Here is a 59466-nt window from a genome sequence, read left to right on the forward strand (position 1 = left end):
AACAAGGATCAAATTTACACTCCCACTATCTATGTGTTCTTGGGCAGGTTGTTTAGTATCTATCAGCATCTTTCCTTATTGTAAAATGATCCTTACCTAGTGGAGTTTAGAAGATTAAGTGAAATTATTAAAGTAAAGCATTTATTCCTGCACCTAAAAATAGCAGTCTTTATAAATTCTCTCTTACTTTTCATGACTATAAGTACTTTTTAATTAATAATACCCACTAACAGCCTATCCTTAGCATCCAGCACTAACCCTTGATTCAATATATTTTCATTCTTTTTTTTTTCCTTTTTTTTTAAAATTTATTTATTTATTTTTTCATCTTCCATACATTTGATTCAAATGAGTTATGCATTTCCATTTTTACCCCAAATACAGATTGCAGAATCACATCAGTTACACATTCACAATGTTTACATAATACCATATTAGTGACTGTTGTATTCTGCTGACTTTCCTATCCCCTACTATCCTCCCTCCCCTCCCCTCTCATCTTCCCTCTCTATCTCATCTGTTGTTGTTCCATTCTCTCCCTTCCCCCCCTTTCCCCTCACAACCTTGTATATGTGATTTCGTATAAAAATGAGGGTGTCCTTCCGTTTCCATGCACTTTCCCTTCTCTCTCCCTTTCCCTCCTATCACTCGTCTCAGTTTAATGTTAATATTTTCCTCATGCTCTTTCCCTCTGTTCAGTTCTTAGTTGCTCTCCTTAAATCAAAGAAGACATTTGGCATTTGTTTTTTAAGGATTGGCTAGCTTCACTTAGCATAATCTGCTCTAATGCCATCCACTTCCCTGAAAATTCAATGATTTTGTCATTTTTTAGTGATGCATAATACTCCATTGTGTATAGATGCCACATTTTTTTTATCCATTCATCTATTGAAGGGCATCTAGGTTGGTTCCACAGTCTGGCTATTGTGAATTGTGCTGCTATGAACATGGATGTGGCAGTATCCCTATAGCATGCTCTTTTAAGGTCCTCAGGGAATAGTCCGAGGAGGGCGATAGCTGGGTCAAATGGTGGTTCCATTCCCAGCTTTCCCAGGAATCTCCATACTGCTTTCCATATTGGCTGCACCATTTTGCAGTCCCACCAGCAATGTACAAGTGTACCCTTTTCCCCACATCCTCGCCAGCACTTATTGTTGTTTGACTTCCTAATGGCTGCCAATCTTACTGGAGTGAGATGGTATCTTAGGGTGGTTTTGATTTGCATTTCTCTGACTGCTAGAGAAGGTGAACATTTTTTCATGTACTTATTAATTGACTGTATGTCTTCTTCTGAGAAGTGTCTGTTCAGGTCCTTGGCCCATTTGTTGATTGGGTTATTTGTTATCTTATTGTTTAATTTTTTGAGTTCTTTGTATATTCTGGAAATTAGGGCTCTATCTGAAGTGTGAGGAGTAAAGATTTGTTCCCAGGATGTAGGCTCCCTATTTACTTCTTTTATTGTTTCTCTTGCTGAGAAAAAACTTTTTAGTTTAAGTAAGTCCCATTTGTTTATTCTTGTTATTAACTCTTGGGCTATGGGCGTCCTATTAAGGAATTTGGAGCCTGACCCCACAATATGTAGATCGGAGCCAACTTTTTCTTCTATCAGGTGCAGGGTCTCTGCTTTGATATCAAGCTCCTTGATCCATTTTGAGTTAACTTTTGTGCATGGCGAGAGAAAGGGATTCAGTTTCATTTTGTTGCATATGGATTTCCAATTTTCCCAGCACCATTTGTTGAAGATGCTATCCTTCCTCCATTGCATGTTTTTAGCCCCTTTATCAAATATAAGAAATTTGTAATTTTGTGGATTGCTTTCTGTGTCCTCTATTCTGTACCATTGATCCACCTGCCTGTTTTGGTACCAGTACCACGCTGGTTTTGTTACTATTGCTTTGTAGTACAGTTTGAACTCTGGTATCGCTATACCTCCAGATTCACACTTCCTGCTTAGTATTGTTTTTGCTATTCTGGGTCTTTTGTTATTCCATATGAATTTCATGATTGCTTTATCTATTTCTACAAGAAATGCCATTGGGATTTTGATTGGTATCGCATTAAACCTGTAGAGAAGTTTGGGTAATATCGCCATTTTGATAATGTTAGTTCTGCCTATCCATGAACAGGGTACATTTTTCCATCTTCTAAGATCTTCTTCTATCTCTCTCTTTAGGGATCTGTAGTTTTCATTGTATAAATCTTTCACCTCTTTTGTTAGGTTGATTCCCAAGTATCTTATTTTCTTTGAGGATATTGTGAATGGGGTGGTTTTCCTCATTTCCATTTCAGAAGTTTTGTTGCTGATATACAGGAATGCCTTTGATTTATGCGTATTGATTTTATATCCTGCCACTTTGCTGAATTCATTTATTAACTCTAGCAGTTTCTTTGTAGACCCTTTTGGGTCTGTTAAGTATATTATCATGTCATCCACAAATAGCGATAATTTAAGTTCTTCTTTTCCTATTTTTATGCCTTTAATTTCTTTTGTCTGTCTAATTGCTCTGGCTAGTATTTCAAGAACTAAGTTGAATAGAAGTGGTGAAAGAGGGCATCCCTGTCTAGTTCCAGATTTTAGAGGGAATGCCTTCAGTTTTTCTCCATTTAGAATGATGTTAGCCTGAGGCTTAGCATAGATAGCTTTTACAATGTTGAGGTAAGTTCCTGTTATCCCTAGTTTTTCTAGTGTTTTGAACATAAAGGGATGCTGTACTTTGTCAAATGTTTTTTCTGCATCTATCGAGATGATCATATGGTTCTTATCTTTAAGTCTATTGATGTGGTGAATAACATTTATTGATTTCCGTATATTGAACCAGCCTTGCATCCCAGGGATGAATCCTACTTGATCATGGTGCACAATTTTTTTGATATGCTTTTGCATTCGATTCGCCAGGATTTCATTGAGAATTTTTGCATCTAAGTTCATTAGAGATATTGGTCTATAGTTTTCTTTCTTTGAAGTGTCTTTGTCTGGTTTTGGGATCAGGGTTATGTTGGCCTCATAGAATGAATTTGGAAGAGCTCCATCTTTTTCTATTTCTTGAAATAGCTTGAAAAGTATTGGTATTAATTCTTCTTTGAAGGTTTTGTAAAATTCTGCTGTATACCCATCCGGTCCTGGGCTTTTCTTAGTTGGTAGTCTTTTGATGGCCTCTTCAATTTCTTCTTTTGTTATTGGTCTGTTTAAATCGTGTGTGTCTTCCTGACCCAATCTGGGCAGATCATATGACTTAAGAAATTTATCGATGTCTTCACTATCTTCTATTTTATTGGAATATAGAGTTTCGAAATACTTTTTAATTATCTTCTGTATTTCTGTAGTGTCTGTTGTGATATTGCCTTTTTCATCTCGTATGTTAGTAATTTGCGTTCTCTCTCTTCTTCTCTTCGTTAGTGTGGCTAAGGGTCTGTCGATCTTATTTATTTTTTCAAAGAACCAACTTTTAGTTTTATCAATTTTTTCAATGGTTTTTTTTGTTTCAATTTTGTTGATTTCCGCTCTGATTTTAATTATTTCTTGTCTTCTGCTATATTTGCTGTTGTTTTGCTCTTCCTTTTCTAAGGTTTTAAGATGTAGTGTGAGTTCATTTATTTGTTGGTTTTTTCTTTTTTTTGAGGAATGAACTCCAGGAAATGAATTTCCCTCTTAAAACTGCTTTCATTGTGTCCCATAGATTCCGGTATGTTGTGTCTGTATTGTCGTTTATCTCTAGGAATTTTTTGATTTCCTCCTTTATATCTTCTGTAACCCATTGATCATTCAGTAACATATTGTTCATTTTCCAGATGATGCAGGATTTTTCCTTCCTTCTTTTATCATTAATTTCCAGCTTCATTCCATTATGGTCAGATATGGTGCATGGTATTATCTCCACACCTTTATATTTACTGAGAGTCGCCCTATGGCATAATATATGGTCTATCTTTGAGTAGGATCCATGTGCTGCTGAGAAGAATGTGTATCCACTTGATGATGGTTGATATATTCTATATATGTCAGTTAAGTCTAGGTTATTGATTACGTTATTAAGTTTTATAGTTTCTTTGTTCAGTTTTTGTCTAGAGGATCTGTCCAATGGCGAGAGTGGTGTGTTGAAGTCCCCCATAATTATTGTGTTGTGGTCTATTTGACTCTTGAACTTGAGGAGAGTTTGTTTTATGAACGTTGCAGCACCATTGTTTGGTGCATATAAATTGATAATTGTTATGTCTTGATGGTGGATGGTTCCTTTTAACAGTATATAGTGTCCTTCTTTATCCCTTTTGATTACCTTAGGTTTGAAGTTGACTTTATTCGATATGAGAATGGCCACTCCTGCTTGCTTCCGATGGCCATGTGAGTGGTATGATTTTTCCCAACCTTTCACCTTCAGTCTGTGAATGTCTTTTTCTATCATATGAGTCTCCTGAAGGCAGCATATTGTTGGATTTGTTTTTTTAATCCAGGTTACTAGCCTATGTCTCTTGATTGGTGAATTTAAGCCATTAACATTTAAGGTTACAATTGAAATATGGTTTGTACTTCCAGTCATGTTTATTTATTTATTTATTTGAGATTGGCTAGTTTTCCCTCTTTGGTTATTTTTCTTCCCCTTTACTGAGATACCTCCCACTGTTAGTTTTGGGCGCTATTTTTCAGTTCCTCTTCTTGTAATATTTTGCTCAAAATGCTTTGCAGTGATGGTTTTCTGGCTGCAAATTCTTTTAGCTTTTGTTTATCGTGAAATATTTTAATTTCATTGTCAAATCTGAAGCTTAGTTTTGCTGGATACAGTATTCTTGGTTGGAATCCATTATTTTTCAGTGTTTGAAATACATTGTTCCAGGATCTTCTCGCTTTCAAAGTCTGTGATGAAAAATCAGTCGTTAACCTAATTAGTTTACCCCTAAATGTAATCTGCTTCCTTTCTCTCGTAGCTTTTAGTATTCTCTCCTTGTCCTGTATGTTAGCTATCTTCATGATTATGTGTCTTGGAGTTGGTCTATTATGGTTTTGGATGTTTGGGGTCTTGTAAGCTTCCAGGATTTGGCAATCCATTCCATCTTTCATCTCTGGGAAGTTTTCTAGTATTATCTCCTTTAGTAAGCCATCCATTCCTTTGGACTGATTCTCTGTGCCTTCTTCTATCCCAATGACTCTCTAATTTGGTTTTTTGATAAGATCCCATATCTCTTGGATAGATTGCTCGTGAGATTTCAGCATCTTTTCTGTGTTAACTATATTCTTTTCAAGTTGATAAACTTTGTCTTCATTATCTGATGTTCTGACTTCTACTTGATCTAGTCTGTTTGTAATATTCTCATTAGCGCTTTTAATCTGATTTATGGTTTCTTGCAATTCTATGATTACAACTTGATTTTTTTTTAACACCTCTATCTCCTGATAAAGCTCATTCTTTACTGATTGAATTTGTATGGTTAGTTCCTCTTCAAAATATACTTTCAATGCTTGGATTTGCTGTCTCATGTCTTCTCTAATATTCCGTTCCATCTGAATTAGGTATGCCTTGATTTCTTTCCCTGTCCATGTTTCTGTTTCTGCTATGTCCTCTTGTATATTTAGATTGTCCTGCATTGTTTGTAACCCTTTTTTCCCTTGTTTTTTCATATTGTTCACGTTGCTATCCAGCTCTGTTTGACTGCTTTGTAACTGCTTTCTCCTATACATTTGTTTTGGCTTTGTATATCTCTGTTGTCTCTCTTTTGTGTTGGGAGATTATGCCTAGAAATGTTGGGCTTTGTTGTGCTTTAAAGCAGATTCATTCAATTCATATAAGGCTTCTAGGTTCTGTATGCATATAATGATTTGCTGTTTGTTCTTAGGTCTATATGTTTAGGTTAGGTGCTCTGGTGGTACAATGGTTAGTATGTCTTGGCTACTTTAGAAGATTGCTCCACTGAAGGTGGATACTACCGGGCAATTGGATCAGGGTGTTGTTAGTAGCTAGGTATTTGGGAGTCTTATAGACAGCCTCGAGATATTCACCTATTTGCATTTAGACAATTACACGCAATGGAAGATGTAATGCTTGGGATGAGAGTTGGGGGTAAGGGGATGAAGGTGCTATTAAAAAGATAAAAGGATGGAGGGAGAGATAGATTAGAGGGGAATGAAAAAGAACAATAAAACTTGAAATGGGATAGAAAGAGAGAAGGAGTAGGGGGGAAAGGATCAGGGAGAGAATAAGGAGAGAGAAAAAAAAATATCGGCAGCAGCAACCACAACAACAACAACAACAAAAAAAAATAAAATAAAATAAAAAATAAAATAAATAAAAAATAAATTAAAGTCTTAGAGATCCTCCTTCTTCTCTTCCAGTAGGTGGTGCTGTGCCCTCCAAGCGGAGCGTCTGCTCTGTACCTGCCGAGAGCTATCTCTGTAGGGCGTCTCCTGGGAGTCTCTCAGACTTGTCAGTCCCGAGCCATTTCACTTCTCCAGCTCTTAACCCCCTTCCTCCTGTCAGCCTGCCAGCCAGGTCCTGTTCCCCAGAAGTGATTCTCCAGAGGTCTAGTTACACTTGCAGCCCCACCGTGTGTCCCTTTTAAGCCCCAGTGCTGTGGTAAACTGGCAGCTAAGACCCTGGCGGTCACCGCTGGTGATATGGGGGCCTTGGGGTCTGGGATCCCCTCTGCTTCCCTACAGACACGACCCCTGGGAAGTCAATGATGTTTCCTGGCTGCCTGTATCAGTATGGGAAGTCACGCACCTGCTAAAGTGGATTCTGCTGGGAAGGAATTCCGCCGGCCGAACTCCGATGACGTCACCTCTCTGCTATGGCGGGCCCCAGGCTCCTTGCTGTAGTGTCCGAGGGGAGGGGTGAAACTGGTCCGGCCCGGTTCGCCTCAGCTCCTGCGTCGTGGGGGCTTGGCTAAAGACTTCTTCCTGCCAAGCTGTGTCTCGGCATCTAGCGGGACCCAGTCACTTTTGCTGCGGGTGGGTGGACAGATCTGCAGCTGTGCCCGCGGTGCGCAGACTGTGGAAGGTGAATCTGGTACTCCGAGTCTAGCGGCAGGGTCCCGCTCGTCCGGATCACATAGACGTTTTAAAAAAATCCTAGTAGCTCCTGGGCGGTCTCTCTTCAATGGAATTTTGCTAGGAGAATCTCCTTTGGAAGGATCCAAGAGTTGTCCTTGCAACTTTATGCCCCCATCACTGGGATTGCAGTCAAAGTGCAGCCTCTCTGCCCGCCGCCATGTCGGATCTCCAATATATTTTCTTTCAATATTGATTTATCTTCCTGTCCTGGATATTTCCCTGGTCACCTAACGCTTTCTGACACCTCCCAATATTACCTGAACTACTTAAGCTATTATTTGAAACCAGATCCTGTTTCTGGTAAATGCCAATTTCTTAATCTCAGACAACTGGCCTACAATGCAGATGAGTGTTTCAACCTCTCCCTAAGGATTTTTTCCATCCTGCCAGCTTGACTCCAAACTAAACATTCAGAATGAGCTAGAAAGAAGATACAACTGGGTTTCGATTAAAGAATTCTTGGTGAAAGTTAAGCATTTGTGAATGAAGAACCAAGATTGTTTTCGCAATTTTTCCAGAATTTATTTCTATGAGGCAGATTTTAAAAATGTATTGTTACTTCACAAATATTTATCTTTAATATAGTTTGCAATTAATGTTGATGTAATTGCTTTAGGTATTCAAGTTTCAAATTTAAATGAAATTAAAAAGTATACTTTTCAAGATTTGATAACCAATGTAAGATTTTCAGTTTTGGGTTTTTTTGTCATAGTACTCTGCCTTCTTTCTTTATCTCCTTTTGGAGGGAATAATTTCCCAGATAGTTAATACATATAACAAAAAATAAAGTAACATCAAAATAATAACATGAATGCTCCAAAGCATCTCATTTCTTTTAAATAGATCTATAACTCCTGCAAACACAATAGACCACACCCATATATTGAAGATGGCAAATAGTATTACTCTGAACATGGACAATTGGATCAATCACTCAGACCAATCAAGCCAAAGACAATTGAGAAATAATTGGCTATTTTATGATGGTTCATTTTATAATTTTCAAGGCACTGGAAAGGAGGGCTTTGGTACCTACATATTCTCCCCTATAATATGGCACAAAATGTTCCTGTCTTTGTTTATGGGGGCCATTCCACTCTGCAAACAAAATCCGTCTTGAGTTCTGCCTCAGTCCACATCTTTGCAAGAATGAAGTGGATAGTGCCATATCTTTCAGGTTCTAATGACACCTATTTTGGCATGAACTATTTAAGTAAATTAGGTTAGTGTTTATCAACCTTCCCACCAACACACACACACACACACACACACACACACACATACACACACGATGAGGAACACATACACTCACATTGAATCAGTAAGTGCCCACATTAGTAGTACATATCCCTGATTTGAAAAACTCCCCCTGATGAATCTGATAGATCATGATAGATCATGCTGGCCCTCCTCCACACCCAGATTGAGATCACAGATTTAGACAAGTTTCTGATTATTTTGTGAATAGCAATTCTGTACCTTAGAAATGATCATAAAGTAAAAAGTACAACTTGCCTTATATGCAGGTAATAGCCATACCAGGCAAAATAAACCTACATTATGGGAAATGTAAGCCTAATTGCTATCTTTGCAGTAGATTCAATAACTAAGTCCCCCACTGTGGATTCAGTGTACACTTGAGCCTAGGAATTGCACTTTCCCATAGCCAGTTTACTGAAGCCTTAGGGACCTATTCAGAAAGATATCACCAAGATGCTTTATCCATAATCTCAGTAAAATAGTTCTTTGACAAATAAAAATATGTTGTGTGAACTGGGAAATATTCATGTTTCAGAGAAATCATACTCATATTTCAGTCTTTTATCTGATTTGGGGATGACACATTTTGCTCTCTCTCCTTTAGCTGTTGCATTAAGATTTTCTGAGGTTCTCAAACTCCCTTTGATGATAGGATTGTTATTCCTCCTTTGAACTTGTCCCAGGATAAACAAATCATATCATTCTTCTTTTTTTCTGCTGTTTCACCTGTTTGGTGCTACTATTAACTATGGTCTCTATTAGTGGAAAGATTATTATGAGATAAAATATGGAACCCTCTAAATCAAAATAAATCAAATTGAGAAGGTATTGAGAGTGTACTATAGACTTAAGACTATACAAGGTATTATAAGGCTTTGAAAGTAAAAGAAAGTCTTGACCATTGGGTTTTATGAAATAACCACAAGCCAGATGATGATTCTTCTGAAAACTTCCACATGTACAACCAACATCCAAAAATCACTTTCGCTTTTCACTACTGACCAACTTCCCATAATCTCTTTGAATTTCATATAAGTGCTTTCAACCCAACTACCACAATACTTTATTCCATCATTTTTGTAAAGTTTTCTGACCATCAGTTTTGTTCGTACACAACAATGCCATGTTCCATGGCTGGAATATGTCTGTTATTATATGGTTAGACAAAACTGAATTGGATAGCAATAATAGAGGTACTTATTCTGTCAATAACAGCTTTGTTTATATTTATGTTTAAAAAGGATATATTTTTCTGTGCATTTAATTTCATGGGATTGCTAATGATCAAGTGTGGGGATTTTTACAGGAATTCCTTATTTCAGAAAATCATGTTTACCTCAATACTTGTAAATATTTGTACTTGAACAGGAACATAAAATAAAATATGGACAAATAGAGATCTCCCTCATTTCTTACTTTATTTTAGAGACTTGGTATGTGACAATACTTTAGGTTTCTCTCATCCTTGAATCAATGATGTCTTGATGCCTTAGGATAAATATTTTATATGCTTGGGGTAATTTTTATGGAACACATACTATATATCTGTCTTTCAATAAATATCAGATGTGTGCAATCTAACATTTTTGGTTGAAAAATTGCATGACATTTTATTGATAATTATTGCATTGTTTTAAAGAATCTATCACATAAATCACAGGTAAAAACACAACTAGTACAATTATGAAAGAGAAGGGACATATTTATGAATCCAGGGAACAAAGTTTGACACTCTTGTATAAACTCCAGGAAAGTTTGCTCTTCCACATCCATGACCCCAGCTAACAATGCCAGTCAAAATCCATTTTCCATCACTTTGTCTTCGACAAGATAAAGGTCCACCGGAGTCTCCCTAAGTCAAAAATAATGTTAAGTCTGAAGACATTTGTCTCATGATCATCAAGTTCATTGTTACTGTGTAATAGATTGTGTTCAGAAGTCCCATTCTGATATGTTTTGTTTGGCTGATCACTATGCAGCCTAGGAACCATCAAGAAATAATGTGTAGTGCTCGCTTCAGGAGCACATACACTAAAATTGGAGTGATACAGAGAAGATTAGTATGGTCCCTGCACAAGGACAACAGGCAAATTAGTAAAGCATTCCATATTTTGGGCTAAGGAGCTGAACAGACATTTCTCAGAGGGAGATACACAATCAATCAACCAGTATATGAAAAAATGTTCAAAATCTCTAATAATGAGAGAAATAAAATAAAAACTACTTTAAGATTTTATCTTATACCAGTCAGAATGACAGTTATCAAGAATACAAGCAACAATAGGTGTTGGCGAGGATGTGGGGGAAAAGGCACACTCATACATTGCTGGTGGGACTGCAAGTTGGTGCAACCAATCTGGAAAGCAGTATGGATATTCTTCAGAAAACTTGGAATGGAACCACCATTTGACCCAGCTATCCCACTCCTTGGTCTATACCCAGAGGACTTAAAATCATCATACTACAGTGATGCAGCCACATCAATGTTTATAGCAGCTCAATTCACAGTAGCTAAACTGTGGAAACAACCTAGATGCCCTTCAATAGATGAATGGATAAAGAAACTGTGATTTATATACACAATGGAATATTATTCAGCATTAAAAGAGAATAAAATTATGGCATTTCAGATAAATGGACGGAGTTGGAAAATATCATGCTAAGCAAAGTAAGCCAATCCCCAAAACCCAAAGGCTGAATGTTCTGTCTGATAAGTGGATGATGATGCATAATGGGGGAGGGGGAGGGAGAAAATGGAGGAACTGTGATTAGGCAAAAGGAAGGGAGGGGAAGGGAGGGTGCGTAGGAGTAGGAAAGGGAGTGGAATGAGATGGACATCATTACCCTAGGTACATGTATGACTGTGCATATGTTGGGATGGTACATCATGTACAACCAGAGAAATGAAAAGTTATGTTGCAATTGTGTAAAATAAATCAAAATGCATTCTGCTATTATATATACCTAATTAGAATAAATATTTTTTCTTTATTTATTTTACATGACAATAGTGGAATGCATTACACTCATTATTACCCATTTACAGCACAATTTTTCATAACTCTGTATGTAAAGTATGTTCACGCCAAATTATGCCATTGTACATGTACTCTCTTTTTTTTGCATTACATATATACCACAATTATCATATCTCTGTTTTTGTATACAAGGTATGTTGACACTTGAAACTGCTAATGTCATTGAATAAGTTTAGATATCTTCTTATAATAAAAAAACTACATTTATTTTTTTAAAAACTTGATTTTTAAGTCTGAGAATAACATTATAAGATTCTTGCACATGCTCCATACAAAGAATAGGTGGCAGTAGCATTAAGGGCTAACATTTATTTAGTGTTCTCTATATGCCAGGCACTGTTTTGGGTCATTTAATCCTCACAACCACCTTATGGTTATGTTTGAAGGGTGACTTCTATCTCTGGGCCATGCAACTTCAGCAGCTGGATCATGGCCACAGAAGAAACACAAAGCCTGTTTTGTTTGGCAAGTCCAATGCAGCAACCCTAAGAGCCACTGTCAGACAGTTTTCATAGAGAAAATACTTCCTTTTGAGAGTCCCTTCTGATATCTCAACTTCATAAAGTCAGGACTCAAATAACTAAAGATTTAAACATAATTCCTACAGTTTAAATCCTTTAGTATAATGTCTGACTTTTATTTTTCTATTTTAGGGAGGGTGGGAAAGTTACAACTTGCTTAAATAGCAGTCTAAATGTGCCCCTACATCCCACCTTCACAATTTTATACCTGATTAGGTAAATTCTGACAGGTTAAGAAACTGGGATCTTTATTTTGATTGATGCAACACCAGATCTACTAATACAAATTTAGTGCATAAGCTTGATGACTGTCTGGAACAGGGATATGTAACTGACCAGCTAAACCCTAAAACAGTAACTTTAGCATTAGAGAGCCATGGGTTCAAATCCCAGCCCAGATATCTGTACTTGCTAGCTATATGACCTTGGGTCATCTATTTACCCTCTCTGTCCCCAATTTCTTCCTCTGTAAAATGGAAGTAAAAGAATGAATTGAATGAATTTACGTAAATGATGTACCATGGTTGCTTGTCACAAAGTAGAATCTCAAAAGATAGAAGTCAGTATTATAATGAGTTTTGTGGCATCATGGCTGAAGTTGTGAAAAGATATGGAAACTGATCCTGCTGTCATCCTTACTCTCTTAATCATCTTTGGTGATCATGGACATAGATTTGAAATCATAGGTTCAGAGAAATATCCCCTCCCTTGCAAGGTGACCTCCAGCTGAACCACGGCTAGAGGTGGCTACCCAGAGGGCTGCATATAAGTGTTCTTGCCACCTCTCCTATTCCTCTTCTCTTCCCACCGCCACCTGCCTATGCTTTTGATGCATGAGTAAATGAAATCCTTGTAATTTCAGAAGTTGAATATCTCCTGCTCCTAAGGAAATAGGCAGCAATCCTGAAACATAGTGTGCATGTGTGTGTCATTTTTTGCTTTGCTTTTTAATTATAAAGAAGTTGTGACAGACTTATGGAGGCTGACCTCACCAAGTGAATGCTGGAAGAAGATACGCAGGGATTAAAAACTGATTCTATAAAACCAGTTCTTTCGGCACCTTTCCCTGGTCTTAGGCAACTAGGTCATAATTAATACCTCAGATGAGGTAAGGGGAATACCTGCCCTAGTTATTCCCCAGAGTTGCATGGATTAAATGTGAAAGCATTTATGGAAAACACATGTTGGGCAAGAGGAAGGTAGGAGGACTTACTTTGCAGGCATCTCTCTTGCCAGACATCACTCCTGCACAGAGCATTCGCGAAGTGATGATCCCGTAGGTGGAAACACAGAGAGTCTGATCAATGAGCTCTACCTCTGCTTGCTGCAAAACAGGGGAGCCTTTACTATCTGGAAAACACGTTGGAGTTGGAATCACGGTAATGGTAATGACTATGTCTCTTCAAGGTTTCGTTTGATAACTTAAATTATCTCCTTTCATCCTCAGAGTTATTCTTGGAGATGAACTCTATTGTTATCCCTATTTTGCTGATGAAGAAAAGGAACCTGGAGAAATAAAAGGACTTGCCCAGTGGCATATAGCTAGCAAATACCAACAGGATTTAGACCCAAGATTTGCCTCCCCCACCTAAACCACTGTCCCATACTCCTTCATCTCATACCTCCTGCATTTAGAACGACCGTGAGTCAACAAAGCTTCGTACCAATATTTACTGTTCAAGAGAGCTCCTTAAGTAAAGGAGCACAACTGACATATGGAAGTCTCTGAAGAATCATAAAAACAACTGTTTCTATATAGCTCTTTCACTTCCCTTTAAACCTGTTTGGCTAAGATGATTCTCACACACACACACACACACACATACGCGCACACACACACGCACACATGCTTATAAAAAAAATGGGTAGACAATTCCCTTTGTGATATTGAAACTAAAACATGGAGCATAGTAGCCTACCAGAGTTGTAAGTGTTTGAACACCTAGCTGCCTTCTCTCTTCGCACTCTGAGACCTCAGCAAATAAAACGAAGGTGAATCTTACTACTTCAATAACTAACTGAGGACAGTGAGCATTTGAGAAGCTGCTCACAGTGAATCTTTAGACAATGTCAAAGCAAGCATTCAGGGAAAGTTCAAGATTCACAGACACTGTCCTAAACCCTTGGATAGGCTGCAAGGGAATCCCAGATGACTGGGAGATCAAAGGAAAGTTTTAGCAGTAACCTCTGGGGACATGTACATGAAGCTTTGTATTTTTCTCCTCATAATATATTCAGAATCAACCATGAATCCTAGTTCATGGAAAAATCATGGCAGGATGAACATACAGCCTTCCCTAGCATACTCCCTGACCTGGGTACATATAGGAAAATGATGCTTTTTTTTCTGGGTGGAGAGGCACAAAAAGGTATCCCCTCTGAGTGGACCAATTCTAGGCTGGTATAATGCCCAAGCCTGGATTAGCTAAGGGCAGGCTGGATTTCTTTCTTCACTTTCATTCCTTGGCCAAGAGTCCTGGTGCAGGACATACCTGCAAAATCTTCTACATAGCTGTCTGAATTGACAGTGGAGTGTGCATATATAAAGGTCCTCTCCTTTATAAAAATGAATCACATCTTGGAATAAAAGAGAAGCCAAGGAGGAACTGTTCTTGTCTAGTGGAAATCCCAGCATCTCTTCAGAGTTTGAAAAGACCCCATGCTATCTAGTCAATTCTGCTTTTGTTTTAAGGTTCCCTCAGTCTCCCTGCTTCTTCTGGAGCAGATGGAAAGAATCATAAGACAGGGATGAAAATAGTCTCCTCCAATCCAAACTTTCAGAGTTGTCAGGAGGCCCAAAGAAGATGATATATACAAATCCTCTCTGGAAACCCCAAAGCATAGCATCAGCACAAGTTACTCTCATCCATGTGGAAGGCCAAGCCCATTCATTCACACACGGACCTGCCTCATGCCTTCGCCCCCAGCCGGTAACCCAGCACTTCTCCCCACTGCGCACTTTCTGGCCAACAGAAGGAATACAGATTGGCTGAATGAGCTGTTTCAGGGTCTCAGGCCAGGCGACACTGAGCTGTAGCAAAGCAATATCATAGTCGAAGGTCTGACTGTTGTAGTACTCGTGGACCACAATCCTTCTCAATGGGGAAATAAACTTGGCATTCCCCTGCACATACATCCCAAGGTGAGCCGTCCATGGTGTGGGGTCTGACAACCTGGTAGAGAAGGAAAGAAGCACCAAGTTAGCAGTCTGAAGAGTCCTACACAGTTTAGGAACAAGCTCTCTACAGAGAGATGAGGCTGAGGAAAAGAGGTCCTGAAGGAAATTTTCTTGCCACTGGTATTTCACAAGTCACACACAGGTCAAGAATATTTATAACTAGAATTAATTGGTTAAATTCTTCCTATTCATGCTAACAATGGCATCTGATGGAGACAAACAGGGCCAGTAAATATGGTGATCTGGGGACCCTTCTATCAAATTCAAATAATATTAATTCCAAGGCAGATTAGAAAATGAAGTGTTTACCAGTATAAGTCCACATCATGTACAACGAGAAGAATGGGAAGTTATATTCCATGTATGTATAATACGTCAAACTACAGTCTACTGTCATTTATAACTAAAAAGAACAAATAAAAAGTCAATGTAAAAAAATTAAGTGTTTTAAGCAGAAATTTAATGAAATTCCTTCTTGCTGCAAGCTACCAAAAGCCTCATAGCTGCTGTAGCTGCTTAAGTATGACAGTCAAAGGGATACCAAACTCCACCATGATCAGTCCTTCCAGAATTCTAATGTTGACCCTGCCCCCTACCCTGCACAGAGTCACAGAGGGGATTGTATCTCCATGTGTGGCTTTGATCTCACCCTGAGGTAGCCAAAGAGAAGTTCAAAGTGAAAAGAATATGAAAACTCTTGGAAAAAAAATAAGGACACAGCAGTTTCACAGCATTTAAGATTAATGATCAGAGGTGAAGCTATTTCAGTAATTAACATGATTCCTGTAGTTTATTGGAAGAAAAAATACTCAAATTGTATAACTTAGTTGAAATCTCTTAAAATTCAGAATATGAAATTAGTTTTGAACCTAAGGTCTAGTAGATTTAAATAAGTTTAAATTTCAAGTTAGATCACATGTTAAGCTTCTCTTTCACCCTTAGCTGGAAGATCTTCTGTCTCATAATAATCCCACTGGCAAAGGTAAACAGAGCCCCTCCAATGCCAACCCTAACAGACCTTCCCAGGATCACCCCCAATGCAAACAGGGATCCCCATACTCCAGCCACCCTCCTCCACATTCTCCACACAGCCTATTAGGTCTGCCCATCTGACTTGAAAGCCCTCTCTTTATTTCCTCAGTCTAGTTTACTATTCATTCTTGATGTTTTCTTTATCTCAATAATACCTAAAATAAATAAAAATTATTGGACACGTAACCAGTGCCCCCATCCCACCAAAACAAACAAAAAGGTAGCCCGATTGAATTAATTGGTTTTATTTTTTTCCCCAGTAGGGGCTTCTTCTCACAATTCAGGGCAGATGTATGGTCTGTTGTCAGAATGTGCCACTCAAGAGTAAGGTTTGGGATACCCTACCTGTTTCCATGGAAACAATGGGCCGCAGAGAGAAGCCACTCCCTGGAGATGACGGAGGCGCCACAGTAGGCAGATCCAACAAAGTGGAGGCTGACCTGCCATGGCCAAGCCCCCTCCTGGGAGTCAGTGCCCCCGACGACTCGGTGGACAGTGGACGAACGCCTGCTACAGCCTTTGTTAGAGAGGAAGGGTCACGTGATTTAAGGCAGACTTGGAAAAAAAACTGGAAATTAGGTCAGGTTCAGTGCTGGGTTGGGAACTGAGTCACCAAGTAAGCAATTTAAAATTGCCTGCTTATCTAGAAAGGAATTTTATGGGTCTGTCTGAAACCAGCACCAGCCGACTACTCCTTCCTTCCAGAAAACAAGCCCTAACAGGAAGTCTCGTACAGTAATGCATGCTGAGGCAGAGGGATCCATAGTAACAGCTGTACTGATACAAACAACAGCCCTGGTGTTAGGTGGCTAGATGGAGACGAAAAAGGTAAGTTCTGATATAACAGAATTGATAATGTGTTTGAAGCTGTGTTAATCTAAAAGAAAAATTTGTAAAACAAAGATAAATTAAAGCCTAAGACAAACTAGTTATCAGAGCAATTACTTTTAGTGTAATTTACTTTTTGTGTAAATAGTACCGATAATGATATATAATTAACCTGTTGCCACATGGCCAATTAGAAGCCACATGACTAAAAAGAGCATATGGCACAGGACAGTTAGTAGGTTTTGAATAAACAAAGAACCAACGATTGATATTGTTCACAAAGTAAGATATAAGCAAAAATCCTCCAGAAGCCCACTTTTTCATTTGTCACAGGCTATTTTACTTAAGACCTTCTTCCTTCATTAGTGTTACTAGAAATTGAAAGCTCTCTTTGGAAACATCTAGTGTAGTGATGCTTAGTATCAAGAAAGAAGATGGAGAAATAATTTCAGACTCAGCTCACCAAGATTTACTATTATTTCCTGGTCTGTGGTAACATCTGCCAGGGGAATTCCAGGAGGAAGAAAATAAAAATGGAAAATGGGCAAACCAGGTGGGAAGACAGGAATCAGAAGGAACAGCTTTTCTACTCACTGCAGCCGACTTCATCACTTCCATCTGAACAATCCACGATCCCATCACATTTTGCATTCTGTTTCCTAAAGCAAACATTATTGCCACACTTAAAAGTTCTGTTGGTGCACGGAATGCCTAAAAACAAATGAAAGAAAAAGCAGTTTTTTTTTTTTTTTCTAGCCAGAAACATCTGAGTAAATGACACTGATCTTTGCAAAGGATGGATTAGCCACAAAATCGCTATTTGCTGCTCTGGGAAAAACTAGCAGAGAAATGGAACAAACCCACAGTGACCTTTCAGAGCCACTGCAGAAGGCAGGCAGGCAAGCACTTCAGCTGAGAGTCAATCCAACCACCTGGCCTTCTTCCCCTGTAGGTGAGTGAGATGCAAAGGAGTTGGCCATATAAGTAGCTTTTTTAGGCCACAGCCTCTTTGTTATTGTGTCTTATTCTCCAAGGAAAGTCTTTGGGCATAAACCACTACCACATTTGTCTTTTTATGTCATCCAAGAGAAGAAAAATAGACAGATGGTGTGAATTCCCACACATTTGTTCACAACTCAGGAGGTTTGCATTTCTGTAGTAATTACAATTTGCATTTCTGTCCCTTCATGGTCTCTGGCAAGTTCCTCTACATCAGATCCTCAGTATCCTGCAACTTAAGTAGCATTAAAAGCAAGGAAGTAACTGAGTACAGTGGTGTACACCTTAATCCCAGTGGTTTGGTAGGCTGAGGCAGGAGGATCACAAGTTTAAAGCCAGACTCAGCAACTTAGTGAGGTCCTAAGCAACTTAGCGAGACCCTGTCTCAAAATAAAAATATTTTTAAAAAGAGCTGGAGATGTGGCTGATTGGTTAAGCGTCTCTAGGTTCAATCACTGGTACCAAAAAAAAAAAAGCAGGTAAGCAATGAAAATCTGCCAGTATTCACTTAGTAACACACACACACACACACACACACACACACACACACACCACAAGTCCACTCCTGTTAAAGTCACCAACTTTAGTCACTCATTTTTTTCTAGGACTGAGGAGCTTCCCCAGACAAGGGATTTTCAGTGCCAAATCTGGGAAAGTTTGGGGGCCTCTGGGACTAATGATTGCCCTGACTCAGCAAAGGCATTTTGGTTCTGATTTAGGAAGCACAACAGAGCATGGGGACCCTTCTCACTCCGAGTGCAGTTCTGCTCATCCTGGCCATTCTCACAGTCCTTGAAGCCATCGCAGACCAGAGGGCCGTGCTGCCTGGAGGAGCTGGTGTTGCAGGCAGGTTTAAGAGGCACTGTAATGAGAAAAGACACAAGGCTTGTGAGCCTGGGACATCATCGGCCTTCTTCCATGACCAGGAGTGCCCCTCTACAGGGACAAAATATTAAGATGACAAACTAGAGAGTGATTTTTCCTCAACAGCAGCACCTTCATGAGGAAAAACTGATGTTTGAACTTTGGAGCAAAATCCTAGCACTTGAGTTTGTCAGATCTGATTTTTGCAATTGTGTAGATGTGTTGAACTCTGATGGTTTGTTTATTTAATTACAATTAAATGCATCTGAAGTAAACTATTTTCAGAAAAATGAATATTGGAAGCTGTTATCTAAATTGAACTTGTCTCCCCTCCTAATGAAAGTGGAAGTATACTGAAGTTATCTCATTCATACCTGTACCCCAGGCCCCTGATCACATAGGAGGAGTTCAGTGAGGTTTTGTTGAGTGAATTCATGAATGTGAGATCTTAGAGAAAAATAGACTTGTGGTCTGTGTGTAAGGAAGATCTTCTTAAGATGGTTTTTATCCTTAGAGATCCATTTCCTCAATTAGGAAATGCAGAAAAAAATCTGAAAATAGGAAAAAAATATTTTCCCTTTTTGGAATATTTTCTTTAGATTGAAGGCAGACATGGTATATTAGCAAGCACTTTCAGAAATTGTGGTTCCTTAGACATTTCTGACTATAGACCACACATCTCCCCTTGAGTTGTGGAAGAAGCCCTGCTGGGAAAAGTCATTCCTTTTAATCGGGCTTCTGTTTGATTGTATGTTTGGGGGACAGGGCACCAGTTGTGTATCAAATACTTTTTTAAACATATTATTGATACTAAAAAGAAAGAATATAAAAGCAACCTCAAGAATTAATAGCTTTTAGTAGACACAGGAAATAAAGAAAGGCTTTCAAATAAGATGGATAAACCTAAGGATCTGTATGGAGAACGTGAAGGGGGACATTGGAGAGTTAGGGTGGTTGGAGTTTGGGGATCCCTATTTGGATTGGGGAGAGCCTAGGAAGGTCTATCAGGATTGGCATTAAAGGGGTTGCCTGTCTTTACCAATGGAATTATTATGGGACAGATTACCCTCCCTTAGTTATTACCAATGGAATATTAATAGAAACTGTGTAGGTTAAAGACAACAACAACAAAAAAACTACCATTCATAAACAAACCCTGTGCTCCATAAAGAGGAATGCTGAGTTTACTTTTTTGCAGATTCTGAGCTGCTCTCAAGATAAAAGATCTGTGACTTCAAACAGGATTGGAAGAAGAAGAAGAAGGAGAAGGAGAAGGAGAAGGAGAAGAAGAAGTAGTAGTTTGAGAGTTTTAGGTAACCCTAAATTCTACCTAAAATTAGACTGAATAAATGATTCCAGAAAAATAGATTTGGAAGAGATTCTGAATAATTTTGTTTTGAAATCTTTCAGAAGAGTTTTCATAATTTTTTGGTAGTAGTTCAGTCTCTACTGCTGAAATATAAGTTTACTGGATTTATTGAACCAGTTTCTCTAATGCACTTTCACAGAAAATGTTGTTTTCTAAGATTTTAAGGTTAACCTTGAAAATGTATTGTCTAATTGCAGAATAAAAATCCTAATAATTTACCTTTCTATATACCATAACAGACATTCAAATATTTTTGGAGTCATTTTTATATACTAAGAATTATGTAATTTGTTTTATAAAAATTCAGAATGTATCAGGTGCTATTAACTGTCAAGTACCAGTGGAAAATAACGTTTTTTTTTTTTAAATAATGTACAAAACAAACAAACAAAAAGCGATTGTGGTGAATTAAGCTATTAATCACAGATCTTTACTCTCTGTGGTCATATTAGTGCAACCCATCCTTGCCATGACCCCAAAATGTGCAGAGGAAATTCCCTGAGCCTTGACTTTGATCTCAGCTATGTGACCTGATTTGAGCCATGAACTATGATACTAGTGATGGGGTGCCAATCCCAAGGCCAAGCCTTCAGAGAAACTATGTGTTTCTGCTCGCTCCTCCTTTGCTTCTGTCACTATCAATGCTATCCATGGCTCAATGAAAGAAAGAGTCAGAAAGAATAGACCTGATCCTGACCTGTGAAGAACCAAGCTCAGGATGACCCAGTGCTTGAAGCAAAGCCACCCAACTGAGCTCAGCCTAGATCAGACATATCCAAGACAACATATGGGTATATGATGAGGAATACATGATGGGGGCTAGGGATGTGGCTCAGTGGTAGAATCTTGCCCAGCTTGCATGAGGCCCTGGATTTGATCCATAACACTGCAAAATGGGGGGCAAAAAGAAAAAGAAAACAACAGAAAAGAAGGAGGGGGAGGTGAAGGAAAAAAAGAAGGAGGAGGACAAGGAATGACTGTTTTAAGTCACTGAGTTTTGGCATAGTTTGTTAGGTAGTGATAGATAACACTATCTACACTACAAAGACTGTAGGTGGACACTAGCAGCAACAATGGCCCTGACAAGCTACGTATAAGAAAGTCGTATTCAAAGCCTGAATACCCACCACAGAAAAGTTCATCACTTTCATCAAAGCAGTCATTTACTCCATCACAGCGCTGGGCCTGAGGGACACACAAACCAGAGGAGCATCTAAAAGATCCAACAGGACAAGCTATAAGCAATAAAAAAAAAAAAGAAAGAAAGAAAAAAGAAAATGTCATGTGGGTCCTGAAAAATCCCCAGACCACATAGCAAAGAAACATGAAGATTTAAGTGATTAGGGATTTGACAAGGTAGCAGGAGTAATTATATAATATGTCCATCTAAATAAGGCTGTGGGTAATGACAAGCCAAAAAAGCAGAACCCAAGTGAACAAAAAAAAGAAAATTAATTAAACAGGAGGTCTGAGTAATCACTGCATCCAAGTCACCTTCAAAATCAAACCTCGGGCTGGGGAGATAGCTCAATCGGTAGAGTGCTTTCCTTGCATGCAAAAAGGCCTGGGTTCAATCTCCAGCACCACAAAAAAAAAAAAAAGAAAAAAGAAAAGAAAAAAAACCTCTGCCTTGACTCAGCTCCACAGCATTAATACAGACTTGAAGCATGGGAAAGCTGGAAGACATATTAGAAGCCAGCATTCTTAATGTGCAGGCTTTAGACTTTCTGGGGGATTACAAATAGGATGCTCCTTTTCCAAATTGTCTGTGATCAAAAGAATTATTCTTCCTCTTTAATTGCATTTTCAGGTGATCTGTGTTCCAAAATACAAGAGTAACCACTGATCTACTCAAGTTGACCTAGAGAGATTAGTGCCAGGCCTCAAAGCCAAGACACCTGCTTCCTACTTCACTATCCACTATTCTTTCCTTTTCAATCAGGCTGCTCATAAAAGATCCACTCCCTCTGTTGGCTTAAATCACATCCTAAGCTAATATATGAATATTGCTGAAATAATAAATCCTTCCTCCCTTGTGCAAAAGAACAGTGGGAGAGTGCATTACAGGTCCACCTCTGTCTCAATGGCATGTGGTGGAGCCGGTGAGTCAGGGGGAATAGTCATAGTTTGAAAAGACAGTTAGAAATGAAATGACTGGCTCTTCTTGAGACCCTGCTGGAGATTGTAATATTCTGAGCATAATATTCCAAATGCAAAAGCAGGATATTGGGGATTGTCAGAGAACAACAAGGTCTAAGTTCCTTTCGCTCATGTCATAAGTTCCTCAATGAATAACTTATACTTCCCCATTTTAAATGGGTCTAGAATTTCTTGAACATGTCCTTATCTACACTCCAGCTCCAATACTTCCCTCAAATGTTTTCTTTTCTATTAGCCACTTCCTGGTCGCTGTTCCAGCAGTTCTACCTTCTGAGTGCTGTTATTTGAATCCTTTCAATCAAACAGCTACCCTTGTGCACCATAGACCAAAATGAATCAAAACTGTTGGTCTCAGATTCTCCATATGTTGATATGAACACAAAAATCAGAAAAATAACAAGCCAAAACACGGACTTGTCCTGTATTTCAGGAATAATGTAAGAAGTTATACTTCAGCTATAAATCAATAATGTCAAAAAATATTAAATGATTTCTCTACAACTTAAAATAAAGCAGTAAAACATAATTTATGTGTGTGTGTGTGTGTGTGTGTGTGTGTGTGTGTGTATATATATATATATATATATATATATATATATATATATATAATTTGTTTTTAAAAATACATATATAAAAGGAAATAACAAAAAAGAAGCTATACTCATTCCTGAAATATTTGAGGTTATAAGTTATAAAGCATTGGTGGCCATACAATAACTTTTTCCCCCTGTTTTTCTTTGGGTACTGGGGATTGAACCCAGGGGTACTTACCCACTGAGCCACATCCAGCCCTTTTTCTTGAGACAGGGTCTCACTGAGCTCCTTAGGACCTCTCTGATTACTGAAGCTGGACTTGAACTTATAATCCTCCTGCCTTAGCCTCCTAAGTTGCTAGAATCACGGGCATGTGCCACCATGCCCAGCTCACCATGTGATGATTTATTGAGGTTTTCTAAGGATCTCGTTGATAACCAGGCTTACGTTGACTGATGTTGTAACTGCCGTATTCTACCAACAGTGGCTTGTCCGAAAGACTTGAACTGCACTGGAACTGAATGTGAACCAGAGGGCTGGGCACTCGGAAAATCGTGTGATGATCCATGTAGGTGCCACAGTACCTGAGGAGACAGGAGTAGGAGAGGACACACAGCTTGAGGTTTCATCAACTGCCTTCCTGTTGACAGTAAATTCATCTGTACTGTGGTCATTGGATTTTGTAAGCAGAAATGCACTAATGGTAGCATCGAATCCATCCTATGCTGTGGCCACAATCTAGTAACTTCTCCCCAATTTTATCTTCTGCTAAATAGAGCAGTAAGAGTACTACCAACACTCACAAGCAAACTATGAATTTAATTCTTCTAGGCCCATCTCCTTTCAGTGAAAAACAAAAATAAAACATGAAACAAGAAGGTCTTGCCCACAGACCTCTGTGCAGAGCAGAGTGGAATCTCTGAGTTCAGGTTGAAAATATGCAAAGAACGTCATCAACACTTGAAGCAAACGACTATGTTATTTCCATCTAAATCAAAATATGATATGCACCTCTGGGTTTGTCCTTGGTAGAATTTCCAAGAAGTAATGTCTCTACACAATATTTCCCTCACTTGATTTTTCTCTTACCTCTCATTACTTAAAAATGCCACCAGGGTTCCCAAAATTCTTTTGGAAAAATAATCCCTCTGGTTAGTAATTCTTGCTACATGAGCTCTGTGAGCAATGGAGTAGGAGCATTATTATACAGAAGGCCTGTGAGAAGTCCACTGCCCTGTTTGGGCAAGGCTTTTTCCAGTGTGAAACCTCTAGGTCTCCATGGGAGACAGGGAGCAGCCTCAAGACTTGGGGTGGTACTGTCCCCTGGAACTTGTGAATGCCAATCACTCTAGGCCCTCAAATCACTTGGGAACCTCGAAAGCCCTTTGAATCAGACACTGGCATTCTAAAGCACAGATAATCTGTGATTTTAGGGAGGAAAACATTCTCATGTCATTCAGGAAGAGTCTCTTGCAATTGGCTGAAGTTCAGGAACTGATGGACTGATAAGCCAGTTTCTGTTATATAAGGAAGAGATAGCAGGTGTAGGTGGCCACCTGACCAAGTAGGAGCCAGGTCTGAAAGGTTCCTGAAAGCCACGCCAAGCTTTGGGGATCAGAATCTACTCTAATTGATCATCTTGAGATTGTCACACCATGATCTAAAGACATGATTTTTTTTTAAGAGAGAGTGAGAGAGGAGAGAGAGAGAGAGAGAGAGAGAGAGAGAGAGAGAGAGAGAGAGAGAGAGAGAGAGAGGAGAGAGAGAGAGAGAGAGAGAGAGAGAATTTTTTAATATTTATTTTTTAGTTATCGGCAGACACAACATCTTTGTTTGTACGTGGTGCTGAGAATCGAACCCGGGCCGCATGCATGCCAGGCGAGCGTGCTACCACTTGAGCCACATCCCCAGCCCACATGATGTGTTTTGTGTGTGTTCTCCACTAACATCTAGGGTTTTCTTCCAAAGATGAGTCCTACTCAGGCATCTTAAAAGGGAATTAAGATGAAGGATGTTGGCCTCCATATTTGGGCTGGAGCTTAAAGGGAGATCCTATGCAATGGATCATGATGAAGGCTTAGAGACTTAGAGCTCAAAAAGTGAGAGATTGGAGAAACCCAACAAGAGTCAATTTATGTATCCAGACATATAACAAGTCAGGAACAGACATAAGTGAAATAATTTGTTAAAGTTCAAAAGCAAGTAAGTAGAACCAGGATTTGAACACAGTTGGCCCGAGGTTATACTCTGGCACTTTCTAGAACATCCAGTGGCCTTCTCCTTGGGCTTTGCTCTGCTTTTCCTCTCTAATGGCATCCAACTTGTAGGGTGACCATTATTTCTTTGAGGTTAGGTTCTCTGAACTATTTGAGGAAATCCTTAGTCTTTCCCCATTCCTTATGACTCTTTCCACCTTTCTCTTTAGAGCCCCAATTCCCTTAGGCTAACTTCTCAGCAAGGGGTCTCATTAGTTCAATTAGAGCCTCCCCTTTCCAGTGAGAAGAAAGGATAAGGAAAGGGCTGGCATTTTAAATCCTGAGGGTACAACTAACATGAAATGAATCTGATAGGATTTCAGCCAGCCTACAGACTACAGGAAGAACTGGCCTTTCAGGAGAAGCACAGGGCCAGAGTGCTTTCCTGGTATTGCTTGGGAGAAGACCCTGCTCCTACCTGCAGTCACACATCCTGGACTGTTTCTGCTGTGACTTGGGAGAAAAAAATTATAATATTTCTTATTCAAAGCACAGTTTAGTCACAGGTTTATCATACAAAAGATGTGTAAAGATTTCTATATTTATTAAGCACCAAAAAGCAGTACCTGTGAAGCCTTGAGGCACATTCTATAGTGCTTATTCATTAATATAATTTCCAAAGAAATCTTGTTATTTATATTAACATAAATCATATTTTTGATCTGTTGTATGCATTATGTCCTTGAATGCTTGCCCAAACACAAACCCTTATTGAGAATTATCATCTTATTTACAAACTGAAAATCAAAGATGTTAAGTAATTTGCCCCACTTAATATAGCTACCAAATGACAGGGCTGGAATTTGAAGCCAGGTCTCCTGTCTCCTACAGAACAAACCCTTGATTCAGTTACACTCCCAAAAGGAATACTGGCTACATTTTAAGAATGGATACAAGAACATTTTTGAATCTGATAGGGCCTACTCCTCTGAAGACAGGATAGATGACTATTTTGCAATTTGTCTAAAGGAACTGGAAGAAGGTTATTAAGGAAAAGCACCTAGGGAAGGTTTCATTTATGAAATAATAATGAGCAAAAAATTAGCAGGCAAAGCCTTCAACCTCACAGGATGCTTCTCTGAAAAGTGAAATGAGAAGCCAAAGCAGGGTGTCCTGTATTTTGAATGGTAATTCAATTAAATGGTTATTAAATACCTATTATAGTTTCAGAAGCAAATAAACAACACTAACAAGCAAGGAATAAATCAGAGCGAGAGTAAGGAGCCAGGCATGTACCTCAGGGAGAGCATATGCTGAGCTTGCACAGGCCCTGGGTTCAATCACCAGCCCAAGGGAAGGGGACAGTGACCGTGGGGACTACTAGGTTGGTTCAGGAAGCCAAACCACCTACATTTCTCTGAGATTTTTTTCTGGTTAGCCTCAACCCATTTGCTAGCCTTCAGACCAAGCCAGGTCTGTCAGGCCTCTATGAACAAAAGGAATTGGCTAACCTTTGTACCACCAGAACCCCTATTTATTATTTCCCCCAGCAGCTCTAGAATTTGAATATTTTATCTGCCAAATACTTTTGTAAAGCATGCACTATACACATGGAAAATCCACAGAGTCGAGGTGAGGCAGAAGCCATGTCTTTAGATCAACTTTGCCCTGAATCCTGATTCAGTCCCTCAGGAGTGAGAGTCCTTGTGCAAGTTTCTTGATTTCTCTCTCAGTTGCCCTCTGTCAACAGTAAAGTGGAAACTCTTTAGAGACAGACAAATTCTCTCTAGGACAGAGGCCACCAAGGATTCATCAGATTCCTCACATACGAAAATCACTTACATGTGCTCATTGATTTCCCACCATCCATGCTCGCAGCCTTTCATACTCTTCTTGGTGATTGAATAGTTATGGAATCTCAGGGCTATGCCGAGAGTTGACAGAGGGGTCTGTGAAAAACAACATCAAGTCAAAAAATGCCTTTAGGCAAAGGATGAAATCTCAGGCTAACATTTCCTTGCTGGCTCGGTACTTATTGTTTCAGGGGTGTTCTACTCCTGTGCCCTGTGCCCCTGGTGTGGTACACCAGTTCTCCTGAACAACCAGGATGGGAAGAAGTGCAGGTGGAGAACAAAGAGGATAGCCACCAGGTGCTCAAGACTCAGCTTCTGGGCCCATGAGGTGGGACACCATAGGCAGTGTCTCTGGGTTTCAGCCTGCCCCAGTTGGATGAGCTTAATTTTGCAGACATTCACCAGTTACTGAGTGTAAAGAATGTCCTCTGTTGATGAAAACAATGACGTGGCTTATTTAAAGTTTCACTCAGATCCTGTAGATAAAAGAGAAATGAATCAGCTTCCTCTTCATATTACCTGGGTATTCCTAAAGACTGTCACTGAATCATCTGGGTATTTTCTGAAAAGGTCAAGGGAGCCAGACTGCCTGCTTGTGAGCAAACATGCACATACTATGCCACGACACAACTGGCCTTTTTATTGTACTGTGTGGTGTACGTACACCTTATGTCTGATATGCCAACGTTTTAGTTTTCACTTTCACTTTGACCCAGGAATTATGGAAGGAGAGGATTTTTATGTTTCTAGAGAGTTGAATTTTGGCTTACCCATTTTCAAGTTTTCTAATTCCATCTTAATTAGAAGAAAGATTACGGTTTATATTATTTTTTAAATTTTTTAAAAATTTCTTAAGGATTTGATTGTGATCAAATTATGAATGTTCCGTGGTCCCTCTGTTTATTTTTTATTTCCAAACTCATTGGTATGGCTTAATAGCCTTCCTGGCCCTATTTACTGTTCTACACTATGTCTGAATCATGCAAGGGAAGTGAATTAAAATCTCTTATTTAAGCCTTGCCCACTTCTCTTTGTCTTTCCTATACTTCTTGGCTTGTGTGTATTAATGCTATATCATTCACTGCATAAATAACCATCATAATTAGATTTTGTGGATCACCTTTTTATCTTATAAGTTGCCCTTCTCCTTACTTTCAAACCAGGAAATGTTGTGGCCCTGGTTTCAGTGTTGCCAGGTACTAAGAATGAAAACTGTTTTCTTTTTACTTATGCATACCTGGTACAATCTTGCCCATCCTTTCTGTTCAGCTTTTTTGAGTCATTTTTTTTCTTTTATCTTTTGAAAATGACAAAGTCAAGTTTTTAGGTAGTACTTTACAATTCAATCCTACTGTCTTTTTCTTTACCCGTTGACATTTATTACCATGGCAGAGTTTTTAGTCATGCCATTATTTTGTGTTGCTCTTTCATGGGTGTGTATGCATGTCTGTGCGTGTGCATGTGTGTCTCTTTGTTTCTGAAGTACATTTAAATGCAGGAAGCCGCCCTTCACCTCCCACATTTGAGAGGGAGTGAATCAGGCACTTTGTTGTTCTCAATTAAACACAACAACTCTGTTAGGCAAAGAAGGTTGATTTCCATTTTAAAGAAGAAGAAAAAATAAATAAACCCACATAACTAATCAAAGATAAGTAACTTTCCCAAGGTGAGAAAAAGCAGACCAGAGATCCAAACCAGTCCAGCATTTCTTTGAGGGTCACTCTGTTCACAGTCTCTCAAGCTCTAGGAAACCAATGTGGGGGACACACAAGGAATAGGACTGCCTCATGTTCACCAAAAGCCCAGGGCTCATAAGAACACATGTCAAATTTTTTTCCAGCCTTATCATTTGTTTGTTTATTCACACACATAAAAATGCAAATTGACAGATAATAAGCATTTTAAGTAACAGGTGTAGTATCTGCATATAACCTAGCCAAATCCTCCAATGTACTTTAAATCATCTCCAGATTACTTATAATATCTAATACTATGTAAACACTATATAAATAACTATTATACTATTCTATAATAGTAGAGAATAATGACAAAGATAAAGTCTGTCTATGGTCAATAAAGATGTGGATTCTCTCTGCCGTTGGTTGAATCCACAGATCTGAACCCAGACATGGCTGCTCACTGTGTATATGACTAGTTGGTTGGTTGTTTACCTATCTTCCCTAACTGAAAGGTAGTTTCCATAAGAGCAGAACTTTTTAAAAAATTTTTATCCAGTTTCATAGGTCCTCAAAGTTTAAAGTAGCCTGAGTACTTGACCCAGAGAATTCATTCAATAATATATTGACAAATGCAAATCACATATATTTACCACTTACATCTAATTGCTGTGCTATATAATAATGATTTTATATACACTGACTGAGCAAAGGTAACAACACTCTGCCCTGTCTCCATGATACTACAAAAACAAAAAAGAAAAATAGTTTGTTTTTTTTTAAGATTTAAAAAATATTGTGGGGGTGGGGGGAAGAAATGCCCCACCTAGCACAAGAGGGGAATTATATATACTTCATATAAATTTGCTGTTTGTTTTGCTTACACAAGTAAACTATATATTGCCTAATCTAATTTTTTATTTTTATTAATTACTATTCTGATGAAGTAATTAATAATTGCTCCACAATCTCTGTTGTAATAAAAGAATTGTTTGATCCTACAAGCAGGTCTTTACATTTTAATGAAAATAAAAACAAAATAAATTGGAAAAATAGCCCACATTTGTTAATAGTATGTACTTTGTATAAAAAGTGGGCTGAAATTACAGGAAAATTTAGTTTTCTAGATAATATATTTCAGTGCAGTTAAATTTTATAAAATTAAGTGATATTATTCTGTAATTTAAAAAAAATAAAGGGAATGAAATTCTACTAAAAATAGGATAGGAATATTTTTCTAATATACAGGCAAACTAGGCTACCTGAAATTTCCAGGTACACTTGCATTTTGGAGGATAGTAGCTCGGGTAGTATGGACTTGAAATTTTCCCTTCAAAGCCAGTGGTTTCTCTGACCAACACTGTGTTTTCACACTCTGAAAAAGATGTCCACACACAGTGATTTGCAGCTGTGAAGCAATGGGAAAACATACTACATTAATTTATCTAATTACAAATGCAAAATTCTTTGATTAAAACTATGGTATATTTTTTGAACTTTTTTTTTTTTAAAAAAAATAGCACCCCACAGATTTAGTTAAAACACTTGTCAAATTCCAAATTCCATGTTGGTTGCCAAATCCTACATTTTGAATACAGATCTGTAGAATGCTAATACTTTCTTTAAGAACATACTTCTGGAATTGGAGGTAGCAGCAGCACCAGCAGCTGCAGCAGCTATCCCTCCTAAGAAAACCAGAGTTTCATTCCACACTCGGGCTTTTTCCAAGCTCTAAATGGTAATACTTTCAACATCTTTCCTTTGCTATTTCAACCATAGAGGAGGTGGTTGCTTCCTGAGTGTGTTACCTCTATGATACCTTTCAGTTTTCTTATGTCCTTTTTGCCTTTTTTGAGTTGCCTAATTAACACCTTAATGCTAAGCTGACAGTTCACTCTGTCCTCTTCTGACTGGGCCCCAATTCAGGATTCCTGACTAATTCAACCAGCATTATAACAGCCTCAGGAAGGATAAGATAGCATCATAACAAACGTTTCCAAAAACAACTTTTTTTTTTTTTTAATTAGAAAACACTTACTTTGTTCTGGAATGACCTCAAAATACGCCCGGATTCCTGATAGCCTCCGTATATAAGGAGACTTCAGGGTCACCAACATGAGATTGTTTGTAGAAACAAATGACATCAGTGTTTTTGTGGGTTCACAAATTCTGAAACCAGATAACAAAACAAAAACACATGAATAGCAGGCTTTTGGAAGTGTGGGACTCCACCCAACAGTAACTGCACACATTTCCAGAGTCATTCACAAGGTTTTTGTGAATTAGTCCACCAGGCGGGTCTTCATTAACCAGTGGCCACAGGATACTACAGATGGAACCAAGCTGAAAAAAGATACAGAAATGTTTGTCTACAAACTACTACCAAAGAACTCTCCTAGATGGCCCTCCCTGAGCTGTCCTTGAGAACAATTTAGTATAGAGGCCATATATATAATAGCTATGGTCATGGGCTCTGCCCCAGGGAAAATGGATTCAAAACAGCTCCATCAACTAGCTGGATGAAAGATGCCAGGAAATCAAGCAACTAGATCCATGTGTGTACCATTTTTCCTTCCATGAAATAGTAGTAGTAATAATAATAGTATATTCTCCATAGCACTGTGCTGAGGAGTGGAAGAGATAACAACCAAAAATATTTGGAAGGTGAAAAGAAACTAACAATGATTGAGGAATGAGAACCAGTGGCAAACTTATTCTTGCATAGAGTTTGAACTTCTAATGCAAACATTCATTACCAAATATAAATACTAATACATACATAAAGCACTGTGACATATATTTTTTAAAATAATGAAAATCATGTACCCAGTGAGTAATGAATAATAATTTGTTAATAAAGCTTGTCATTATTAGTCTTTCAAATAGTAAGTACTCTTAAGCAGGTATCTACTATTAAGTGAAAAATATTAGGATATGGGTAAGTACATGGATATATAATTATAAACATATATTAACTAAAGGATTTATGCTAAAATGTAACAGAAATTTGATCTGGGTAATGAGATCATGGAGTACTTGATATTATTTTCTCTGATCTCATCTACAATGAACATCTAGAATAAGAATTTGTTTAGCTATGTAATCATAGAATATTTATTGTCATACTTGACTGAAACAATAGACTTCACTGTTATTATAATAAAAAATTAAACAAATATCTTATATTTCAGATATTGACTGAAGTTCTTGCTGTACTGATTTTGAGAGTCTCGTGTACTGCAAGTAAAAAACATTGAGTCTGATAGACTCTAGCAAGGATACTACTAAAGTATCAGGAATGCTAAACAGACAGTCTTTGACTTCATGAGTCTACACAAAAATATTCTTTGTAAAATTGCCAGGGAGCCCATAGAAACCAAGATTGTGGAAGATCTTTTTGGCTGCCAACAAGAGTACCTGCATTAAAGAGGCGGGGGTGAGAGAGGAAGGGAGGAGTTGGAGGGAGAGAGAGAGAGAGAGAGAGGGGGATAGAGACAGGCTGCGTGATACCTGTACAAGATGGTGCTCCGAATTGGCAAGAGGGAGTCATAAATGGTCAGGGAGTCGGTGACACAGTTGTCGGCTTCGAGTTGGATAGACTCAATCGAGAGACGAATCAGACAGCCCACTATGGCCACCAGTTTGAAATGACACATGAGCCTCCCTGAGGTGGCAGAAATCTCCAGAGGGTAGCGGAGAGACAGATGATCTGCATACAAGTCCTGAGAGCAGCCTTTGTCTGTGGAGACAGGACTTTCCTTCTTTCTTTTCCTTTTCTGTCTTTCTCTCTTTCTTTCTTTTTACTTGTTTTTTTAGGAATGACTTTTCTAGAAATGTTTATAGAAGAGCAGAGAGCAAAAGAGGTCATGTGGAGGACATCTGCTGTCCTTGTCAGCAGAGTCCACTCTCCTCTCTTCTGGTAACACCACCCAGATTTTGCTCTGAGAAACTGTCCCTGCATTGCCTGTACAGTTTGGTTGGGGTTAAACTCACCCCTAGCTCCAGAGATGGGTACGTGACCCAGACTGGCCAATCAAAGAAACTGCTTCAGGAATGGGCATATCAGCCAATCTAGATAATGAGCTTCAACCCCAGGACTTCTTGCAGGAACTGCAAGGACATAAGTGTGAAGGAATTTTCCACCACCATTGAGAAAATGATAAATTATAAGCTTGATCTACTGGTGATCTCCTTTTTGCTACTACAATGAAGAACATGCTTATTAAAGAAGCCTCCATAGAGGAAGGCAGAGATGGAGTCCTGGTGTTTTATTGTTATCTGGACCAAACCATGCCTAAAGTCAATATATTCCACATTTGTCCCAGTTATGTAAGCCAGTCAAGTTACTTTTCTGTTTAATCCAGTTGAAATATACTTCTGTCACTTGCAATTTAAAAAGTACTAACAAACACCATCATTTGAAAAGGAAATTAGGGTCAAAAAAGATACTAATCCGGGGGACAAGGGGGTACCATATGAAAAAATTTACCAGATCCTATGGTTGAAGAATAATCTGACCGAAGCCCAGCTGCATTGAAAAAGAGAATAGAAAAGACTATTAGTCCCAGAACTTTGTTTTATTAGGATTTTGTTCAGGAAAATTTATTTTCAGTACTTCTTGAGAACATTCAAGCCCATTTAGGATTGTGCTTGAAAATAATCTGGTAGGGGATGGGTAAATTGCTTAGGTATTTTAGATTAAATAGGGTAGCCAAGAATTGATGGTTGTTGAAGCCAAGGATGTATGAGAATTCATTTTTCTATTCTCTTTACTTCTGTGTATTTGGACTAATTTAGTCATAAGTCTTAAACATTTTTTAAAGGTAAGAAAGCAACTAAATAATAATTAATCTTATGACTGAAATAGTAAATGCAGTGCAGAATTATCCACTAGAGATTTTTCATGTAACAAACTTTTCATTTATCAGCCACTTATCATATGCCTAGCATACATATATTTGTATATGTGTGTACAGATGTGTGTGTGTGTGTGTGTGTGTGTGTGTGTGTGTGTGTGTATGATGTATACTTTGGAAACTCAATTGCTATATGTTGTTTTTTTTTGAAGTCTAATTAAATTTCTTTAATTATCAATTGCTATATGTTTTGTTCCCAGTTCTATTGTTGAATCGCTGTACTATACATAATATTTGGCAACTTCTTTAACCAACATAGCTCTGATGTCTTTGGCTAATCCTGTGCCGCTGGGATTGTAGAAGAGACTGCTTCATTACATCTCTGGCTATGATGATGGTCCTAAGGAATGCTATGGGAAGCAATGCTTAAACACAAATTACCCAACAATCACCATTTAGTACCACAGAGTCCATGTCCACCGCCAGCCCCTGCAAGCTCCCCACAGAAGTTCGGTTTATAATGCTCGTCTGGATGGAGTCCTTCAAGATGGCTGCCACACAGTCCTCACAGAAGATGTGGCCCTTGGCATGTGGCATGACAAACACAACCCAAAAGTGGACAAGGAGGCCACCTTTGTTGTTGCTGCTACAGGGGAAAAAGAGAGATGTTCAAGGATATCTCTTAGGAAGTAGACTTTCTTAGGAAAGAGACCCAACTGACAGATTCAAAGACAATAAGCACATCCGTCAACTGAACCTAACTCCCTTCTTTAGGTAGTCATTGGCTACTATTATGGAGATTAGAAAGAGAAAGCATCACATTATGTATTCTAATTATTATGTTAGAATTCAAATCTAGAACCATTACTATACTATTTCTGTGGATATGAATCAGTATTTGCTGCCATTGAAAATAACAGTTTTAACATGTTTGGTACCTGGCCATGTTTGATACAGTGCCAAATCTGCTTTATCTCATTTAATCTTATGAAAAAGGTCTTAGTGTTTTTCCAGTTTGACAGATGAAGAAATTGAAGCCAAATAAAATTCACAACCACACAGCTAGTTAATAGTAGTAAAGAAATTAAGCCCAATTTGATTTTCAAACTGACCCCAGAGCTTAAGTTTCTAATTGGATAAAGACTGGATATTTTAAAAAATAAACATAAGAGAATTTAAATAACTTGGTAAATGAAAATTTAAGGAAAATGAGCTGCTTCACTCCAAGATTCCTCAGTTCCTTTGTGTGTCAGAGTGGACTGTGAATCCCTGTAGATATTTTGTAAGTGGTGGGAGGTGGGATATAGTATATGTCTCACAATTACTCCTAAAAATTATTGCACATAAAATCTTTTAAAATTTTTTTCTCAGGACCCTGAGTTCAATCCCTGGTACGAAAAAAAATCTCTAATAATCATTTTTCACTGAAAATATTTTCAGAAATAGGGTCTATGCTTTATTCTTGCCCCCACCATCCACTTAATATCGTAGTCATGTTCACGGCTATTTTGCCCGGAGACACTGACATAGGGATTCCAGCTCTGAGGGGAATGTGAAATTTGGTAGACAAGGAACAGGGCAGAGGCTGGGTCCTTAGTTGTGATCATGATAAGAACATACAATTGCCCCTGAGAAGTTGCTTGAGAACAGTAAAATCCCAATCCTTCCACAAAGTTGAGGGGAACTTAAAACATTGAAGGTAGAAATTCCCAAACAGAAGACATAAATTACCTGACATCTGCAACCACAGACTGCTTATAAAATTTGGAGAAGGCAGATGTGGTGTAAACAAAGTTTACCTGAAAAATAAAATAAAAATAAAATGAAAGTATCCTAATTCTTTCAAGCTTGGCTTCCTATCAGAGTACTCTGTGTGTTGCAGGGCCACACTCTGACAGCCAGCAAGGAGAAAAGCAAGCCTCAAACTAGTGGTCTCTAATTCCAAACTCAGACATTATCAAAATTAATCAAGATAAATCCCTACGTTCTGCAGCAATCCTTGGATTACCTACTTTTATTCTGCTGTTTAAGAATAATCGGTTATGCCCATTTATTTCTCTCTTTAAAGAATCTAGTCAAGTTTAACATCTGTTATTGTCTCCCGAGTTAACAAACCAAACTCATTTAAGCACATTTTTCATAGATTTGATGAAACCTCTTTTCAGTATTTGATTATTCTTTAAGGACACATTTTCATATTAGCCACTAGAGGGCGAAGCACACCATTCCCCTTCAGAACCCTCTCTCTTTAAATGTGCAGCCCCTTTAAATCAATCTTTTTTGCTCTCTTGGCATTTCTAAAACCAAGCTCATTCTCTTCTCCCAAGTTTTCTCCTCTGTTGCCTCTCCTATATAATAGCAAAACCACCTACTTAGTCGCCCAAGGCTGGAAAAAAGTACCTCAAAAAATTATATGGCACAATGGTAAAAATAAGAGCTCTGAAGTTTAAAGTCACTATGAAACATATTACCTAAATCTGCTGGGCCACTGTTGCTCTTTGTTTTGTTTGTTTTTTCCTCTGTAAAGGAGGGATCAAAATGCCTGCCTCCTTGGGATAATTTGAGGAATAATTGGTGCACAAGTATCAGAGATGAAGCAATTGGCAGTCAGTAAATAAGGGCCACTGTGGCTGCTTGCTGTCTCTCTCTCCCCCTTCCTCATCCTACACTACACCATGGCTGTGCATTGCCTCTGCTGGGCAACCCCCTCCATTTTGTAGAAATAAAATTGGCAGAAACTTTCTACTTGGCAATGTGTGCCATAAGCCCTGAATTTCTATTGAACAAGGAATTACACTTTGAAGAAATCACCTAAGAAAGTAATTAGAGATGCACACAATTTATGTAGCATAAAAAATGCTGTATTTTCCATTGTAGCAAAAAATGGAAACAGCTTAAACACCCAATAAAAAAGGATTTGGTAACTCAGAGGCAATTAGAACTTGTGTTTTAAAAAGAATATTTACTAACACAGAAACATGCAAAGTAATGTTAAGAGAAAAAAAGTCAAACTGTAAAACTGAATTGTCATTAAAACTCCAGTATGCGTTATCCTCTATGTCTATGTAGTCCAGAATAAAAAGGGGCTTTATCTCTAGTAAGGACATTAAAGGTTTTGATGTTCTTTTTACACTTTTCTGGATCTTTCAGGTTTTTACAATAAATATTTATTAATTCTATAATGAGAAAGGTTTTCTTGTTTGGTTTGGGTACCAGGGATTGAATCCACCAGGGATTGAACCCACTGAACCACATACCCAGCCTTTATTTATTTTTTTTTTTTTAAAGGAGAGAGAGAGATATTTTTAATATTTATTTTTCAGTTTTCGGTGAATACAACAGCTTTATTTTATTTTATGTGGTGCTGAGGATCGAACCCAGCACCCTGTGCATGCCAGGCGAGTGTGCTATCACTTGAGCCACATCCCCAGCCCAGAAATAAGATCTTGTTGAGTTACTTAGGGCTTTGCTAAGTTGCTGAGGCTGGCTTGAACTTGCAATCCTCCTGCCTCAGCCTCTTAAGCCACTGGGATTCCAAGCCTGCACCACTGTGTCTGGCAGTTTTGTTTTTGTTTTTTTGTTTGTTTGTTTTTTGTTTTTTTAAAGTGAAGGGATGGCTAATGCACCATGGTGGCATAAATGTGTAAATGATAGCATTAATTAGTATGTGCATAACCTCAGATCTAGAAGGCATTTCAAAGATTACCTGATCCAATTTCTTTATTTTGCAGATAAGAAAAATAAAAATTGAGAGAGCCACTTCTTTTTACATTAATCAGAGGGAAATGATTCTATTTTATAGAAAAAATACCCATGTTTCCCTCTGACAGCTTCCTTCACCCCCTGTCCTCTACTTCCCTTAACCCAGCTCACCTGTAACACTGATGACCCCTACCCTATCCCTCAACCCACCCACTCCACTGCCTTCCCCACCCCCAGCACCTCACCACTTGCTGGACGGTCCCCGCCACGGAGAGAAATTCCCTGGACTCCTTCTGCCGGTACTCAGGAAGAAACTCAATGTTGGTGATACGAAACATCCCAACAAAATAAAAAGCATCTTTGCTTTCTGTCTTACCTATGAGAGGAGAGAAGGCAATTAGGAGGCTTTCCAATCAGTGTGGCCACAGGCATCATTTGATGGATGTCAGTATGAGGCTTCGAAATGACCTCATTTTAGGAAGCTGCATTCATTACTGGCTCATAGCCTGTGATGCTCTAAATGTACTTGATGACACCTCTTCTATCAGCAGCAAATCAACATACCTCTTAGAATGCTCCATTTTTAGAATCTGCTTCTGGAAAATACGTAATGACTTAAAGATTGAAATCTATACATCTTGGAGTCTCTAAAGTGTTGAAAAGAACATAGAAAATTTTCATGTACCCCAAGTCTGGGGAATGTAGAGAGGTAAAAAGTTGACACCATCAAGCTCTGGAGCTCTCTCATTCATCCCCCAAGTGACTTGTGTGGCCTGACATTCTAGGTGCTGGGCCAGTCTTCAGCTCTATCCAATACATGGGAATTCATCCTTCCCACAAGCCACCCAGTGTGGCCTTCAGCCCAATGTGGCAGGTCACTCCTGCTCCAATCCTCTGCCCGGTGAGGACTGTGGAACGTGGTATTCTGCCAGGCCAGAAACTGCAGGCAGGAGGGGCAAAGTCAAGGCTTGTTGCCTCTTTGTTGCTTTAGGGCAGATAATAAAGAGCAGAAGCTGGGGGCCAAGAGCGCCTCTCCTTTCTTCCTTTCCTCTTTGTTTTCCTGGTTTTGCTCCTCTTGGGCAACCTTACAGGCTCCCAGGTCCTGGCACTTCTCTTCCTGTAGCATAATTCACACTGCAGCAGAGCTGCTGCCTGCTTGCCTGCCTCCCTTTGTGAGCTCTGAGGGAATGCGCAGTAACCTGTGTATTTTCCTCTGCCCCCATCATGCAGTCAGTGCCTGGCTTGGCCTTGGTGTCCAACAAAAGTTTGCTTTTGGAAGGGTGGTGGGGGAGGGAGGTTCTGGGTAGAAGAAGAGAGAAAGAGAACATCCCTGTTAGTACAAGGCCCACCACACCACAATGCTAAGCAAATGATGGCTGAAAGAAGATGAAATCTACAGAGTGGCAGCGAGCAACCTTCCTTGTAGGACCCACCTGGGGTCACTTTGGACCCAAGCAGAGTAGTGAGGCTGTGGAGGGGTATTCAAGCACAGGGCAAGGGCAGGAAGCCTGAAATCCTGCCTCAGATTTGTTCTTTTGGGTTATTGACCTTGGGGGATCATCTTGTTTCAGTCGGTCTCCCACAAAAAGCAAAAAAATGTCTTTGGGTTCGTTTTATTTTTATCAAGAACATACTTCTTAGAAGTTTTTTTTTTTCTTTTTTCTAGTTGCAGATTCTTTAAATTTGAGTTAAAACTATGAATTTTTTAAATTCACAATATCACCTTCCAACCCCAAATGTGGTGTTGTTTCCTCCACACACACACCTATCAATGCTCCAGTTCTGTGCAAACATATCCTTCTCATGTCAGTAAATACTCAAAGGTCAGAACAGCAACATTGCAAGAGAAATCATATTAGCATTGAACATAATTACATGTAGCTAGCTCAGCACAACTTTCAAGTCCCTCCACATTCTTCCTGATGAACTGTCCACCTCACTTCTCAAGGCACCCTCTACACCCAACTTTCATGTCTCAAAACTAACCTGTTTCATATTGAAGAGTCCTTACTTATCCATATTCGTTTCCTTTGGTCATGCTGATCTTTCTCCATGAAATGCCCTTCTCTGATTTTTACTCAATCAATAAACTCTACTACTGCACAAGGATGTTCCAAAATTTTATACAAAAATTCTAGGGTAATGCAAATGTATCAGTTGAGGCATGACAGGCAGATGATTGGAAATAAGTTGGCTTATTCTCAGTTGGGATTTTTGGCTTTGTCTTAATGGCCCATTGACTTGACTCCCCGCCCCCCCCCCCCCCCAGTCTGTAAACCCCTTGAGGACAGAAATTGTATCTTGTTTACCAGTCTGTCCTGCATGCCTACCAAAGGGGCCAAGACAGTGGGCATTTAAAAGATGTATCAAATGAGTTTTTAGGAACCTGGAGTCCACTCCTAGGCAAGTTGGGTGCCTCTCTTCTATGATCACAAAATAATCAATGCACACCTTCTTTCCAGTACTGAACTGTGAGTTGTTTTTTTTTGTTTTTGTTTTTGTTTTTGTTTTGTTGTTGTTTGGTTTGGTTTGGTTCTAGGGATTGAACTCAGGGGCACTCGACCACTGAGCCACATCCCCAGCCCTATTTCGTATTTTATTTAGAAACAGGGTCTGACAGACTAGCTTAGGATCTCACTAAGTTGCTGAGGCTGGCTTTGAACTTGTGATCCTCCTGCCTCAGCCTCCTGAGCCACTGGGATTACAGGCGTGCACCACCACACCTGGCCTGAACTGTGAGATTTTTGAAAGTAGAAAAAATGCATCTAAGAGCTTTCTGAAGCTTATTTGAGTGCCTATCTGTGCCAAGTAAATTGTAGGTGATCGATTTATAAGTGACCTAAACAATTCAAGAAACTATTCAGTAATTCTTTGCCTATAAAATTTTGCCATCTGTTAAGGTCTATAAACAAGTCAGATTGGCACCTGTTATTTTGCCAGAGAAACGTTAGAGTCTGTAAACAAGTCTGGATGGCGCATGGCCAAATGCCAGAGGGAGTGGTTTGTGAAGTAACAAAAGCGAGCCATTAAGTGTGGAGATTCCTTATTGGTTGACTGCTGTATCTATTTTATGCTAATTAGATAAGCTGTGTAAAATGTATAAATACCACTCCTGTCCTACAATAAACGGCTCTCACTCCTGCTGTATCAAGGTACACAAGTCATTCGTCACCCCTCGGTTATTCTGCTGCAGCCGGACTGCGGCAGCCATCCAGATTTTAGAATCCTTGAAAGTACAAGTAAGAAATCTGTTTTTTAAATTCATAATATCACCTTCTAACCCCAAATGTGGTGTTGTTTCCTCCACACACACACCTATCAATACTCCAGTTCTGAGCAAACACCAACTGGGCATCCAATAATTCAATTTAATTCCTACACTAGCTACCCAACAAGAGTGCAGACCCCACAGGTTATGGGCTCATTCCCACAGGACTGACACCACTTTAGATGTCAACACAGTTTCTACAAGTTAGGGTTTCCCATGACCCCCTCAGTTGTGATAATTTGCTATAATGACTCTCAGAAATCAGGGGGGAAACTCTATTTACTATTGTTGGTTTGTTATGCAGGATATTATTTTTAAAATGTAAATAAGTGGCCAGGTCAATAGGTACAGCACAGGTGCTTCTGTCTCTGTGGAGCTGGGGCACACCTCTCTCCCAGCAAGAGGACCTTTACCAATCTAGCTGCTCTCTGCACTGCCTTTTGGTGTTGTTATGGAGGTTCATGCTGCAGCCATGATTGAGTAAATCATTGACCATTAGTGACTCCATCTCCAGTCCCTCTCCCTGTCCCATCTTTGAGGGGACAGAAAACTATAGCCCCCGACTCACACTTTTGGTTCATCTGGCTTTCTAAGGGCTTTTCAGCCATGAGTCATCTCATCAACACAATAAAGGCTCTTAGAAGCTCTGTGTTAGGAACTGGGGACTAAGATCAAATATTATATATATGTAAAAAAGATGCTGTGATCCTACCTAACACTCAGAAAATTACAAGAGTGTTAGAAACTCCGAGCCAGATACCAGGGGCAGAGGTCAAATACATGCATTTCATTTTATGTCATTATGCATATTCATTTTATGAATCTTCTATCAACTATAGAATGGGAACTTTAAGACAAGTCAATACATGCTATAATCCCTGAGCTACATGAGTAAATAGAAGAAAGAGCTGTTGCCACATCTGTCCAAAAAGATCAGACTGACAAAAACACAATAGGGAGAAAAAGATGTGTGTATAAAATGGAGCTCAGGGAGCTGCAAATTTAAGGTTGCCTAGAAACAGGCAGTGGGTGGAATGAGGAAATGAAACAGCTTGCATTCCATTCGTTTTTTTAAAAGCAATAAATGCATTGTATTTTTTAACTACTCGAAATCTCCTCAGCTTCCTCCTTAGCCTTTCCCATCCTATCTCCCATCTCTCTTCTTGCTTGTCCATGGGAGGAAAGAGTTGGTGGTAAAAGAAGAAATGGGTTTCAGTTCTGGTTCCTTTCTCCTTAAAAATTCTCCACATCAGCTTTGGAAATAGTGTGTCAGTTTAGGAAAGAGGAAAATTCCATCAGAAACCCCGAGGGCAGGTTAGGCCTGCTTGGCTGAGCAGAACTCATACCACAAGCTCAATCCCAGAGGAATAGAGACTTTCACTTACTGATGTACAGCCACAGAAGTGTCCAGGCTATGACTGCTAGGACGAATAAAAATACTGTGAAGAGAATGATTTTATTTTGGACATTCCAAAAAGGTGCTCTCTTCTTGGCTTGCTTGTTGGGTTTGGCTTTGCCAACCGGCTTTCTTGGTGGGCGTCTCCCTGGCAGCTTCCCTGGGGCACTGATCACCTGAACTGATATGTTGGATATCTAAAGAAGAAAAGAAAAAGAAAGATATATTTTCAGTTAGAGGTAGTCGAGAGCGTAAATGGAATTCCCCAGTCAGGAGATCTAGGTGCTAGGAGGCCTAACTGTATTCAGGCAAATTATTCCTGTAAGTGTAATAAGTCGATTTGTACCTAGTCACAGGATGAAGATGAGAAAAACTAGATCTGGGTGTGGCAGCCCACACCTGCAATCCCTGCTATTTGGGAGGCTGATGCAGGAGGATGGCAGATTTCTCAAAAAACAAAAGGGACTGGAGACATATAGTTCAGTGGTAGAGAGACCCTGAGTTCCATTCTCAGTATCATACCTCTAAAAAGACCAAAAAAAAAAAAAAAAAAAAAAAAAAACCAGAAAAACTAGACATTATACAACCCTGGTACAATGGCTTCCAGATCCTCTCCCCAGCTCTCCAGCTACATTGAACAGCTGCTGTGGAACCGAAGCCTGAATTTCATGGAGCAAAGCAACTAAGGGATCTAAAGTTCAGGGGTGAAGGTAAAGATTCTGTGTGGGTAGATTCATGTGCATGCACAGCTTTCTGTAAGACCTTTAAATGTATATATTATATTGCTTTTCTCTCATAACTAGTTCTTTCTGGATGGAGGCAGGATTGAAAATAGTAATATAAGTGAGATCCTCACAGAAATAAACGGATTTCCTGTCTATGGCTTCGTGACTGAGAGGTAGGCATGAAAAGTAGAGATGATGCCATGGTTGGGTAGGGTTGTGGAAGAATATGTGTGTCTTACCGTCACCAGGGCTGAAATGGTTGGTGACTCAGCATCTCAGTCATAAACAGAAGAATGATTTTAAAATACAGCAAAGAATGAAACAAAGAACTTGTTAGAAATAAAAATTATTAGTTTAGATGTACTGATGTGCATGAGGGACAAAATGTATCATTTAACTGTCCCCTCCTCCTCCTCTTTTATTTTCTCCTCTACCTTCTGTCATCTGATGCTGTGAATTTGTTAATAATGTAGAAGAAAGTTTAGCTTCTTTGACAAAGAGATTTATACATGTCAGGGTAACTAAACGCCAGCGATGAAATAACTTTTAACCACACATTCTTTTAGAGGCAACAATCTAGAACATCAATGCTGAAGAAATAACTCCTCTTTTGCACTGCCTTTAGTTCTTCCTTTTTTTTTCTTACTCTTCCTCACTCTTCCCTTTAGAACTTATGTCTTCCAGTCTTATTCTTGTCAATTAATGGGATAATATGTGGCCAAGTACACTCTGAATTATTCATGGCTCCCTCATTCTATTTGCCAAACACTCTTGTCAACCCTTGCAGTGAAAATGTTGCTTGAATCCCTCCTGGAGAAATTGAGCTAGACCAAACTTGCTTCACTGTGCTGCAGGAGTGAAGTGGAATTTCCACAGAGAAAAACATTCCCTTGAAAGATGAGTTGACTCTGGTATCAAGCTACTTTCAATCATTCCTCCAAAGAAGTAAAAGACAGAGGTACACAGAAATGCCGGTGCACGTAGAACTCTCACGGCTGAAGTTGGATCATTAAGTGCAAGAACACATTATAGAGAGTCTCAGTTAGCCCTGATTAAATTTTAAAGTGGAATTTGTATAGAGATCAGTACCATTTCCCTGGAGTTTTAGAAAAACAGCTGCTAATCGATTGCTGAGTACAGTACTTTAAAACAAGCTCACATTTGTAAAATCCATTATGTACCATAACGAGATAAAGGATTGTTTTCTTGCCCCCTTTATCTTTAGAAAGTCACACAACCTCATTTCACTAACAGGGTCAACAGTAAAGGGCATTGGAGGCTGAGGGAAAGCTTCCCACACTCTACTTACTTTCAGGTCAGCTGGTTTGGATGAAGCATCGCCGTTTTCTTTGTCCATTTTTAGGTGCGTGAATGTGACCATCTAGCAGGGGTGTCTGCAAGCCAGTTTTTACCCTCTCCTGTGCTCACTAAGAAGAACGGACAGGAACTGTCACCTCAGTCAAGTTAGCTTTCAGAGGAAAGGAATCAACTTACCTCCACCAGGTCTAGTTCAGAAACTGAAGCAGCTTCAAGGCCACATTGTGGATGTTAAAGGGACCTAGCACTCATCTTTCCACCCCAAACCAAACGTGTTAAATGTAACTCCAGTATGAGTAAGGACTCTCATAGGCCAGCCCCAAGGCAAAGTTTCCTTACTAGAAACCCAGTCCAACAATGGCAAAATATTGAAAGATCATTAAAATTATTGCTGGTACCTCCTACAATCTGCCAAGAGGTCTGATTTGTGATCCTCAGCACCTGATTAGTTCTTGCCTGCTCCAGAGGCTGCCGTCTCCCACCTGTTCTCCACGCTCCAGCCACTTTCTTGGAAAACTATCTTAGCCGGATTTTCCTCCATTTTTCTCACTTTGGTTATGCAGTCCTCAGTAGACTCAGAGGCCCTTTCTTATACAAATCCCCTATTCCCATCTCTCCCATTCTTCCCATTATCATTCTGAATTACATCCAAAGATAGGAAAAGTAATCCTCAGGAGCAATGTGGGATTTTCCCTTATTGCTAGTACATTAACACATCATTCCCTGTGGGCACTGGGCATCAGTAGAAAGCCGATCAGTTGCCCTTTAAAGTGCACACACTGGTCTGCTATCAGGACACCAATTTGAGTATGAAGAGTTGTGTATAAGGAAGCAAGGAAGAAACTGGCTTAAAGTGGTAAAGACTAGGTGAGCTGCCTGAAATTGGATCTAACTTAGAGGAAAAAAGAAAAACATAAGAATTATGACATGCAGTGACATACTTTTTCTTCTTGGGTTTTGTTATTTATTAGTGACATTTGACAGAATGACTAAGAATGTTTCAGTAAATTAGAAAATATAAAAGTAAAGTTTCTTTAATGGCTCGCCATTTCAGTATTATTTCCCTGCTACTTCAGAAACAAACTCACATTCTATTAATTTAGCAAAATAAATTAATAGCAGTGGTTCCTAGCAAAGACTCTCCTTAATCCAAGTTTAGTCAGGAACCTCTGAGCCCTCTTTTCAAGTAGACTTCATCCTTGGGCCTCCTCCTCAGCCAGCTTATCCAAGTATTAGAAAGAATACTGTAAAGTCAATTTAGCAAGAATCCCCCTCCCTTGATATCTCCTCTTAGACTTTCCATTTCTGATCCCCTCACTCTGCTTATTGGCACTAAGTCCCCAGCTGTCTTTGCTGTATTTGCAAATGAGCTCAGCTCTATACTGAAGTTTCTTTCCTGTATTGCAATCATACTGAATATAATTTATCTTTACAGCCTGTAACTGGAGTTCTGTTCTGTTTCTTTTTGACACAACCAAGAGTGGGAAGTGGCAACAAATAATAGGAAACTGTACTATATGTACTAAAGGTAAAAACAATTATAAAACTAACAGAAGCCTCCTTTTTATTATCATGCCAGCAATTCTAAATAATGTGAACAACAAAATACTCCTCCATAGAGGGGAAAAGGCTTTGATTAGTGTAAGTAAGTTCTAAACAACACTGCCATTATAACTGGGGGCTTTTGGGTTGGTTGGTTTGCTTTGTAGTACTGGGGATTGAACACACAAAGCCTCAAGCATGTTAGAGAACTGTTCTATCTCTAAGCTAGAGCCCCAGCATTTTCTTAATACATATATATGCTTCAAATGGGCACATTCTTATATAACTGTTATTTTAATAAATAATGAATGTCATATAGAAGTTAATTTGGAGAACTCCCAGTTGTGCAGTTGTTCTCCAATGAAAGAAGACTCTATAATACTTGTTCATTTCAAGAGCAAGTTTCTAACAGTCTAGAATCATTGGAATCATTTGAACTTACTTAAGGCTGAGTCCTTGTCTCCATCAGTCCCCAAAGGATTCCATATTCCTGCATTTCAACAGAAGACTCGAAATAAACAATCACAGCACAACCCTTGTGAAGACAAACAGAATTTTGACCTTCCTTTTCTGTCTTCCATGTGCCCATTCAGTGTTAATTTGTATTTAAAATTTAATACAGTCTTACAGAGCATGAAGTGCAAGGCTTAATGGTTTTATATGTAATATTTATTTTGCTAATTTTACTTTTAATAGCATAACTATATATACAAATTTGAGTAAAAAGCATCATTGTTTCTTTCTACCTATTATAATCATTCATTTTATTTTATGATTCTTGCTGAACATAATTTTACTATATAAAGGAAGAGGTTGTTGAAAAGTTGACCAATAGAACGGAATGGCTCTATATCAAAGCAAGTATAACATATGATGGTAGAATTTAAGTGTTGGTAGAAGTATTTATATAAGAAAATTCTTTCAACAGTATGTTTGATTTTCTTCATAATATGTTGGTGGAAAACTTATCACCTCTGAAAGTCAAATATTCTAGATAAGTCATTGATTTTAAGAGATGATGATAAAGAAAGCTGGGATGTGAGATAAGAAAGCTTGTAAAAGCTTGTTGGGCAAGCATGCATTGACCTCCTTGTTGATTTTACTGGTATGGAAGTTTTTGTACAGATCCCTTTAATCCCAGAACAGATGACCAAAGACAATCACAATAGCCAGAAATATAGGTTGGTGTTTCCCATCATAAGCAGCTCAAACGTCAGTGGAGAGCTTTTAATTCCTTTTTTCAGGAGCAAAGGCCCCTGTGTTGAAGGAAGTGGGGCAGGTGTCTGCCAGTGGGCTGGTTAAGCAGATTGTGTGCAGTGACCTGGATCAAAGGAGAAATCTTTCTCCACTGGATTCAGCAGTGGTCACTGAATCAAGACATTTAATTCAACCTATGAAAACATTGAAAATACTTAACCTTCTGTACTGAGGCTAGTAAAATGTGAAGACCTGGAGGGAGGTCCAAGTTTGCATGTAATATAAGCAAGGCTCTAAGCTCTTTCTTGCTCAGTGGGGAGTGACATACCCTGCCTCGCTGCAAGAGAGGCCAGCTCTACAGACACTGGTAGGTGCATCTCTGCTACTCAGGATTTGCTTCTCCCTATGATGATAAATAAACGCATGAAAAGTTGTCATCTGGTCACTACTCACCAAAGCTCTGTATAGAACAAATCCTGAGGAATCACAAGATTCTGCAGGTCATCCTTGGTGTTCTACAACAAACTGGCACTCAACTATCCTAGATTCTCTTTCCCTATTGACTCACAGGAGCATGATGTTAATCTTTTGTGTCAAAACATGGATCTTTTAAAAAAGCAAAATTACAATAGGGCATCTTAGATCTGGACAATTGTAATATGGCCTTATAAAGCTTTCCTCTTCTGTATCTGACCCATATGCCCATTGCTGCTAAATAACTCTTTCTGAAATGACTCTAATGTCACCTCTGTCCTTTACTAACAATTCCCCTATCCTGGCATTTGAGATCTTTCCCCAGTATGGCACAAGGCCACCTACCTGACTGTGTTCGGTTGTCACATAGGTAAAATGTTCCATCAAATTATGCATTTATGATCTTCATTCCTCCATGTATTTATCAATCTATCTGTTTACACACTTACTACGTGCTTACTATGTGACAGATGTCAAAGATCTTTTTAAGTAAATAAAATATATCACTCCCCTTAAAAAGCTCTCCAAGACAGGGGCAGACATGTAAGCTGCTGACTTTAACCTTATGTAATGAATACTGTCATACAGATATGAACAAATATCCTGGAATCATAAAGGAATGTGATAACAACAGCCCTTTCTCCTGAATCCTGTGCCTCCTATCAATGCTACTGTCTAAATTGAAGCCACGTTCCACACCTTAATTGTAGCTCTCCTGCAAGGTTTTGAACCCCAGCCCACAGCACTCTGTTTTCCCTGCTAACTCACAACCTTTATGGTATATCCTTGAACTTGGGATTTGAATAATATTGTAATAATGTTATAATAATTCTTCAACCACTATTTGCAGCATCTTATTTGGCTTATCCTGTGTATATGAAATCTCCAAACATAGTCCAGAGCTCCTTGATAACAGATCCCTGCAAAATCCTTTCACTAAAACACCCTTGGGAAATGGGTCAGAGATGAGATTCTTTTCAAGAATTTGTTGGGCCTAGGATTTGATTTTACTTTATTTACAAGCAAATAAGTTAGTTCTTTACTATTTCGTAGGTGGTAGCTAAAGATAACCATCACAGGGAATGAGGATATGGCTCAGTGGTAGAATACTTTCCTGGCATTTGTGTTGCCCTAAATTGGAGCCCCAGCACTGAAAATAAAATGACAAGAGTCGTGAGTCTCAGCTTGTGTTGGCTCCCTTCTCACCTTAAGTCCCATGGGGGCAGCCTGATATAGTCCAAATACTGCTGCACATACAGTGGGTTCACTTCACAGCTGAGGAACTCTGAACTTAGGAAATCCACCATTTTTATAATGAACAATAAGCAAGGGTGCCCATTGTCCAGGATGGAGATACTAGCTCAACCCCAAATGATGTTCCCTATTAACACATCCTGAGAAACAAACAGGAAGGAGAAGCCAGGGTACCACATTCTTGGCATGCACAGTGTATTAATTTCTCAGGGATGCCATAACAATGTACCACAAACTGGGGACTTAAAGCAGCAAAAGGGGACTGTTCCACAGTCTTAGAGGCTACGGGTCTATGACCAAAGATGTTGGCAGGGCCGTGGTCCCTCTGAAACCTCTGAATCCTTCCTTCCTCTTCCTTGCTTCTGGTAGTTTGTAGCAATCCACGGTGTTCCTGGGCTTGCAGCTGCTGCACTTCCATCTCTGCCTGTGTCCCCACAGGCTATCATCACTTGCTATCATCACTGGTTTCTTATTATAAGAACATCAGCCACATTGGAGCAAAGGCCCCTCTTCTCTAGTATGACCTCACCTTAACCAGTTACATCCGCAATGACCCTATTTCCAAATAAGATCACATTCAGAGGTAGTAGCAATTAGGTTTTTAATGTATCCTTTTTGGAAAACACAATTTTAAGCCCATACTCCCTGCCCACAGCCAGCCCTCTGGGAGTGTGAGAGACCATTGCAGGATTGTCTTTCTCGTCTTTCTGGACAGAGTGAACTTGCTTCCAATGGATTGCACTGCAGACATTGTAAAACCTGGTCACAGACTGGGGTGACTACAGTAGCATTGTAACTATTTTATCCAGATGTTATCCTGAAACCCCACCCTATCTTTCTGACTCTTTCTCTCTGTGATGGGGAGGGGAGAGGATGTTGCAGTATGCCTCAGTCATGGTCCAGGAGGAGTCATGAATCCATGGTCAATCATATTAAAGGACAGGACAAGTTAGTCCTGTTAGACCAGTAAAGGCAGAATAACAAGTTTGATAGCTAAGTGCTGTTTTCTTTCTGATTCAGTTGACTTCCTAAGAAGCCCTCTTTTTCCTTTTTAATTGTTTGATATGGGAAGTGTATAAATAGTTGGCTGGGTTAAGGGACATTGGGGCAAACTATCCCAGAGCAATTCTACCTCATATCCATAACCAGACAAACCCTAGGAGGCCCAGATTGACCCTAAGTACACAGTAGTCTCATGGAAAGCCATCAGCGCACTGGACCCCTACAGCCTCTGGCATGCAGCAGGAGCTGAACTGGATCAGTGCTCCATGAAGGAGTATCTGATGCATGGACTGCACTGACTGCAAAGGCCACAAGATTACAAAGGCATATTTTTTGAAAATCAGACTAATAAGAAAGGCAGAATAGCACTGGGCAACATAATGAAAGTAATTATGACAGAAAGGATAAAATAAAATTGATGAATGAAAATGAACCTAGCATAGAGAAATGTGGAGAAAACTCAGGAAGAAAAATGAGAAGAGGAGAAAACAAAGGGGCAGGACTCAGTCAATCATTGTCAATGTGCGTTCTATAGCTTGCATAGTCCTGGTGAGCCGGCCACTTCTCAGCAGTCGGAGTCCAGGGCTGCTGTGCTTGGCAGGTACATCTCCAGTAAGCCCAGCTCAGTCTTACTCTCACAGCTCTGAGCTTCTTTGGAGGTCAGTGCCTCGTCATACCAACTTTTCCACAGACTACGTGCATGTTTTAGAATCTGAAATAAATACTATTTAACTGCTTGCTCATGATACCAAATCACCCCAATTAGAGATCTCAACAGCCTTGATGGAATTCACAAACAGCAAATCAGAGAAACCCCTGAATATGTTTTCATCATTTCTATCAAAAACTCAGATGCTTGTGATTAAAATCCAGATAAGAACTTCAGTGGTAAGGAAATGGTATTCTGACTCTATCCTTCCCCTCCCTATAAGATCAAAGTATTTCAGAATTGAATTAGACTTTTTCTACTAACAATGGTTTTGGCTTTGCTACCTTACCCACCTTGATTGGAGAGTTATACAGTGCTAAGAGTTATTGGGTGTGGTTGTTGTTGTTTGTTTGTTTCACTTTGTGACCATAGACTCATTTTTGTTCCAGCCAACACATACAGTGTCTGTGTGCAGTTTGTGTAACATTAGCTACTAATTTATTTTTTATCTATTTCCATGCACATCTTTATTTAATCAGGCTTACTTAAAACCTTCAGGTATCTGAGAGAGGTACTGATCTGAAGAGGGTCTCCTGACTGTCTCCTTGTTACTGACATCATGAAAATGATAAAATGTGATCGGTTAAGTTCACAGACCTAGTGCCAAGAAAAAGGCTCCTCTCCTGGAATTTTACTGCTTGCCCAACAGGCGGAGTAACTGACTTTTGGAAGGTGCCTGCTGCCATCCTCTCACTTTCTTCTCAAGCATAAAGGGCATATGAGTAGATGTCTCTGCTAAGTGATCACTCAGTGCATCAATTGGCTCCAATGAGCTGGAAAAAGTTTTATCTTAAAAGGTGTTTTTGCAATTCCATCAGTTGAATCTCACTAAAAAGTCTGCGATAGCATCCGCCCACAGTTAGCCACAGCTGCTAAATCCCCTTACTCAGAAATGAAGGCTTTTTAGACTCACCCATAAAATGCCTTAGTGTTCCAGCAAAACAGTAGAACTTGGAATTGGTCCACAGCACTGGTATCAGACTGTGAGAGTCATATGCCAAAGCCAGGCAGCATGAATGCAAAGTTATGGGGTTTTGCTTCCTGACTCCTCTTATGACAAACCTACACCAGCTGAAGGAATCTCTGTTTCTTCCAGTAACCTAAGGGAAGGACAATGCCTGGAATATAGTAGGTGTTCAGTAAATCTTAGTTGGGGTATATTAATTAGGTTATTAAGTAATAATAACCATCCATTTTACTATGAATTAATGAATGAAACATTGCCAAAGACCTAGTGTCACCATCCTTCTTCCTTTTAATATAAAAGGGAGAATTACAGACTGATTTGCTTCTCACAATTAAATGTTGTGCCCAAGGAGAATGCTTTGCTCATCCTACCCTAATCTTGGTCCTAGTTAAAAGATCTCAAAGACAGAAAGATTTCTGTAATATCTACACAGCAATGCAGAGATAATTTTGATCCAGAACCATATGCTAAACATTCAAATCTAAATAAACTATATTAAATATTGATTTACATCTATCTATCTATCTACCTATAGACACACACCACATACACACACATACATACATACACACACACACACACACACACACACATACATACACGGGTGCTCTGAATTCAGAAAAGAATTAAATTCATTCTTTGAACTGGTTCCAGAGAAACACACACATCTGTATTTTCCTGAATGATAGACAAGCAAACTCTTCACCATAAGTTCTTACTGGGAAAGATAAAGTTCTAGGTATCTTTACCTATGTATCTCCCAGAACCCTACAGTTTGTCTAAGGTGCAGAAGGCAGCATTGTGTAGAATTCATAAAGTTTTGGGATGATGATGTTCAGAGCTCAAATCCTAGTTCTCCCTCTTACTAGCTATGAGACCTCAAACAATCCTTTAATCTCTTTGATCCTTACTTTTCTTACCTGGAAAATTACGTAAATACTCATCTTGCAGGAGTGCTATAAACACTTAATGATAAGTATTAGTCATGAGGGTCCCATTTTTAAGGGAACTAATATCCTTTAAAAGAAACTTCAGACATTTGTCTAGTCCCTCCATCTCTTCCACCCTGTGAGCACAAAACATTAGTTGCCTCTAAAGGACATAGCAACAGGCAGCTTCTTGGGGGAAAAGAGCTGCTGTCATCAGACACAGAGTCTTCTGGTGGCTTGACCTTGGACTCCTCAGCCTCCACATCTGTGGGAAATAAATGTCTTTTATTTACAAATTACCCAGATGAAGGTATTTTGTTATAGCAGTCCAAAGTGAAATTCCCAAGTCATTGTTTTTCCCTTTAGTTTGTTATGAAACAGGATTTCTTCACAGGCAGATTGTTATTTTGCAGTCTAAGTGAGCGAAGATCATGCCATTATAAGACTGTTCAAATGTTCTCTCAAAGAATTATTGATCCCAAGACTGTGAGGCCAGAATGGATCTTTATCTTACAGAAGGCTATCCAATATCTGTTTCAGTAAAATAAAGGTCAGTAGGACAATATTTGCTCTAAACCCATTTGAATCATAGAGAGATTTATCCTTGCCCTTCAAAATAGCTTTACCTTCTTAGCTCAGGGCTATAAAAGTTGTCATATTTATTTTGATAATATATTGTAGGCTCAGAACCCCATTAGAGCTTTGATTTCTGTGATACATCAATTAACCATGTTACCCTTCAGCTTTCTTACCTAAAATATTTAAGTTGAATTCTGGAAACAATATTTCTGTTCTGGTGCCATAACTTACAATCTTTGTTTTTCTTTACTAGTCAACCCTTCTGTCTTTACCAACCCTATTGACTTCATAGACTTGTTAATGAGCATGAGTTGCTCACAGATTTAATGTATGCTGTGGTAGACATAAAAAGTACTAGAATTTGTGGCAACCATCATAAAAGTCTTTTGAAGTGACACCAAATTCCATTAACATCCAATATGCACAGTGTCTTTCAAAATATTCACAAATTTTTTCAGAGTGATAATTCTGATGATAGTATAGAGAAATGGCCACACTTATACTTTGCAGGAGAAACTGTAAATTAGTAGTGTGAATGACAATTTGATAATATTAATAAAAAATGTATGTTCAGAAACTATGAAACTATCCTGAGGTGATTATTACAGATACACATCTGTAAGAATAATTCTCAGGGCCTTAATTTTAGAGGTAAAACTTGGAAACATTCTAACACACAACAATAACGGATTAATTACATGAAAGATGATACAACCATTCAATGGATTTTTCAAGGAAAAAACATTTAATCCCTTCCACAACATAGAATTTTCCCTGTAGAAGGGATCAGCTTCTCTTTTGATCTTGTCACAATATCCCCACAAGTCATCTCTCATTTCCTAAGAAGATGTATGCTCTTCCCTTTCCTAGGAGGCTTTAATGGTAGACAGGTTGTGGCTGAGAGAAACTATCACACTTCCAAGAGATCATAACAATGGAGATGTTCTAAATAGGTCATGCTGATAACATACGCATTCTAACATGCTAGGATGGTACACACTGAATGGTGGAAAGTGGTTATCCTGGAGGATGGAGTTTAAAAGGGTCTTTCATATTTCCCGAACTGTTAGAATATTTTTAAAAGTTATCAAGGGGCAAAACATCTATTTGCAAAATTTTTTAAAGGGAAGAAATTACCACTGTCCCATTATAAAAATACCTGAAACTAGAGTTACCGTTCATACATTAAGCATGCTAAGTATCAGATCTGTGTTATTAATAAAGTGGCAGGAAGATAATGGGTACAAACCAACATCTATAATCACCATTTGAGTTCCAAAGGAGAATTGCCTCAGAGACCAACCTACTGTAGACTATGTCACAGCTATTTATTGCAATACAAGGAGATTTCAAGTTGATCATATACCAAGAAAGAATTGATGTTAAGAAATACTCAGTTATCTTTCTTTTGTTTGTTGGGTGCCCATGTTAGCAAAGAACTGTTTTGACATGAAAATTTCAATTTCTGAGAAAGACTGACCACTGGAGGCATAAGAGAATCTACTCAGTTGGCCTCTAGTCTGTGGCTTTATTGGCCACCAGAGGTGCATTACTGAGGACATTCAGGAATTACATGATGGCTGTTCAAGGTTTGCTGTCCTGTAATCACCACCACTTGCAATTAGAAAGGACACATAGCATGCTAAGTAGGTCTGTAATTTGAGGAGAAAGATTGCTGTTCTAAAAAAAAAAAAAAAAGGACTTGACTATAGTTTGAAATCCAATGAAACTATTGTTTGGGGGGGGGGGACTGAAATAGGTAAATAACCTATCAAGGACTGGCACCTGCAATTTGAAGTGGTTCAAATGCTAGAATGCTTGGGGTCAGAGAATTTTATGTAAGGAGTCATGATGTAATTGATCTAATTCATCATGTGCACACTGTGAGCCAAACCCATTTGAAAGACGGCCCAGTATCTACGTTATTCTAGAGGCTGACCTTGACCTGTTTGAATATGGAAAATTAAGCTTAAAAATGTTTGAGGGAAGTAAGCACAAAAAAACTCTCAAAAGAATGATGTGCTTATTTCTGGCAATAATGCTACCATAACTCAAAGCTTTCTTTGTGCTTTACAGTTACTGTAGCAATGAACAATTCACAGTCAATGGGATTATTTCAATTTTAATGACTAATTGAATTAAGTTTTGCTAATTTGAGGCCATTCAATTAAATGTACTATCAACAATAGAGCTGTGATCTATTATGCCACTAAAACTTTCTGCAAATGGTAACTAAAGAGACAGAAGGCCTGCAAATAAAAAACAAGACCTTCTGAAAAGTGAGCTCTTTGTTCCCCTCTTATAAGACTCATTTCAGTGGCAGTTGTTGGTGGGAGGGATGAGATGCAAAGTGGAGAATTCTAACCTACCTTCTCAGCCTAGTGTTTGATGGTCTCTTCATCTTTCTGCCTGACTTATCAAAGAACTAGAAATGGGACATACGTTCCCACTGCAGCCTGGTACAACCCTACAGATGTCGCTAGCTATAAACAAGTATTTCTGGTTCTGTGATGTACAGGAGCCTTGATCTTGATCCCTGGGTTGAGAAGTCGATGTATAAAGCTGAGAGCTTGGTTTCATGATGTGATGGCAGACCTACAACCATCACCACGAAAGCTTTTCTGTGTCTACATCAAGGTGAGCTCTAACCAAGCTTTTGGCACAAATGCTGATAGAATTTGGTCTTTAAAAAGAAAGTAACAAATAATTTTTATGCTTTCTGCTAAGATCCTGACATTTAAGCCTCCCTTCTAGAGATTCAGGATGCAACAAGACCTCCAGGCATGAAAACCAATGTTCCTTGCTCAACTCTACCCAGGAAGAATTTATCTTGAAATGATAGTACTTTTTTTTCATTAGTTCAAAGGTCCAGGCAGCTTGGGAAAATTGGTACAGAACCAGATACATTTCCAGGATGATATACTGGTTCCTGAGTCCAGTATATTCCACCAGACATTTCCTGACCATCCCATGCCAGAGAACTTTGCCTTTGGAAGGTTCAAGTGAATGTTGCTTTCATTAGGCCTTTAAACTTAAACAAGCAATTAATGATACATGAAACCATTAAGGATATTCTTTCTATTCAACTAGACTATACATTCATTCAATGAAGAACCATGTCAGGTATTTTTTTGTGTCTCCCAGTTTGTCATATAATTCCCTAAACATAGTAGGAACTCAATAAATTCTTACTGATTGATTGACAGGGATGATTTTATAGTCAGTTCCATATCTTTAACTCATAGATGGTTTTTGCTGATACCAAAAGAGTTTTTAAATAACTAAATAACTAATAATGCCTTAGGAAGAATTAATGAGAGGATTTGCAGAAAGGCCACACACATAAAAAGAAATAAGCACGGCTCCGCAAGTCTGAAAACAATTGAATTTAAATCCTGTTCCAAAAATTAATTAGCTAAATATTTTTGGGTATGTCATTTCACTTCTGGTCACTAGCATATTATAGATAAAGCTCAGGACTTGGAATTGGCAGTCTCTCCATGTCTTTAAAATAGGAAAGATCATTCTCATTCCCCAGCAACTTCCCTCTCCCTCCCACTTGTCTCTCCCAATATACTTGCTCTACTCTATACTGATCTTCCTTCTGTTATTACTATTATTATTTTAGTTTGTGCATTATAATTATGTGTGTGTGTGTGTGTGTGTGTGTGTGTATAAGTGGGAGTCATTGTAGTATATTCATACATGGACATAGCATAATTTGGTAGATTTTGTCAAATTATGTTAAGTGCACATACAAATATGACATAAAAATATTATTATATAATTATAATGCACCAATAACAATAATAATAAATAAAAAATAAAAGAGGAAAAGATAAATGGGACACAGTTTTCAATTTTAATAAGGGCTTACTTTGTAAAAAAAAAAGTGTTCCCAAAGAGCTCATTCAATTCAAAGAAGCAAAATAAGAGAAAAATTCTTCATTTGAACCGATTTTCAAAATATATCATTGGAGTTGGTTAGCTGCTATTTATTTAGTTTTTTTCCATCTATGGTTCCAAATGAAATAGATCTATACTTTTCTTGTCTTTATTGGGTTTTCTAATCAATGCCAAATTATCCTCATAAAGTGAGATGTATTTAATATAACCTCTATTTTCTAAATAGTTACTGAACTTACAATATCTCTTCTTCCAAATAAGATAATTTGCTTAACATACCCTTACTTTTTCTTTAGATTATTTCACATGTGAAACATATACCATATGGTTATTTTCTAGAATTTTAGTTTTGTGTTCCTACAGATATGATTTTTATCTTGATTTTTTTTCAGTCCTTATGTATTTGAACAAGAATGAAATTTTCTTACCCTCACTTCCTACACCAAATAATATCTTCCTGGTCGTAAGTTTTCTTGTAGGAATACTTAATCTAATTGTGTTTTAAAGAAGGTCATTGTTAATATTTCTGCTTCATTTTTGAGCTTAAAAAATTAATTAAACAGAAAATTCTGTGTTTTATTTTTTTTCACCTTTAACGCCTTGAAAATATTACTCCACAAGCCCAGGTTGAGAATTTCAAAGTCAATCTGATTCTTTTTTCTTATATGTGGAGGCTTTACTCTTTAAAAGCTTTGGGAGTTTTCTATTCACTTTTGTTTTTAAAATATTTGTTCTTTTTTAATATACATGGTAGTAGGGTATATTTTGAGATACTATATTTACATGGCATATAACCTTTTCTAATTAGGATCCCACTGTGGTTGTACATGATGTGGAGTTTCATTGGTAGTGTACTCATATATGAACACAGGAAAGTTATATCAGATTCATTCCACTGTCTTTTCTATTCCCATCCTCCCTCCTTTCCCTTCATTCCCCTTTGTCTAATCTGCTGAACTTCTATTCTTCCCTTCTCCCCACCTTGTTGTGTGTTAGCATCTGCATATCAGAAAGAACATTCAAACTTTGGTTTTTTGAGATTGGCTATTTCACTTAGCATGAGAGTCTCCAGATCCATCCATTTGCTGGCAAAAGTCATTCTCTTTTATGGCTGAGTAATATAGTCCATTGTGTGTGTATGTGTGTGTGTGTATAATAAAGATAAAAATCATATCTATATATAGTTTTTTAAAACTGTTCTTGCCTTTTTTTATTCTAGGAAAGTCTCAAAATTATTTCTTTAAATTTTTCTTCCCTTAATTGATTTTTCCTCTCCTTCCTAGATCCCAATTATATGATTATTAACTCCTATTTCTAATATTTCTTTTTTGTTTACTCTTTGTGCCTGTTATCATCATTATTAACATTTTTGGCTGCTGGGGATCAAACCCAACCGCATGCATGATAGGCAAGCACTGTATCACTTGGCTACACCCCTCCATCCCTGTGCCTATTATCTTTTATAACATGCTTTGTTTGGGTGCTTCAACTTACTTATTCTTTGCATCTTTCTGCTACCAATCCTAACTATTTGTTTTATTTTTGTTGAAGTTCCTCATCTCTGGTTGACCTTTTCTTTGTAATGGATTGTTTATATTTCTAATATTTTCCCTTATCATTATTTGAATGTTATTAGGTTTATTAGGTTGACTCTAAGTGATTCTTTCATCTGATCATGACAGTGCTTTCACTCTTCAAGGGTCTTCAGTTGCTACCTGTGAACTCGTATTTCCCTGAGGTCATCTGCAAGCGCAAAGTAAAGAGAAAGGAGAAGAATCTCAGGCCCAAGTTCGGATCAATTATGGTGATCTGGGAGAGCTGAAAAAATATTGAGACAGGGATTCTTTGAAATTACAAACTGGGCTCTTTATTCTGTTTATCGTTTGTCCACCACTCACAGTAAGCCTTTGCCCTGGGGCTTCAAATTTGTCCAAAGCCCATCTCTAGGTTGCAGTTTTCAAATAGGAATGAAGGGGTGGGAACTGGAGTGGCAGGTGGGATCATGCTGGGAGGAGAAAGTGTCCAAGTGCTGGCAAGTCTACCAATGTTCTGTTACCTGCTCCTCACTCCAGCTGGGCTCCAGCTCTGCCCTGGATTTGGCAGGCTGCTTCCTACTGGGTCTGAACTGTTTTGGCTGTTTCCCTGACTCTCAGGATCTCTGGTATACCAATGGTGGAGCCAGGGCAGTGTGGAAGACAGGACAAAGGATAGCGGGAATGCCCCCCTAAACCTGTCTCTTCCTTGATGGTGGCTCTCCCAGACCTCCTACCCTCATCCCAAACCTTCGCACCTTCTCTCTCTCTAGGACTGTCCTCCCAGTGTTATTTCATTTTGGTATCCATCAACCTCATTTTCTTACTTTTTGGCAACACCAAAGTAAGGTTTGAGGAGAGAATTTGGCAACCATGTTGGGGTGATGTGTTGGACCATTCACCAGCAGCTATCAAAGGGTCTCAGGGACTCCGCGAGGGTACATTGAGAGGCAACTCATGGAAGCCTAAGGAAACTTAGGACTGTGAAGAACAGTCTGGAAAACTACTGCCCAAACATTTAAAGAGTAACAATGTCTCTAGTCTTATTTATATGCTAACTCATGATTCATTATATGAATAAAATTATAAATTATTGCATTAGTTTCTAATAAGTTTATTTTGTAGGAAAGGACAACATAAATCAAAAATCCCCAGCTTATTTGCCCTCTTAATTTTCCTATCTATGAACAAAAAAAATCTTGAAAACTTTCTCATCATAAGCAGATCTAAATATTAGGCAATATTAAAGAGTGTTAGGGGTTTAGACCCTATAGATGACTTTAGGAGAGCAAACTACGTAGTCCATAACTCTTAGATGACGAAAAAACTGTAAATGTCAGCTCAGACCCAAGATATTACCTGTAGCAGGAATATTAATGAAGTGAAAACTGCTCATCCATTTCACCATTTATTCACTCATCATTCAATAAAAATCATCCATCCATCTGTCCATCAGCCACCCAGCAGGTGTTTCCTGGGCACCTGTATAAGAGTTCCTTAAGAACTGGAGCTTTGCCATGTTCATTCCTGCATCCTATACAAGGTCTAGCATAATAAGCACGAAG

General features: G+C 38.7%; 1 protein-coding gene and 1 non-coding gene across 2 annotated transcripts; one reads left to right on the plus strand and one right to left on the minus strand.

Annotated features, from left to right (window-relative positions):
- Positions 1–9709: 9709 nt before the first annotated feature.
- Tmprss7 (transmembrane serine protease 7) lies at positions 9710–43874 on the minus strand. Its single transcript, XM_076867022.2, has 18 exons — positions 43803–43874; positions 41758–41965; positions 37350–37480; positions 35134–35201; positions 33855–34048; positions 33036–33074; positions 32057–32285; positions 30585–30715; positions 29809–29954; positions 26860–26966; positions 23270–23406; positions 21256–21363; positions 18647–18757; positions 17491–17607; positions 16414–16585; positions 14763–15031; positions 13072–13208; positions 9710–10151 (listed from the first exon to the last, which is right to left on the minus strand). Exons 1-18 carry the CDS (start codon positions 43872–43874, stop codon positions 9981–9983), a joined length of 2547 nt encoding a protein of 848 aa, XP_076723137.2. The 3' UTR covers positions 9710–9980.
- Positions 10307–10413, plus strand: LOC143409098 (U6 spliceosomal RNA). The gene has a single exon (XR_013092606.2). It is a non-coding gene; the product is annotated as a U6 spliceosomal RNA (small nuclear RNA).
- Positions 43875–59466: the final 15592 nt, after the last annotated feature.

This window comes from Callospermophilus lateralis, chromosome 10 (assembly GCF_048772815.1).
Source record: "Callospermophilus lateralis isolate mCalLat2 chromosome 10, mCalLat2.hap1, whole genome shotgun sequence".
NCBI lineage: Eukaryota > Metazoa > Chordata > Mammalia > Rodentia > Sciuridae > Callospermophilus > Callospermophilus lateralis.

Coding starts and splice junctions, on each gene's coding strand:
- Tmprss7 (XM_076867022.2), bottom strand. CDS start 43,874: ATGGTCACATTCACGCACCTAAAAATGGACAAAGAAAACGGCGATGCT. Junction 41,966..43,802: donor CCAAACCAGCTGACCTGAAA/GTAAGTAGAGTG, acceptor TTTCTTCTTTAG/ATATCCAACATATCAGTTCA. Junction 29,955..30,584: donor TGAGGTCATTCCAGAACAAA/GTAAGTGTTTTC, acceptor ATTGCTTCACAG/CTGCAAATCACTGTGTGTGG.